The following is a 72,089-nucleotide window of genomic DNA, read 5'->3' on the forward strand; positions in this document are numbered from 1 at the left end:
CACCATGCGTATGACTTTTTTAGTTACAGACTGTGTAGGGGACCATGTCTGCCTTGGTGCCCTTGTGATTTTGTGTGTCCCATGTAGGCTGTGTAGGTAAAGCTATATTGTAAACACCTGACTCTTGGAAGAACACTTTGTGATTCCTCTTGGAGCAGGGGAAGATAAGCAAGCAGCCTGATGAGGGACTTCCACCAGATAGTTTCTCACCTGCCTCCCTCTGTAGCTGGAGGCTGACACAAGGTCGTTCCTTATCCATCTCTTTTCAGTTGAGTACAGGATGTGCTCCTTGCTCCACCTGAGAGTACAGCTCTGGACAGAAAATGCTCACTGCCTTAGGGTGCAGATGTGGAGTCCCCACTGGCAGAGAGACCCCACCACCTGTAGTGTCTGTCGCTGAACACCTTCTATTCAGTCTCAGTCCCTGCAGGACTAAGGTTTCAGGGAGCTGACACCAAGCTGATCTTGCTTTTGCTGTGTCTTTTAAGTGATAAAATGTGTGAAACCATTTGAGCTCATTGTCATCTGATTGGCTGAATCTATAGAAATGCAACAAGCCAAAATAATAGCTGGGGAGTTAACTATGTGGTCCTGTTTGCCTCTGCATTGTAACTTGAAGACTGCCTGACCATTTGACAGACTCTGGTGTTGAGTTGTGCGGGCTGCATGAGGAGAATTTTTACTTTTTTGGCATCACACACAGCAAGGGATACAGTTTTAAGCCTATACCACGACTTAGAGCAACGCTGTCAGTCCTCAGTTATTTACAAACTTACTTCTAGTTAAGTTTCTAAACTCAAACCATTTAAAAAGTTAGTCTCACATCCCTACTTGAAATTCAGAATCAACATCACTTGCTAGAGATGTAAATGTAATGGTAAATGAAATAAAAACTATTTAAATGTAAATGAAAAAAAGAATATAATGGGCCATACCCATTTGCAATGTAATGCCCACTTCATATACATCAACTCCTTGAATCGTCATAACAATCATCTAGTGTAAATATTATAATTTCTATTTTAGAACTGAGGAAACAGTCCCAAAGGATGCAAATATCTTTTGTATCATCACACACTCAGTGTGTGTCAGAGGCAGGATTAAAACCCATGGCTACTTCATGCCACATCCTATAAGGGGACAGAGTAGGTAGGACCCAAATCAACAAGTCTATTTGCCTCAGTCAGTTCCCCTGGTTTCTTTTGGTGTTTGTTTGTTTTTTTTTTTTTATCAAGGCCCTCATTTATCCAGTTCCAGAACTTATGCACTTCTCACATATTTTGTGGCAAATCGGGACACCTACCTTTAGTCTCATGTTCAATTTGAACCCTAGATTTTCAGACCTTTTTGACCAGGAAATATTTTAACCTTCTGTAAGAGGGGGAAAAACTGTTGCTTGTACTCCCCTGCCATTCTCTAGGCAGGGTGAATTCTGATTAGGACTCTTAGTTGCCCAGAAGTCCTCAGAAGTATTTCTGGGGGTGTGAGAATGCACATGGGGGCTCAGAGATGTAATTCTTGTATTATGTAAAGTGATAAGGGTATAAAGCTAGAGCCAGGCCTCTGGAGGTGCTTTTGAGATGTGGTGATTGTTAGGCTGATGGAGGGAAAAGGAGATTTGTGCTTTTCCCTCCCTGCCTTTAAATAACTTTTAATGAAATTTCAAAAGTTTTGCAAGAGACGTTGTGACATTTTCCATGAGGATTGTGATATCAGTTATTCTTTCTTTCTCTTTACAAACTGTTGTAAATGACTTTAATATCCCAGTTATATTAAAAAAAAATTTTTAACGTTTGTTTTTGACAGAGAGAGAGAGAGAGAGAGAGAGAGAGAGAGAGAGAGCATGAGCGGGAGAGGGGCAGAGAGAGAGGGAGACCCAGAATCCAAAGCAGGCTCCAGGCTCTGCACTGTCAGCACAGAGCCCAATGCGGGGCTCGAACCCATGAACTGTGAGATCATGACCCGAGCCGAAGTCAGACGCTCAACTGACTGAGCCGCCCAGGCGCCCTTCCAGTTATATTTTTTATATCACAATGAAATAAGTATATTATTATTAAAATTTTTCAAATGTTTGTTTTTGTATAAATGATTTCATCTGGGCACCATGTGATGTCTGTGTGCCACATTTTGGGAAACCTTCCCTTTAAGAGAAGAACAAAGTCTTTTATGTCAAACAATGAAAAAAATATATTACTATAAATTTTTATGAAAACATGAGAGTACCATGGTAGTCATCATGTGCATCATCAGTTTTCCTGGCCAACGTTTTCAGAAGTATTTACTTTGAGAAAGAGCAAGGGCTTCTAACTTAGAACTTGAATCCCCATCTGCTACTTACTGGAGTCAGATATGTTTTGGGTATACTCTGAGCCACCTTTTGTGGGGAGGATTAAATAAGGTTATAAATGTATAGAACCTAGGAGAAACAAGTGGCTAATAGTACACACCATATAAATAGGAGTTTTTGTGATAACTTCTGCTATTATTTCAATTTTTAATGTTTATTTATTTTTGAAAGAGAGAGAGAGAGAGAGAGAGAGAGAGAGAGACAGGAGTGTGAGTTGGGGAAGGGGCAGAGAGAGAGAGAGAGAGAGGGAGACACAGAATCTGAAGCACGCTCCAGAGTCTAAGCTGTCAGCACAGAGCCTAACATGGGGCTTGAACTCACGAACCATGAGATCATGACCTGAGCCAAAGTCGGATGCTTAACCTACTGAGCCACCCAGGTGCCCCAATAACTTCTGTTATTATTGAAGAAGTCAATAAATGGAGCTATTGTCATAATGCTACACAGCTCTGGGTTGGTCGGCCATTCACTATCATTAAGCACAGTTGGAAATTATCTAGGCAAGTTAATAAACCATGACTTTTAACTTTTTGTGTATAGATTAATCACAGCATAGAAACTGGAGTGGATGGCTTTCAGAGTGACAATATCATTAGAGGTATTTTGCGGGGATGTTGGTTGTCTCACAAAGTTAGAAGGGATAAGAACCTGGAGCTGTCCCTTTGGTCACTGCCCTTCAGGTAGGGTCTAGAGATAGACAAGAGATACAATCCAGAAACAGCTGAATGTGGGAAAGTCTAGCCCTGCATTACTTACAGCCAAGGTATGTTGGCTTGGCACTCTGCACGTACTGTAAAAAGTTGAGTTCACTACTGATGCAATGGCTGAGAAGGCCACACAACAGTGTTTTAAGAAGAACAAATTAAAATAGTGAAACAATGTACATTTTTGTAGTTAAAAGTAAACATTTTCCTCTGATTTAGTAAGGACAGCATTTTTCAAGAGCACCAATTAAATCCTAAAGTGCATTACTGCATGAAGCTGCACACTGTAATCTCTTCACATTTTCAGGCAATTTTCAGAAAGCTGTGAGATTCTTTTCTAATGTTTTCTTTCCTCCTGCGTATGTCATAATGCATAATGCACACATACGGCTCCTGCTTTCTTCTTCCCTTTCCCTTCACCTCGAACCACACATGCTTCTTTAACTTCTTTCTCTTGATCAGGTATAATATACTGATTCTCAGTTCATGGCTCCTCTTATTTGAGGTCGCTCATCAATAGTCTGCTGGGCCTAGGGGTGTGTGTGTGTGTGTGTGTGTGTGTGTGTGTGCGTGTGTAGATAAAAAGTTTTGTTGTTACTACATGCTGACAATAGAAATACACATTCTACATTTAAACTTTTAAATGTTTATTTATTTGAGAGAGAGAGACAGAGACAGAGAGAGAGAGAGAGAGAGAGCAGGGTGCAGAGCAGAGAGAGAGGGAGACACAGAATACAAAGCAGGCTCCAGGCTCCGAGCTGTCAGCACAGAGCCTGACACGGGGTTTGAACCCACAAACTGTGAAATCATGACCTGAGCCAAAGTTGGATGCTTAACCGACTGAGCCACTCAGGTGCCTCTACATTCTACATTTATATATGAAATTATAAATAAGCTAAAGCCATTTATCAAACACGATACTATATACTGTTTTTTAAAGGAAGTTACTCTTCCCACAGAGTGGCTACTCCAAGAGGATGTACTCATAAGGACTTTGGTTATTTGAAACTATGCTGAGATGGATGTGTGTATTCTGTTGTTGATAAGCATGAAAAAAAGCCATAGGGTGTATTTCCACAGGCGAAGCCAGAAGGGAATTTTTCTTAATCAGTGTTGCCTTCCCTTCATCAGCATGGGGAAATTTATCACTGTATCCATAGTAATTCAACAAAATTTTCAGAGAAATAAATTTCTGGCAATGGAAAACACCAAATATTAAAGTACTCATAGCCAGTTTCAATAGGCTGGAAAGACTCTTGATTATCTCCTATTTGTTTAGATTTGGACCCTGATCTTACACACCCACTCATATTTCACACTGAAAGAACAATATTGATGGTGCACCTGGGTGGCTCAGTTGGTTAAGCATCTGACTCTTGATTTCAGCTCAGGTCATGATCTCACCATTAATGAGATCAAGCCCTGCACTGTGCTGACAGTGTGGATGGAGACTGCTTGGAATTTTCTCTCTCCCTCTTTCTTGGCCCCTCCCCCCCCATCAAAATAAATAAATGAAATTTAAAAATGAAAGTAGAATATTGGTATTTGGAAACTGTATTTAAGAGGATAGCTATACCAGTACCATGGCTAAATGTTTTATTTATTTATTTAGCAAATACTTCCAAAATCATCCCAGGGTAAGAATATGTGTATATGGCTTGTAGTAACACCAAACATAGGGATTTGAAAGACCATTTACATTAGCCAAGCTGACAGTAAGATAGCCTTAAGCATAGGTACAAGGTGAGGATTGGTTTCACATTTGGATTCCTCATGATGAAGACATTTGGGAAAATACCGCTGAAAGTTCAAACTTGAGTCACTATTACTTTTGTCACACTCACATTTACTAGGCCCATTTTTCTTTCTTTTTTTAAATTAAATTTTATTTTTTTTAATTTACATCCAAATTAGTTAGCATATAGTGCAAACATGATTTCAGGATTTCTTAATGCCCCTTACCCATTTAGCCCATCCACCCTCCCACAACCCCTCCAGCAACCCTCTGTTCTCCATATTTAAGAGTCTCTTATGTTTTTGTCCCCCTCCCTGTTTTATATTATTTTTGTTTGCCTTCCCTTATGTTCATCTGTTTTGTTTCTTAAAGTCCTCATATGAATGAAGTCATATGATATTTGTCTTTCTCTGACTAATTTCGCTTAGCATAATACCCTCTAGTTCCATCCACGTAGTTGCGAATGGCAATATTTCATTCTTTTTGATTGTACTAGGCCCATTTTTCTTCCTTAAATGTTTTGTTGGAACATAGAAAGCACAATCTTTTGTGTATTGCCTATGGCCGTCTTCGCACTACAAGGGCTCAGGTGTCTAGTTGCGATACTGACTAGTGAGCCCGCTCTTCCCTTGACACCTTGCACAGTGAACTACAAACCTTGATGACACAGTTATAACCCCACAGCGTTCCCCATTTCCAGACCTTTTCTATACCGCCTGGCCCGCTTCCCACCCAGGGTCCCACTGAGGACTCTGGCCTCTGCGCTTTCTCTGCTGACAGTTCCAGGTGTTTCCAGGACTCAGATACCTCAAATAACATCAAAACTCGCTATGTATTCATCTGACCCCTTCTCTGCAGCCCACCATCCTCCCCTGTCCCTGCCCCACCACAACGGTAAGGGCCTTGGTGGCTGTGATGCTTGTGAGGAGAAGGACAAAGATCTTGAGGATCCTCTTCCTTGGAGGAAGAGCACAGACCATGCTACTCTGACCAGCCTGAGGCCTGCAGGCTCCCTCCTCGTACTCACTCACACTTAATCTCCTGGAAGTACTGAACTGTGGACCTACCAGTTGAATCTTTGGTTAGAATCAAGATGGAAGGAACACGATCGCCTCTGCCTCAGCTCTGCTCGGTAAACTAGAGCAGCAAGGTGCATATACTGCAAAGGGACATGCACAGCAATGGGTATCAGCAGCAGTGGCCATGGCTCCAATAGGCATGCACAATGACTTAGGCATGTGCAATGTGTTTGAGGTTTTTCCTCTGGTACTGTCTAGACCAGGAAACACACGGTCTCCTGAGGGTGAGAAAGGGGGCTTAAAGAGTGCTTTTTCCTCCCGGCCAATATTTCTTATGCATCCAGAAACTTTGGGGACAGACAGCCCCATGTTATGCTTAGGGGAGAATGTGTCTCAGAAAGATGGCTCTGACAGGGGTGCTTGGGTGGCTCAGCTGATTGAGTGTGGGACTTTGGCTCAGGTCATGATCTCACGGTTCCTGAGTTTAAGCCCCACATGGGGCTCGCTGCTGTCAGTGCTCTGGATCCTCTGTCCCCATCTCTCTGCCCCTCCCCTGCTCATGCTCTAGCTCTCAAAAATAAAAATTAAAAGAAATATCATTAATTTCCTTAAAAAAAAAAAAGAAAGATGGCTGTGACAGAAATAGACATTAAGGAACTTAATACCTATTTCATACATGCTTTGATTAATCATTTTCTTCTCTGCTTCTGGGTTTTCTGTTATGCTTGCAATGAATTTGCTTCCTTACAATAAATATATTCACACTTGTTTACTTTTTTGCTTGTGTTTCCGTACATTTAAACCTCTAGATTGGTAACTGATTTCTCTGTGTGTACCTGTGATCATTCAGCCAGTGAATGGTTCAGAAATATCCATATATATTGATCTTAAGATTTAGGCCTAGTCCACTGTCCCATGGTGTACAGCAGTGGTGACTATGTTCTTCACATACTGTAATCCCCAAATATCAGTCAAACTACTTGTAAGGAAAGCTGACTTTGTTGCATGACACTATCAGGGAGATCATTTCCTGGGCAGAGCCTTAGTGGAGTCTCAGAGGTGGCAGGCAGGAGAGATACTCACACAGGTCTTGAAGGCTGGTGTAAAGCAGATCTTGCAATATAGGAGGAGGGTGTAATTAGCATCGAGTAAGAATTGTGATAGAATGGTTTGGGTTTGCTGGACATATTAAGTCAAGAATTTTAAGATAAACAGTTAAAAAACTCATGGGTTTGAAAAATGTCATTTGGGAATTTTTATTGAAGAGTTGATGGGTCTTCAAGGTAATTCCTATGATAAACAAGTAAGTTACTTGCAATCTTTATCTTTTTAGGCAAAAGTTTCCTGGATTAGTGTAGTTATGTTGATGAAGCCAGTGAAATATAAACTCTTGTTAGTGTAGATAGTAAACTGTGCACAGGTTTCCATTCTTACATATTTTTTAAAGAAGTTTTAAATTTAATTTTTTTAAAGTTTTGATTTAAATTCCAGCTAGTTAACATGTAGTGTAATATTAGCTTCAGGTGTACAATTTAGTGGCTCAACACTTCAATAACGCCCAGTGTTCATCACAAGTGTATTCCTTTATCCCCATCAGCTATTTTATTTTATTCTTTCTAGTCTAATCTTTATTATTTTACTATTTTTTTTGTTCTCCTTTTTCTAGCTCCTTTAGCTGTAAAGTTAGATTGTTTGAGGGTTTGTTTTTTTTTTTATTCTTGAGGTCTGTTTAGCTATAAACTTTACTCCTAGAATTGCTTTCGCTGCATCTCAATTATTTGGGACCATTATGTTTTCATTTTCATTTGTCTCCATGTAACTTTTGATTTCTTGATTGACCCATTCATTGCTTAGTAGCATGTTATTTAACCTCTATGTATTTGTGGTTTTTCCAGATTTTTTTCTTGTGGTTGATTTCTAGTTTCATAGCACTGTGGTCAGAAAATATGGATGATATGCCTTAATCTTCTTGTGTTTGTTGAGACTTGTTTCGTGGCCTAATTATGTGATCTATTCTGGAGATGTTCCTGGTGCACTTGAAAAGAATGTATATTCTGCTGTTTTAGGATGTACTGTTTAAAATATATCTGTTAAATACATCTGGTCCAGTGTTTCATTCAAAGCCCCTGTTTCCTTGTTGAGTTTCTGTTTGGATAATCTGTCCATTGATGCAAGTGGGGTGCTAAAGTCTTCTACTATTATTGTATTACTATTGATTTGTTCCTTTATATTTGTTATTAACTGTTTTACATATGGATACTCCCATATGGTTCATAAATATTTACGATTATTACATCTTTGTGTTCAATTGCCCCCCCCCCCCCCGCTTATGATTATATGTGTCCTTTTTTGTCTCTTGTTTCAGTGTTTCCTTTAAAGTCTTTTTTTTCTGGGGGCACCCGGGTGGCTTAGTTGGTTAAATGTCCAACTTCAGCTCAGGTCATGATCTCGTGGTCTGTGAGTTCGGGCCCTGTGTCAGGCTCTGTGTTGACAACTCAGAGCCTAGAGCCTGCTTCAGATTCTGTCACCCTCTCTCTCTGCCCCTCCCCCACTCATGCTCTGACTCTCTCTGTCTCTCAAAAATAAACGTTAAATTAAAAAAAGTCTTTTTTCTGATATAAGTATTGCCACCCCGGCTTTCTTTTCACATCCATTTGCATGACAAATGTTTCTCCATCCCCTCACTTTCCATCTGCACATGGCTTTCAGTCTGAAATGAGTCTCTTGTAGGCAACATATAGATGGGTCTTAAGTTTTTAAATTTACTCTGTCACCCTATGTCTTTTGATTGGAGCAATTATTCCATTTACATTCAAAGTAATTATTAATAGAGGCTGAGTCAGTTAAGCGTCTGACTCTTGATTTAGGCTCAGGTCATGATCTCGTGGTTCATGAGTTTGAGCCCTGCATCAGCCTCCATGCTGACAGTGTGGAACCTGCTTGGAATTCTGTCTCTCTCCCTCTCTCTTTGCCCCTCCCCTGCTCGCTCTCTCTCTCTCTCTCTCTCTCTCTCTCAAAATAAATAAGCTTATTTTAAAAACAAAATAATCATTAATAGTTATGTATTTATTGCCATTTTGCTACTTGGTTTGTGGTTGTTTTTGTAGCTTTTCTCTGATGCTTTATTCTCTTGCTCTCTTTCATGGTTTGCTGGCTTTCCCCAGTGATATACTTGGATTTCTTTCTCTTTATTCTTTGTATATCTATTACTAGTTTTTGATTTGTTGTTACCATTTGGTTTATATATGACATCTTCTGTATATGGCAGTCTATATTAAGTTTATGGTCACTTATGCTTGAATCCGTTGTTTACTTCTCTCCGCCTCATGTTTTAGGTATATGGTGTCATATTTCACATCCTTTTATTTTGTGAATCTTTTGACTGATTTTTACAGATGTATGTATTTTTGCCGCTTTTGTGCTTCCTGCTTCCTATACTCTTACTTATGGTCTTTCCTTTCCAGTCAGAGTCCCCTTTAATTTTTGTTGTAGTACTTTCTTAGTGATCATAAACTCCTTTATTTTTTGTTTGCCTGAGAGACTCTTTATCTCTCATTCTCTTCTGAATGATAGCCTTGCTGGATAGAGTATTCTTGGCTGCAGGTTTTTCCCTTTCAGCGTTTTGAATATATCATGCCACTGTCTTCTGGCCTGCAAAATTTCTGCTGAAAAATCCACTGAGAGCCTTATGAGGTTTCCCTCGTGTACAGTTGTCTTCTTTTCTCTTGGCGATTTAAATTTTTTTCATCACTACTTTTTGCCATTTTTATTACTAATGTGTCTTGGTGTGGACTTCCTTGGGCTGATTTTGTTGGAGGATCTCTGTGTCTCCTGGATTTGGATATCTGTTTCCTTCCCCAGATTAGGGAAGTTTTCAGCTATTATTTCTTCAAATAAATTTTCTGCCCTCTTTTCTCTCTTATTTTTCTGAGATTTCTATAATGAAAATATTATTATGCTTCATGGAGTCACCGAGTTTCCTAAATCTATCCTCACTTTGTAAATTTTTGTTCTACCTCCTCAGCTTGATTACTTTCCATTATTCTGTCTTTCAGGTTGGTAATTTGCTCCTCTGCTTCCTCTAGGATGCTATTTATTCTTTCAATTGTATTTTTAATTTCATTTATTTTGTTCTTCATCTGTGCTTGGTTCTTTTTTATCTATTTGTTAAGAGTCTCACTGAGGTCCTCCACTCTTGTCTCAAGTTCAACGAGTATGGTTATAATCATAACTTTAAATTCTCTATCAGGTATAGTACTTATATCTGTTTCACTTAGGTCTCTTGATGTATTTTTGTCCTGTTCTTTCATTTGGGACATATTCTTCTGTCTCCTCATTTTGAATAATTATCTGTGTCTGTTTCTGTGCATTAGGAAAGTCAGGAAGGCCCCCTGCTCTTGAAAGTAATGGGTGGGGCAGGCACTGTTTACAAGGTGGTACTGGTCCTCTTCCACAGAGAACTTGCAGTCACTTCAGAGAGTAGCCATGGTCACTTAGTAAAGTGCATGCAGGTGGGGACATGGTGCCCACAGGCTGTGTGCTGGTCTCTTCCACAGGGGACATGCAGCAGCTGCTGTGGAGACAGGGGCTAGCCAGGGACACTTTGAAAGTGCATGTGGGCAGCAGATGAAGCTTTAATAAGGTGTTCATGTCTTCCCCAGGAAGTGACCAGCTACTACAGCCAGGACTGAGGCCCCACAAAAGGTACAGGTCAGGAGACATGGTATTGTTGAGGTTTACATCATTTTTCTGGGGGAGGGGACCGGCAATGCTGGGACTGAGGCAAGCATGACTGGAAATGGTGGGTCTGCTGAAAGGTTGGGAGGAGGGCCTTGATGTAACCAAGTTAGGTAGCTAGTGTCAGCTCTGCAATGGTTTCTGCAGGTGGCCATGTGTTTATGCTGAGGCAGGGGGAGGGAAATGCTGCCTGCCAACTTTGTTACTGGAGGGGTCTCCCTGTGAGTCCTGCCTCTCCAGGGCCAACACTGAGATAAACAAATAACTCTCCCTCTTGTATGTCCCATTTTTTGAACTGCTGCTTCTACAGTGGCTCTCCACATGCTCTTTGTCATGCTGTCTCTTTAAGGGCAAGGACTCAGCTTCCTAACACCCTCTGGGCTCTCCCATAGCCTAGCCTGCTGATTTTTAAAATTACAGGCTTAAGTCCCACTGGTTGTAAGAACTCATAAAATTTGGCCCCTCTCACTTTCAAAGCCAAATGTTATGGGGATTCATCTTCCCTTTGTGGGCTCCCCCATGTGAAGGTCTATCTCTTACCCTTCTCTGCACCCAAGACTTCCTCCCTTCAGTGGTCAGACCCATAGTGTTTAACTCTCCCCCACATCGCTGCCCTTTATACCCTCTTTTATGTGACCTCATCTTTATTTGTAGGGTTTGTTCTGCGAATCTTTGGGTCATTACCTGGGCTGTTTACACAGATGTATTATCTAGTTGTATACACTGATGTATTATCTAGTTATATCCATGGGACAAGGTGAACTTAGGGTCCTCCTACAAGCCATCTTCCTAACCTCTTAAAATTCTTAATTTTGTTAAGGACAATTAATCAAATTTTGATTTTATAGGTAGTGCTTTTTATATCCTCTTTAAAAAGTCTTTGTATGCTTAAAGTCACGAAGATATATTGTTTTCTTCTAAAAATGTTACTGATTTGGTTTTCAAGTTTAGTTTGATAAACCATTTTATCATTTTATTTTTTTTTTAAGTAAACTCCACATCCAATGTGGGGCTTGAAGTCAAGACTCAGAGATTAATAGTCACATGCTATACTGACTAAGCCAGCCAGGTGCCCCAAACCATTTTATTTTAATTTATTTATTTTTAATTTTTTAAATGTTTATTTATTTATTTATTTATTTATTTATTTTAAGAGAGAGAGAGAGAGAGAGCGAGAGAGAGAGAGAGAGAGAGAGGGAAGGGCTGAGAGACAGAGGAAGATACAGAATCCAAAGCAGGCTCCAGGCTCTGCACTGTCAGCACAGAGCCTGATATGGGGCTTGAACCCATGAACCGCGAGATCGTGACCCCCAGCTGAAGTTGGATGCTTAACTGACTGAGCCACCCAGGTGCCCCGCCCCAAACAATTTTAAATTAATGTTTTGTATGCTGTAAGGTAGTGATCAAAGTTCATTTTTTCCACATTGAAATAATGTTGCCCCACTGAATTACAGGGGAATATATATCTATAGTGTTTAATCTGGAAGTGTTTCTGGACTTTCTATTCTCTTCCACTACTCTATTTGTCTGTTCTTATGCTGATACGGAATCATCTGAATTAGTACAGACTTCTATCTAGTAAGGCTTGATAACTGATACATATGTAATATAAATAACTTTGTTCTTCAAGCTTGTGTTTGCTATTCATTGCATTCACATACCAATTTTAGCAGAAGTATGTCAATATCTATACCCAAAACCCTACTTTGTTTTGGGTCAGTTGCAGATTAGTTCTATATCTAAATGTACATGTACCTATAAACACTTAGAGTATTGCCAGGTTCAAATGAAGCAAACAAACTATTTTGTTTCTCTCAAATATTCATCTGAATTACATAAGGAAAGTAGGCTATGAAATTCTAAATGCATAAACTTTTGTTTTTGTTTTTTTACATTGTCCCCTTGAATTGTGGTATAAACCATATAGGATTAGTTTAACTCCCATACTCTCTGGTGCAATCACAAAACTGTAATCCAGTCCCTGTTAATTGGTAAGTCTTGAAGTAATTTCCATGTGTGAAAATATCATGGATTTTACTGAGTCACATTGCTGAAGACTGCGTAGGAAAGGAGATAGCTCCAGAGCTAAGGTAGTTTTCCCATTAACAGAATGTTATGTTCTGTGGTGGGGTACTGTCAGAAATTTCTACAGGAACGAAGTTGAGAAATGTAGCTAATTTCATATCATGAAAACCCAAACCACATCTCTAATCTCTGTCATAATTTTGGGAGAAGTACAAACAACATGATTCTGCTTTTAACTCCCTACAGCAGGCATGGGAGTATTGTTCATATTAAACATAGAAGGAGCACCTGAGAGTGAAGAACGTATCATGGAGTGCCTAAGCCAGTGGTAACTGAACAACATGCAGATGCTTACACTCCAGGCAGGATATTCTGCTTCCCATTGCTACCCAGATGGAGAAGTTGGTCCATCCAATGGCATGGTTGCTCCTCACGCCATCCTGACTATGGTATCCCAAAGAGTAATGCAAATGTTTCAAAACCTCTTTCCTACACCTCTACTCTAAATCTACATATGTAGTGTCCTTTGACAAAATATGAGCCAGGCAATACTGAATAAAATATCTGACTTTGAATAATAGGCTTATTTATATACACAGGTAATTGGTGCTGACAATTGAGGCAACACATTAGAATTTTTTTTCATAGGGAAGATTAATACTCAATTTTAAAGAAGCATAAAATATTTACCTATACTTGCTTCTTGGTAAGTATGTTCTACCAAAACAATTCAGTGTGAAGCCCACAAGCTCTATTCACACTTCCCTTTACAACACATTCTTTTAATTCAAAACTTTAGATGTGGATCTCATCTTATCATTAACTTCAGAATTCCAAAACAGACATGCATTTCATCAGACACAGTGCTTTTTCTTGTGGCCAACCCATAAAACAGAACAAAAGCACTTTGCAACCAGCCAGACATTCACACTACATGGGTCCTTTATACCTTAATGACAATATATAAGAGAAAAAAAGATCCCAGGAGGGAAAAAGCAAGTTGCATCATGAAAACGAAATAATGGCAGATTAAAAGCCATTGTTTAACCATCTTCCCAGCCTCAGAGTAGTTTGCTCCTAGCATGCCCCAGAATCACCCTAAAATCACTGAAGCATTGTTTCTTTGTAATATGATTTTTTGCCAGACATTGGATCTTGCTTCTCCTAGTGACCATCCCTAATTGTTTGCTTCCCAAAAAGTTCCACCCAAGGACTTGGATAAAAATCAATATTCACACATCTGAATTAATTCTGATCTCATCACATGAGGATGAGTGTCGGTTTATTTCAATTATTGTTTTCAGAGCCTCTGAGGAATTGTTTGATTTTCTTCTCCCTCTATTGATGGCTCTTCTTTCTTTTCTACTCCTGTGGAAGCTTTTCTGATGGACAGCGGGACTCTGTGGTATCAGAGTTGATGTTCAAGTGGCTAAAGCCTTCTACTAGCATTTTCCAAGAGGATGCGTTTTGCCCTTTAGAGTTCCCCGAAATAGCTTCCCTTTGAATGAGGCAATAATGGCATTTACACTTATTCTGATCTCTATCATGTGAGAAATAGATCTTTCCTTCCCTTTCAACCCGATAAGGTGCCATGTGATAGTAACTTTTCTGTCTCATGTTCTCCATGAATGTCTTTTTCCTCTGAGGGAACGCTGACTTCTCCCACCGCCTCTCATGTTGGCTCATCTCATCTCTGTATTGCTGTTGGATCGTTTCCTCGGGTAGAGGGGTGAGGTAGTTGCTATTAAAACTGGGGCTAAAGCTAATACGATCCAGGTTTTGCACTTTGGAGAAAGATGACTGGGAAGTTGATGTAAGTTTCTGGGACATTTCTTTTGGTGGAATCAGCAATGAATCAGAATTAAAAGGTGGGGTAACTTTACGTGGAGGATCCATGGACAAATAGTCTCAGCTCAAAGCTACCTTTGAATCTCAGGGCTGGACAGGAAATTGAAACTCAAGGTTCTCAGTTTGCTTGAAATTAATAAGAAAAAAAGACTGCAGCCAAAAGTTGTCAAGCTGAAAAAAAGTGGTGGAAGGAGAAGAAAGAACAGGGAGGGTCATAAAAAATTAGTTTTTATTTTTTAATGTAGAGAAATATCCTTATTTTCTAATGGGAATGAAACCAATAATAATGAAGCATATTAATGATTAAACATAGAGTGAAAGACATATTACAGTGACATTCTTTATCCAGACTCTACTTTTCTCCTGTAAACATGGGACACAAAAATCCACTAGTTTGGCAATTATTATCCTGTTTTGGAGAGTTTTGTATTATTAGTCATAATGAGCAAACCCAGCATCCAGGTCTTAGTCTTTTTACTTTATACCATTTTCTAATAAATGGAACCAGGGCTCCTAAGAGAAACTGTTGGTTCTAGAAGACTAAGGAAACAAATGTCAAATATAATATGGCATCCTTAAAAGTCTGAGGAACTGTTAAAGACAGATGCCTATGCAAATAATCCATCAGTACTGACCTAAGAATTTAGAGAATGTTCTTCCAATCAGTGATATTATAGAAAAGTAATTAACTCAATAAATATTCAGTAAAGCTCACTATGTTTCATGCAGTATCTTGAGTCAGCATCCCACATGCTATGTTTCAGCCAAATTTCATCCTCTTTCTATTCATCACGTGGCCTGTGCTCTAATTTCCACAACCTCATACTTGCTCTTGTGCACAACCTCATACATCCTTTGTCAGGAATGATTTCCTCCATCTTAATCTGGCTGATTGCTAGTTACCTTCACTCTCAGGAGGCTTTCTCTGACCCTCTGGAATTAGGTCATTTCCTGCTAAGTGCAGACAAGTCCATACAATTATCTTCTCTCTAATAGAAAACACTTATCACAGTTTCTTGTCAGTGCTTGTTTTATTGAATGTCTCCCAACAGACTAGTTGGCTCCTTGAGGTCAGAGATCATGCTGTCTTTCCCTCTCTTCAATCCTAGATCCTAACATAATCTGGGATGATGTTTTATATATCTAGTGTCATAGTTAAATATCAGATGTTAGGAGGGAGAAATAATCAAATGTAAAACCATACATCAAATCCTGTTCATCCAACAAAGATTAAATGTTAAATAGAAGAGTGTAGCTAATAAATTTAATTTTTAATAGATGAAATATGATAGACATTCCTTGTAAAACTACAAATATATCAACATTTTATTCAAGTTCAAAATGAGATGATTGGAACTGCAGTCTGAGAGCTCTGCTTTGGGGGGAAAGGCTTCCTGACTCAGAATACCATACACACGGTAAGGGTCAGACCTTTGTTTTCCATCGAATGCTGATGTGTCTGGATATGGTGCCTGGACCTGTGACAACAATTTCTGTACCACAAGGGGATCTGGACTTAGGAGAAGCCCATCCAGTGAGAATAGAAGCTCAGAAATATGGAGTTTGTTACTTTATGGCATCATTGACTTATGAAGTTAATCATGTATATAACTACTCTGCAGTGGACTTTTGTTTCTCTGACATAATTTCTTATCATATCACAAGTTAAACTAATTTAATTATGTTTTCTGCTATGTCAAGAGTGAATCTTAACTAAGTTATTTTAGTTCTCTCTAGTGGCTCATTTCTGGTGGCTGTTTGTCACCAGGGAGACAAAGTTAAGTCCTCTGTTGACTGCTGGGAACCCTCCCAGTGACTTTGACAAACTTCATCCATGACCTTTGGATTCCCCAACAGATTCCTTAAACCCACCCAAGGTGTGTCAGTTTCTACAATGTTCATTTAAAGGTGGGGACCTGAATGATGGTACAATAGGCTACAGAATAAACTATGGGTGTTAGATCCTTACTTTTACAATATATTATTTTACCTCTACTTAAACAACCCACCCAAGGATGAAATAAAGTGAGTGTGTTAGATAGGTAAACTAAGAGAAAAGCATACAAGTGGCACCAACCCCATCGACTTTTGCACATTGGTAGTGCACTGGTAAACTGGTTCTGGTAGCGGGAGGGGAGAATGCACCAGACTGTAACATATGTTGGCTAACTTCTGTCATGTAAACACTCCTGCCTTTACTGATTCAAGCTGCTGACAATCTAACAACTGGTTTGTAAAATCCCTAGATGTTTTTGCACCGGCCCTTATGAATTGGAATGATCTTACTCCTGCAATCACTGAGTGTTGTGAAACTAAAGGAGATTGTCAGGAGTCCTGGCATTTTCCCCCTCCTCACTCATGTGTGACTTTCCCAAGCCTGGCATTAATGGCATCTTTTAGACCATAACTAGGCTGTTTGCAGCCTCATATGTTTCCTTCTGGGGAGAGCAGGAGGAGAAGGATTGGGTCTCAGAGCCTCATCTTCACAGGTGAATGGAACCTCAGGTGCTATGTTTAAGTCTTTGACCAGGGCTCAAAACTTGCCTATGCCTCTCACACCTCCTGACCCTCAATTATGTACCAGAAACTGAGGCACCCAGAGGTACAGCAGCTTGCTTAAGGTCACAGACACAGTTAGTAAGTGATGGGGCTGGAATTCTGCTTCAGATATGCTTTTCCTCAAAGCCAGAGTCAGTGGAGACACATCTGTGCTGTGAGGTGTTTCCTAGGGGGACAGGCACAATAAATCCAAGTGTTTTACTGAGTGGTTGTGGGAACCACGACAAAGTCACGTTTGATTCAAGACATACTCACTCCCTGAAGTCTGAAGTGCAGGAAACCTTCAGTTACAAGGGAGACATAATTATCCATAGAACAAGATTATTGTATAAACTCTGAGACCTGCTTTACTTCCTTTTTAATCTCATCCTTTGATAAATACTACTAAGCAGAAGTAAGTAAATATATAACGTTGGAAAGAATGAGAGATAACACTTACCTTCATACACTCTTAGTGAGACTGAGAGGCAGGCTAGGGATATGCATCAAGATTTACATGTAAACTCCATAAGGTCCATACATTTTCTTTTTAAAAATGTCTTCTAATCAAATGATCAGATTGATGTACAAAGCTTTCTGAACAAAGATATTTACCCTAGCTATATTTGAAAAGGTGTAGAACTGGAAAGAACTTAAATATACATCCATAAAGGTTTGATTGAATAAAATAGACTAGTTCCATGGACAGGGTAATATGCATTTAAAACTTAAGGTTTCAGGCCACACTCAGTAAATAAGACATAGCCTCTGTAGAGAAAATATTATCATCGCAAAGAACATATCCCTCTTGTGGATCAGAGTATCTTACTTTTGCATTAGTTCAGAACCTGGGAGGAGCTGATGTTAAAACAGAATTCAATGTGCAAAAAATTTATTAGGGGAAACATCTGTGAGAGAAAGCATGAATTCAGGGGAAGCTAGGAGAGAGCCTTTAGAACCTTATTCTGGTCTGAACTCTAGTGAAGAACAGAGAAGGAATAAAGGTTGGGTAAAAGCATCTTTGACTACATAGCAGTTCTTTTTTTTTAATGTTTATTTATTTATTTTTGAGAGAAAGAGAGAAAAAGGGAGAGAGAGCGCGCGAGAGAGAGCTCACAAGTGGGGGAGTGGCAGAGAGAGAATCTGAAGCAGGCTCCAGGCTCTGAGCTGTCAGCACAGAGCCCAACACGGGGCTGGAACTCACAAACTGTAAGATCATGACTGGAGCCAAAGTCAGACGCTTAACCAACCCAGGTGTCCCAACACATCAGTTCTAAGTAGAGTTTGCAAAGTCACTGGGGTGGGGGGGAGTCCTTGTGTCACAATTGGCTATCTACTTGTATTGCTAGCCAAAATGGTATATTTAACTTTGAACTCCCACTTGTAACAATGGAAAAACAGACCAAATATATAAAACATTTGCCGGCAAATCCTTGTATATCAGGTAATGTGAAGGACAGTGATCCTTGAGAGAGAAGAAACAAAAGAGATGTGAACAATGACTGCTCAGAGAAGGTTTTCAGGCTACCGCACGTGGGTGGGTGGGGGACCCAGATGGAGCCAGTGGACTTTCTGAGTTGAGAAGAGAGAACTGAGTTTCTGAGAGATCAAGGCAACTAGTGTTCAAAAGATACCAGAGAGGAGAAAGCTGCAATGAGAGAAAACCTTAGGGGTCAAAGGGTCTCCCTCATGTATTAAGCACATGTATGTGATGCCAGGGAAAGTACCATCTGAAAGGATTAGAAGGAACAGTGCCTAGTGCTTGGAGTAGGTGGTAATTGTGCCTGTTAAATCAGTAAGACTGGAAAACCTAGGGATACGTGGGTAACTGGATTAGTACTCAGAGGAGTCTTTTGTCAGTAGTGGGGAGTAAGTATCCCCAGACCTGGTGCTGCTCTAGTTCCACCGAACAGTATTAAAACATAAGTAAATAGATGAATGAATGAACAAATAAATAAGTGAATACACAAAAACTATTGAAGAAGTTGAGGCATAAACATTATTTTCATACACTGCTGGTGTGACTGGAGGGTAGGTTAGGAATATATGCCAAGATTTAAATGTAAAATCTATAGGATCATAAGAGGGTTCCCGTCAACACTTGGGTGTGAGGTAATTTCTGAGGACAGAGAAAGAATCATGTGCTAGGATTAGAGAAGACAATATTTAGTACTTGCACAGAAATTAGAAAAGTACCTGTTCCCAACAGCCAGGCTGGAAAACCTCAGGATTTATGGGATGTTAGGTAGAGTACTCAGAAGGATCATTTCTTGGTCATGGAGAATAATTAGCCATCTACTGCTCCATCTACAGCTCCAGTTATACTAAATCCTAAATGGAAGACCCAAAGAATCAAAGTGTTTCCAAGTAATTTAATTGCATAGTAGAAAAAGCACAAGAATAATTTTAGCATCACAGTAATATCCATCATTCGATAAGGTAGCATCCATTATCATACATTCAATCAAAACTTAGCAGGCATGCAAATAAGCAGGAAAATTCAACTCATAATGGGATGATAAATGAGTCAATTGAGAATAGCCCAGACTGACACAGAAGTTAAAAATAGCAGATAAGAACAGTAAAACAGTTATTATAACAATATTCCATATGTTTAAAAAGTTAAGAGCACTGAATAATATATAGAATAGTTGAATCACTATATTGTACACCTGAAACTAATATAATACTGTATTCTCACTTTACTGGAATGAAAATTTTAAAAATTAAATTGAAAAAAGTCAAGATATGTAAAATACCAAAAAAAAAAACAAAAAACCCACAAATGGACTATAGATGAATTGCAGAAAAAGTACTGAACTTTAAAGATAGCAATATAAGTTATCCAAAATTAAATGAAGAGGAAAAAGAAATGTTTTTATAAATTCACAGAGCATCAGTGAGCTGTGGGAGAACTTCCAGCAGCTCTCATATATGTGCAATTGGGGTCCCTGGAGGAGTGGATCAAGAGGTGGGGACAGATAAAACATTTGAAGAAATAATGCCCCCAGTTTTTCCATATTGATGAAAACTATAATCCCACAAATGGAAGAAACTCAATAAAGCACAAGTAACATGAAGGAAACTATACTAAGGCACATGATAATCAAATTGCTCAAAACCAGTGATAAAGAGAAAATCTTAAAGCAACCAGAAAGGTAAAAAATGTTAATTACCCAGAGGGATTTTTCCTGAGAAACAACCCAAGTAATGACAACGTAAGCAACATTTGCTAAAGCAAAAAGAAAACCTCTGAGCCTAGAATTCTATAAGCAGTGAAAATATTTTTTCAAAAATAATGACAAAATAATGTCCTAAATAACATCTTTTTCACATACACAGAATCTAAGAGGATTAATCAACAGCAGACCTCCCCTTATAAGAAATGTTCAAGCAAGTCATTCAGGCAGAAGGAAAACAGCACCAAATGGGAACATAGATTTCTGCAAAGCAATGGAAAGTACCTGAAATAGTAACTGCATGGGTAGAGGTATAAGATGTTTTTCTTACTATTTAAACTCTTTGAAAGATATTTGACTCTTCATGAAAAAAATAACAATGTAATGTAGGGATTTAAACATATGTAAAAGTAGGGGCACCTGGGTGGCTGAGTCGGTTAAGCATCTGACTTTGGCTCAGGTCATGATCTCATGGTTCATGGGTTTGAGACCCGTGTCGGGTTCTGTGCTGACAGCTCAGAGCCTGGAGCCTGCTTCGGATTCTGTGTCTCCCTCTCTCTCTCTCTGCCCCTCCCCTGCTCGTGTTCTGTCTCTATCTCTCTCAAAAATAAATAAACATTAAAATTGTTTTAAACACATGTAAAAGTAAAATGTATGGAGAAAAACCCACAAAGGTTGGGAGGAGGGAAATGAAATATTAACGTAATGTTCTCATTAAGTTAAATAAACATAGCTTTATTTAAAAGTATACTGTGATAAAATAAAAGTACATTTTAAGCTCAAGATCAAACCCTCAAATAACAACCAAAGTTATTGCTAATAAGCCAACAAAAGATAAAATGGAACCAGAAAATATTACCAAAAAGGCAGAAAAAGGCAGAAAGGGAATAAAGTGCATATGGAACAGAAACAAAATCAGCCTCCCAGGAATAGTCTTATCTTATTATCACTGCCACACTCAGTCATGGACTGAGAGCAGCCTGTGGGAAATGTGGTCTAATAAAAATGTGGAGATGGATTTCAGAATGCAATAGCTGGTGGCCTAAGACAATTACCTTCCCTACAGGCAGAGTTATGAGATGTACTTCCTAATGGCAGTCACGCTAATGCCTCTGTCTGGATAACTCCTTCCCTCATCCTGATTAACTTCTATCCCTTCAGTTCTGAGGTTCAGGGCACTTCTTCAGGCAAGCACATCTGACTTCTCTAAAAGGCAGATGCTGACAAAGTCCCCTTTATTCTCTCTAACTTAGGTAAGTACTTACAAATTTGCTGTAACTGCTCATACAATCATGTATCTCTCCCAAGCCCCAAGCCCACTAGAGTGTGATTTCGGAGTTGTAACAGCAGTGCCCAGCTCAGTGTTCTTGGAATTCATAGAATACACACTCCCTCTTCAGGAGTGTGTAGGGTTCTTCTCAATGCCTGCAGCATTGTTCCTCTACATACCCTTGTTCTCTGATCCCTCACCGTCTTCAAGTATCTGCTTAATGTCACCTTCTCAACAAGACTGGCCATGAACACACCATTTAAAACTGCATACCCACCAATCAGCACTCCCACTCCTCCTTTCTTTCACTACTTTTCTAACAGCACATTACCTTTGACTGCATTTCATCATTTGTTGATTTATTTATATTGTTTATCATTGTCTCTCCCACTAGAATATAAACTCAACAAGGGCAGGCATTTTAGATTGCTTAGTTCACTGGTGCATCCCCTGCTCCAACAACACTGCCTGGCACATAGATTATTCTTAATCAATATTTGTGGCTGAAATGAATTAAGTGCCCGATGCTAAGTAGGTGTTCAGCAAATGGTAGGCTTTATTAACGCTGCTTTCCTGGTTGAGTGATACTGGACAGGAGGTAGTCAGAGAACAGTGCAAATTGCTAAACACAGAGGGAGGAAATTGCTTGGATGTGGTCACCACCATCCACCTAGTTCTACCCAGAGTACAGTCCTGACAGTTGTTTTGGACTAAGTGGGTGCCTCTCACTTCCCCAGAGTACAGGCTGTCCTTATTAGTCAGCCACCCACACCCAGCATGGAGAGGGACACTGAGGCAGAAAGCAGGAGCTGGATTGTTTGGTAGTTTCCTCTATGACATCACATCAAACCTCACATTTACATTTGAAGTGCTTAAAATTCCTAGTCATACCATGTTCAACTGTAAATATCAACAACAGATATGTTGCCATGAGAAAGAGAAATGTTTTCACTGCAACCTGATGTGTTCGTTCTGTTAAAGATCAATTAGGAGTACTGAGAATGATTATTATTGACAATCACCAAGTGTTGAACACATAAAACTATAATAAGATTTATTAGGCTTATTTAACTGACGAGGAACAGACTTAGCAAAGGAACATAGACTAAGGTTAATAGAGTCAATAAGAGGCAATGCACTGATTTACCAGATCAACCTGTGAGCTTTCTCTCACAGATTTCCAATATTCACTTTTTTAGGAAAACTGTATTATAGATAAACTTCAAATGATAGGATTGGGTTCACAGGCAGATATGAATACTTAGCTAGTTTTTTATTCAACAAACAGAGGTTAAAGCTGCTTGAGAATTCACAGAGCTTCACTGGATAGAATATGATGGAAGCTCAAAAACACTGAATAAAAAATAGTCTAATTTTGGCTCATATGAAGGTAATTAGAAATAGAATTTTCACATAATTGATATATGCAACCTAAGACACAGCACATGAATCTTTAATTTTCTACCAAATAGTATACATTGTATCCTATAAAATAATAAAGGTACAATATTCAGAGAGTCATATAACTCCAAACACACAGAAAAGAAAATAGATCACAGGCAAACACTAACATTTTTACATCTCTCTATCCAACCATTTTGTTTCTATGTGTCGGTATGGATATATGTATATATACTTTACAGCATTAAAATGTACTTTATATACATTTTTTTTTTGGTCCAGCATGTTTTGTTAAATTGTTGTATTTTTTTTAAGTTTTAAATGTTTATTTATTATCAAGAGAGAAAGAGAGACACAGTGTGCGAGTGGGGGAGGGGCAGAGAGAGAGGGAGACAGAATCTTAGTCAGACTCCAGGCTCCGAGCTGTCAGCACAGAGCCCGAGGTGAGGCTCGAACTCACAAACCACGAGATCATGACCTGAGCCATAGTCAGATGCCTAACCAACTGAGCCACCCAGGCACCCCTAAATTGTTTTATTGTTAAATTGACTTATTTTCTTTAAAAATTCAATAACGTTAAAAGCAAATATTGGGGCGCCTGGGTGGCTCAGTCAGTTAAGCGTCCGACTTCGGCTCAGGTCATGATCTCGCAGTCCGTGGGTTTGAGCCCCGCGTCGGGCTCTGTGCTGACAGCTCAGAGCCTGGAACCTGTTTCGGATTCTGTGTCTCCCTCTCTCTCTGACCCTCCCCCGTTCATGCTCTGTCTCTCCCTGTCTCAAAAATAAATAAACGTTAAAAAAAAATTAAAAAAAAGCAAATATTGAACAGTGGACATGTAGAAAAGGAGAACAATATGGGGAAAATCTGAGATAGTACAAATCTCATATTAAAATCGATGTAGGGGCGCCTGGGTGGCGCAGTCGGTTAGGCGTCCGACTTCAGCCAGGTCACGATCTCGCGGTCCGTGAGTTCGAGGCCCGCATCAGGCTCCGGGCCGATGGCTCGGAGCCTGGAGCCTGTTTCCGATTCTGTGTCTCCCTCTCTCTCTGCCCCTCCCCCGTTCATGCTCTGTCTCTCTCTGTCCCAAAAATAAATAAAAAACGTTGAAAAAAAAATAAAAATAAAATATAAAATAAAATAAAATCGATGTGAAATAAACAGAGTCACTGGTTGATTGAAAAGACATGATTTTTGTGTATCAATATTATATGCCCACAAAAGCAAGAGAATCACTTGGGAAATATCTTAAAATGAAATACTGAGAAAATCCAAAATGAAATTCGTAGTGTGTCATAGAAGGAAATAGTAAAACTTTACTTACCACTCAAAATAGAATTTAAATGAATGAAGAGAACTTCAAGATAGCTTGGTAGTGAGGATGGTAGTTAGCTGAGCTGGGGATGAAGGGTGATAGTCACCCTGGTCTTCCACCCTTATGAATCCTCTAGGACACAGTGACATCATGGATCTACCTCACAATTACAAGGCTGTGTTGCTATGGCACACTAGGGGTGCCATTTTTGGGACCACATCCTATTACCTCCCTTCAATCCTAATGCCTCTACTTTTACTTTACTTTACTTCTTTACTTTACCTTACTTTACTTTACTTTACTTTACTTTACTTTTGGGGGAGGGTGGAATAAAAATATCATAGTACATAACAAGGAATTATGGTATATTCCAGCCCCAAATACTACTGACAGAGACTGGACATGTGTCTGGATCAGATGACCCATAAATTATTAATATGTTCACCCTTTAGTGCTTCTGAGGGAATAAGATTTGGGGGACACGGGGATATTTGTCTATTTTGTGTACTGCTGTAACCCAAACATCTGGAACATTTTTTGGCACATTGTAGGCACTTAATAAATCTTCCTAGATTGAACAGATTGGTCTGGCTCCCCCATGAAACTATAAGAACCTCCAGGGCAAGGACCCTGAACTTTGGAAACCATTCCTCCAGGACACTGCTAAACTCCTGCTAGGTATCACTGAATATTGACTCAATCAAGCAAATAAATTCCCAAACACAGTCAATGAGTGTTTGAATTTTTACTTTAGAGTTATTATTTTCTCTGTAGTGCACCTGAACTGTGACTGAATAATTTTCTTTAACTAAAAAAACACCATTTAGTTAAAAAAACACACACACACACACAAGTACGCAACTAATTAAATATAGGAAAAAGAAAATAAAACTATGAAATTTTTACAAATAAAGTTCAGATTGGGTAGTAAAAATGCTATAATTCTCTAAATTTCATAGAGACAGAGTAGAGTGGTTGTTTCAGGGGCTGGGAGAAAGATGAACAAAGAGTTAATTGATAAAGAGTTTCAGTTTTGCAACATGAAAAGGGTTCTGAAGATTGAGTGGGCGACAATATGAATGTACCTAAACTTCCCCTAGAAGTTGAGGGACCAGATGACAGAAGCTTGTGGCAAGAATGATTTAAGAAGAGATTTGGGAAGAAGTCTGGAGAAGATGGCGGCATAGGTGGACACAGGGCTCACCTCATCCTGCTGACCCGCTTAGATTCCACCCACATCTGCCTAAATAACCCAGAAAACCGCCAGAAGACTAGCAGAATGGACTCTCTGGAGCCAAGCGTAGACAAGAGGCCCACGGAAGAGGGTAGGAAGGGCAGAGAGACGGTACGTGCTATGCGGACTGGCGGGAGGGAGCTGAGGCAGTGGAGGGGCAGCCCGCCCTTCAAAGCAGAGCCCCTGAAGTGTGGCTTGCAAAAGCAGAGCAGCCGGATGGAGTGAGTTCTGACAGCCAATGGGACTTAACATCTGGAAGGTTAAAAGTCAACAGCTCTGCTCTCAGAGAGCAGGTAGGCCAAGAGGACACTGGGAGGGAGAGTTGTTGAGCCCCGGGAGACAGAGCTCAGCTTGGCAGGGGAAAAAAGCCCCCTGGGAAGCACCATCTCCCTCTCCCATCCCCCAGGCGATATTCCAAAGGGAACCAGTTCCCGGCACGGAACTTGCTATCACCACGCAAATGCCCAACGCTGTGCTTCCGTGGATCCATCCCTCCACTGGGCCTGCCTCCCTCCTGGTGCTGCAGGGCCCCTCCCGCAGGGGACCACCGACGGCAAAGTGAGCTAAGCCTACACCTCCCGCGCCTGTGCACCTTGGATCCACCCTGGCTAATACACCAGGTCCCATTGAAGCAGCACCACAGGCTTGGCAGTGTGCAAGCAGCCCAGACAGGGGCCACATCACTCCACAGTGAGTCCTGCCCCTGGGAGAGGGGAACATAAGGTACACACCAGTCTGACTGTGGCCCCAGCGGTGGGCTGGGGGCAGACATCGGGTCCGACTGCAGCCCCGACCACCAACACAAGTTCCTTCCGACAGCACAGGGGAAGTGCCCTGCAGTTTGGAGCTACCACAGGGACTACGCAAAATGATGAAATGGAAGAATTCTCCTCAAAAGAAACTCCAGGAAGTACCGACAGCTAACAAAGTGATCAAACCCGATTTAAGCAATATAATGGAACAAGAATTTAGAATAATCATCATAAAATTAATCTCTGGGCTTGAAAAAAGCATAGAGGACAGCAGAGAATCTATTGCTACAGAGATCAAGGGGCTAAGAAATAGTCATGAGGAGCTGAAAAATGCTATAAATGAGGTGCAAAATAAAATGGAGGTGGCCATAGCATGGATTGAAATGCTATGGAAGAGGAGAGAATAGGTGAATTAGAAGATAAAATTATGGAAAAAGAGGAAGCTGAGAAAAAGAGAGATAAAAAAATCCAGGAGTATGAGGAGAGAGTTAGAGAACTAAGTGATGCAATCAAATGGAACAATATCTGTATCATAGGAATTCCAGAAAAGGAAGAGAGAGAGAAAGGGGCTGAAGGAGTACATGAACAAATCATAGCTGAGAACTTCCCTGATCTGGGGAAGGAAACAGGCATTGAATTCCAAGAGGCACAGAAAACTCCCTTCAGACGTCACCTGAATCTATCTTCTGCACGACATATCATAGTGAACCTGGCAAACTACAAGGATAAGGAGAGAATTCTGAAAGCAGCTAGGGATAAATGGGCCCTAACATACAAAGGTAGACACATAAAGGTAGTAGCAGATCTATCTACTGAAACTTGGCAGGACAGAAAGGAATGGCAGGAAATCTTCAATGTGCTGAACAGAAAAAATATGCAGCCAAGAATCCTTTATCCGGCAAGTCTGTCGTTCAGAATAGAAGGAGAGATAAAGGTTTTCCCAAACAAACAAAAACTGAAGGAATTCATCACCACTAAACCAGCCCTACAAGAGATCCTAAGGGGGAATCTGTAAGTGAAATGTTGCAAGGACCACCAAGTACCAGAGACATCACTACAAGCATGAAACCTACAGATATCACAATGACTCTAAACCCATATCTGTCAATAATAACACTGAATGTAAATGGATTAAATGCTCCAACCAAAAGACATAGGGTATCAGAATGGATAAAAAAAAAAAAAAGACCCATCTATTTGCTGTCTACAAGAGGCACATTTTAGACCCGAGGACACCTTCAGATTGAAAGTGAGGGGATGGAGAACTATCTATCATGCTACTGGAAGTCAAAAGAAAGCTGGAGTAGCTGTACTTATATCAGACAAACTAGACTTTAAATTAAAGGCTGTAACAAGAGATAAAGAAGGGCATTATATAATAATTACAGGGTCTATCCATCAGGAAGAGCTAACAATTAAAAATGTCTATGCGCCGAATACGGGAGCCCTCAAATATATAAAACAATTCATCACAAATGTAAGCAACCTTATTGATAAGAATGTAGTAATCTCAGGGGACTTTAATACCCCACTAACAACAATGGATAGATCATCTAGATGCAGGATCAACAAAGAAACAAGGGCCCTGAATGATACATTGGATCAGATGGACTTGGCAGATATGTTTAGAACTCTGCATCCCAAAGCAAGAGAACATACTTTCTTCTCCAGCGCACATGGGACATTCTCCAAGATAGATCACATACTGGGTCACAAAAAGGCCCTTCATAAGTATACAAGAATTGAGATCATACCATGCACACTTTCAGACCACAATGCTATAAAACTTGAAATCAACCACAGGAAAAAGTCTGGAAAACCTCCAAAAGCATGGAGATTAAAGAGCACCCTACTAAAGAAGGAGTGGGTCAACCAGGCAATTAGAGAAGAAATTAAAAATATATGGAAACAAATGAAAATGAAAAGACAACAATCCATGCCCTTTGGGATGCAGCAAAGGCAGTCCTGAGAAGAAAATACATTGCAATCCAGGCCTATCTCAAGAAACAAGAAAAATCCCAAATACAAAATCTAACAGCACACCTAAAGGAAATAGAAGCAGAACAGCAAAGACACCCCAAACCCAGCAGAAGAAGAGAAATAATAAAGATCAGAGCAGAAATAAACAATAGGGAATCTAAAAAAAACTGTAGAGCAGATCAATGAAACCAAGAGTTGGTTTTTTGAAAAAATAAACAAAATTGATAAACCTCTAGCCAGGCTAGTCAAAAAGAAAAAGGAGATGACCCAAATAGATAAAATCATGAATGAAAGTGGAATTATTACCATCAATCCCTCAGAAATACAAGCAGTTATCAGGGAATACAATGAAAAGTTATATGCCAGCAAACTGGACAACCTGGAAGAAATGGACAAATTCCTAAGCACTCACACACTTCCAAAACTCAAACAGGAACACATAGAAAATTTGAACAGACCCATAACCAGTGAAGAAATTGAATCAGTTATCAAAAATCTCCCAACAAATAAGAGTCCAGGACCACATGGCTTCCCAGGGGAATTCTTCCAGACATTTAAAGCAGAGATAATACCTATCCTTCTTAAGCTGTTCCAAAAAATAGAAAGGGAAGAAAAACTTCCAGACTCATTCTATGAAGCCAGCATTACTTTGATTCCTAAAGCAGACAGAGACCCAGCAAAAAAAAGAGAACTACAGGCCAATATCCCTGGTGAATATGGATGCAAAAATTCTCAATAAGGTACTAGCAAGTCGAATTCAACAACATATAAAAAGAATTATTCACCATGATCAAGTGGGATTCATTCCTGGGCTGCAAGCTGGTTCCACATTCTCAAATCAATCAATGTGATACATCACATTAATAAAAGAAAAGAAAAGAACCATGTGATCCTATTGATCAATGCAGAAAAAGCAATTGCAAAATTCAGCATCCTTTCTTCATAAAAACCCTCGAGAAAGTCGGGATAGAAGGAACATACTTAAACATCATAAAAGCCATTTATGAAAAGCCCACAGCTAACATCATCCTCAATGGGGAAAAACTGAGAGCTTTCCCCCTGAGATCAGGAACACGACAGGGATGTCCAATCTCACCGCTGTTGTGTAACATAGTGTTGGAAGTTCTAGCATCAGTAATCAGACATCAAAAGGAAATCAAAGACATCAAAATTGGCAAAAATGAAGTGAAGCTTTCACTTTTTGCAGATGACATGATATTGTACATGGAAAACCCGATAGACTCCACCAAAAGTCTGCTAGAACTGATACAGGAATTCAGCAAAGTCGCAGGATGCAAAATCCATGACACAAATCACTTGCATTCTTATACACTAACAATGAAGGAACAGAAAGACAAATAAAGAAACTGATCCCATTCACAAATGCACCAAGAAGCGTAAAATACCTAGGAATAAATCTAACCAAAATGTACAAGATCTGTATCCTGAAAACTATACATAGCTTATGAAGGAAATTGAGGAAGATACAAACAAACGGAAAAATATTCTGTGCTCATGGATTGGAAGAATAAATATTGTTAAAATGTCAATACTACCCAAAGCTATCTACACATTCAATGCAATCCCAATCAAAATTACACCAGCATTCTTCTCGAAGCTAGAACAAGCAATCCTAAAATTCATATGGAACCACAAAAGGCCCCGAATAGCCAAAGTAATTTTGAAGAAGACCAAAGCGGGAGGCATCACAATCCCAGACTTTAGCCTCTACTACAAAGCTGTAATCATCAAGACAGCATGGTATTGGCACAAAAGCAGACACATAGACCAACGGAATAGAATAGAGACTCCAGAATTAGACCCACAAAAGTATGGCCAAGTAATCTTTGACGAAGCAGGAATGAACATCCAATGGAAAAAAGACAGTCTCTTTAACAAATGGTGCTGGGAGAACTGGACAGCAACATGCAGAAGAATGAAACTAGACCACTTTCTCACACCATTCACACAAATAAACTCAAAGTGGATGAAGGACCTGAGTATGAGACAGGAAGGCATCAAAACCCTAGAGGAGAAAGCAGGACAAAACCTCTCTGACCTCAGCCGCAGCAATTTCTTACTTGACACGTCTCCAAAGGCAAGGGAATTAATTAAAAGCAAAAATGAACTATTGGGACCTCATCAAGATAAAAAGCTTCTGCACTGCAAAGCAAACAATCAACAAAACGAAAAGGCAACCAACGGAATGGGAAAAGATATTTGCAAATGACATATCGGACAAAGGGCTAGTATCCAAAATCTATAAAGAACTCACCAAACTCCACACCTGAAAAACAAATAATCCAGTGAAGAAATGGGCAGAAGACATGAATAGACACTTCTCTAAAAGAAGACATCCAGATGGCCAACAGGCACACGAAGAGATGCTCAATGTCACTCCTCATCAGGGAAATACAAATCAAAACATGATTTATCTGGTTTTGATACATATTTTTAAAAATACAGTGAGATATCACCGCATGCCAGTCAGAGTAGCTAAAATGAACAAATCAGGAGACTATAGATGCTGGAGAGGATTTGGAGAAATGGGAACCCTCTTACATTTTTGGTGGGAATGCAAACTGGTGCAGCCACTCTGGAAAATAGTGTGGAGGTTCCTCAAAAAATTAAAATAGATCTACCCTATGGCCCAGTAATAGCACTGCTAGGAATTTATCCACGGGATACAGGAGTGCTGACGCATAGTGGCTCTTGTACTCCGGTATTTATAGCAGCACTTTCAACAATAGCCAAATTATGGAAAGAGCCTAAATGTCCATCGATTGATGAATGGATAAAGAAGTTGTGGTTTATATACACAATGGAATACCACTTGGCAATGAGAAAGAATGAAATATGGCCTTTTGTAGCAACATGGATAGAACTGGAGAGTGTTATGCTAAGTGAAATAAGTCATACAGAGAAAGACAGATACCATATGTTTTCACTCTTATGTGGATCCCGAGAAACTTAACAGAAGACCATGGGGGAGGGGAAGGGTAAAAAAAAGGTAGAGAGGGAGGGAGGCAAACCATAAGAGACTCTTAAAAACTGAGAGCAAACTGAGGGTTGATGGGGGGTGGGAGGGAGGGGAAAGTGGGTGATGGGCATTGAGGAGGGCACCTGTTGGGATGAACACTGGTGTTGTATGGAAACCAATTTGACAGTAAATTTCATATTTAAAGAAATAAAATAAATAAAACATAATAAAATAATCTCAGCCTCAGGGGTGTCAAGGGAGATAGCCATATATTTAATGAGGGTCTCCTTCAACCTCTGTAGGAAGGCTATTGGGCTCTCATTCTGTGTTTGTAAAATAGTGGCTAATTTAGTATAATTTAGGGGCTGAGTCTTAGATATTTTAATGTTTTTTAAAATACAAGCTTGGAAGTGGCAGCAATACCATTCCCCAATCAGGATTTTGAGGTGGAACTGCCTGAGTTCTAGTTAGGGAGTTGCAAGTTCCCTATAGGACCTCCAGTCCCATGGTAATTAATGAGTTGCCCATCCCCATATCTCTTAGCTGCTGCCTGAACCCCACAATTTTCTGTCTCATTAAGAGTCTGATTTAACAAAAGCATTATATCTTTCCAGGTCAACTCAAAAACATATGTAATATGCTGAAAAACCTCTATATACTTATCCGATGAGAACATTTATCTACTTCTCCTTTATCTGTCTTAAAGCTTGTAATGTAAAAGGTTTCTCCTTCTGGCATTCTAGCTTCTCATAAGGGAAACATGTCTGTTATATTACAGGGCGGGCCCAGATGAGGTGGGCAGTAGGGAGCAGAACTGCACTTTTTATATAGATTGAGAACCCAAGGAGGTGGAGGTGGAAGACTTCCTTTCCTCCTTCTCTAGGTCTGCTTTGGATACAGGTAAGGGGCCCTTAATTGTTTCCCCTCCAGAACGGGTTGCCATTAAATCAGGATCCACCTTACAGTACTTACATGTATCTCGATTTTTTAAAAATCTTAAACCAGTGTATATTTAAAATCCATTTAATATAAAATTTCCTTTTAAAGATTTCCCTCATGAACCTTCTAAACTTTCCTTTGTATTCAGATTTTGTCCCAAGCCATTTGTCTCCAAATAGCCAGTCTCATTGAGGACAAAATTACTTTCTTTTACCTTTCACAAAAATGTATTTCCATTCCTTATATTTTTCTTACATATCCATCTTTTTTTACATACAGAGTTGTTTTTTTATTTCCATCAGCCTTAATTACATTTAGCAGAATTGTAACTCCTAGAAACCATAGTCTCCAGGGAAAACTCAGTAGTAATCAATTGTGAACTGTCTGTTACATCAGGATTCCTTAGATGTCAAACTTATGAATCAATTAAGCACAAAACATGTTTTTTTAACAGACCCAAATATCCTTAGTTTTTCTGCAACAAGTCAAAAGCACAAACCCACATCTAGTAATTAGTGCTTTTGCCTTTTATCTCATTAGACATACAATGAATTTAATCTTAATTAATCATGCAAGTAAAACTTTAACGTTTTAGGTCACCAAAGACTTTGAAAGCTATTTTAACAATTACCCATGAAAACTATGAGACAGACAACATTAAACATTATTTAAGTTATTCTTTTGCTAACAAATTGGAACAGAGATAACATGAGCTTATCTGACCTTCAGCAAATCTAGATAGAATAAAAGTTTTGTTTTGTTTTCCACTAGTGGAATTAGGCAGTCCATGCCAGTCTGGAGCAGACAGGGAATTTCCCTGAAACAAAGTGAGTTTGGGCAGCTGCTGGGGAATATTTCTTAAGGTCCCCGTTCTGAGGTAGACTGACCAGAGACCGTTGGCTCTAACAGTTGGTTTTGAGGAATTCTCCCCATCCTGGTATCCTAGATGGGTACCTCCCAGTGAACACTGTCGCAGGACAAGCATGAGGGAAGAGGTCATTTTGTCCACCTGGCCTCTCCTCTCATGGGGATTTAGACACCTCTTAGCATTGGCAGGTCAGTAAAAACCCCAGACTTGTATCAGGCCTCTGCGGACCTGATTCTGCCTTGAGCCATATGAGGTCTTCACGGAATCTCAGGGTAGGACCCACTCAGGCTCCATAGCCGAAAACGTGGAGCATAGGCACTCACACACACATTTAGACAGATGACAGATTTCCACTCAGGATTTCCCTGTCCTATGTGGAGACTATATCACCAGGGAGGTGATCAAGCTCCCCTTCCGCCTCTAGGGCAGGCCTGAATTCCGTCCTAGGTCCCCGGGGACATTTACCCAATCTGATGTCCCATCCTGGCAGAATTTTCCTATTCCCCCTGGAGTCCGTTCAGCGAAGTGGTGGCCAAATATTGTCAGGCCCTGCGAGGGGGGACGGGGCGGGGGGATCCAGTGAAATCACCGGTGGCATGCCTTCCTTTCTGTCACAGGGGCCCAAGAAGAGTGGCCTTCTTGCTGGCCTCCGACAATGGTGACTCAAAGGACAAGCGCGGCTGTGGGCTTCCTGACCAATGCACCAAAAATGTTACAGCAAATACTTGGTGGCCAGGAAGAGACAAGCGACACACACTCGGGATTGGAAAAGACTATTTATTCTGTACCAGTGCCGGCCCAGTGGAATCAGGTCAGAAGACTTAGCCCTGAACCCTGGGTCTGGCCTTCTTTTATGTGTGGGATTGTAGGGGTATAAGGGGAAAAAAAGGGGGGTGCACATATTGACTGTGCTACACGGGAACTTGACAGATGCAAGAGGTAAGCAAGATGACAGAAGACAAAAGCATGCAAGGGAAAATCTGGTCTCGGACATCTAGCTGGCCCCCTTTTTTTACCTGCCCTTCCCATATTTCCTTCTCACCATGAGCTACATCAACATAACGTTGCTATCACAAAAACCTCTTGCTTAGGAAAATAAAAGTTGAAAACAACTCTATTGTCCATTCCAGGAACTAACTGAAAGATCCATCAACTCTTCAGTAAAAAGTGCCAAATGACATTTTTCAACCATAAGGAATTTGAAACTTTCGACTTAATATTCTTGCCTTGCTGTGTCCACCAAACCTACACCATTTTAGCCCTATTTTTACTCAGTCTTCATCACAACCTCCCCCAACGTTGAAAGAATTGTTCTACTCCGACTTCACAATTTGAATACATATCTCTCCTGTCCGGCCACCTCAAAGACTCTGCTAAGACCCTGTCCAGGTAGTGTTTTCCCTGACAGAGTTATCCAGTAAAGTCAGCTTTATTATCAAGTTGTTTGATTTTTGGAAAGCACAGTACATGACAAGCATAGTCACCATTACTGAACGTAACGAACCAGTGGACTGAGCTTAAACCCCAGGACCAATATGGATAGAAACTTCTGAAATGTGCACTGATTGAAGGACCACAGGTACTTAGAGAAATCAGTTACCAAACCACAGGTTTAAATGTGCAGTAACACAAGCAAAAAAGGTAAAGAAAACAGTTGTTAATGTATTTATTATACAGAGGAGAGCAAATTCACTCAAGTATGACAGCAAACCCAGAAGCATGGAAGGGAATGATTGATCAAAGCATGTATAAAAATAGTATTAAAGTACTTAGTATCTATTTTTGTTACAGATATCTTTCTGAGAAACATTCAGCACTAACGGTGACTTGTAACTGTCTGTCCCCAAAGTATCTGGTTGCAAAAGAGAGCTCGGGCAGGAGGAAAAAGGCCACTCTTCAAGCACCATGTCGGGAACTCTGCGGACACTGCCTTCCCACGCCTTGGCTGCAGGCGTGGGAAGAAGTCCACGAACATTGCATACACCCACGTCAGTACGCATACACCCAGTCAGTACGCACATATCCACGTCAGTACGCACACACGTTGCACCAGGCCTTTCCTGCGCATGCCCATTGTTAAGAAAGACCGTTGCTGAGCACGCGCCCTGCTGCCCACGCGTCCTGTGAGCAGAGCTGAGGAAGAAGCGGTGGTGTGGGCGGTGTCGTGATCTTTCTGGCTGCCTGCCCTCAACCGGTAGGTCCACAAATCAGTCCTTCCAGGACTTTAAGTGTGAGTGACTGTGAGGAGAGTGCCAGTGGGCCTCGGGCGGGTCGGGACGGTAGATCTGTGGCCTCGGAGGAGGAAGTTGCTAGGAGTTAGCGTTCTTCTCCTCACAGGCGTCGCGGCCGCCATGGCCCTCGTCCTCGTGGCGGTGGCACGGGGACAAGTGAGGACAGCTGGCGGCCGAGGACGGGGGAGGTGAAGACAGGGTGGGTCTTGGGGGCGTTCTTTGAGGTATCTGAGTCCTGCAAGCACCTGGAACTGCCGGCGGAGCACTGAAGCCAGAGTCCTCAGTGGGACCCTGGGTGGGAGGCGGGCCAGGCGGTACAGAACAGGTCTGGAACGGGTGCCTGTGGGCGGGGGTGGGGAGCGGTCAGTAGGTTAAGTGGCTGACGCTGGATCTCAGGTCAGGTCTAGATCTCAGGGTGGTGAGTTCGAGCCCCACCTGGGCTCCAGGATGGCCGTGAAGTCTACTTAAAACAAAAAACAAAAAACGGTGTGTGGGGCTGGAAACGGGGAACGGTGTGGGGTTGGAGCTGCGTCCCGGAGATTTGTATCGCACTGTGCAGGGTGTCAAGGGAGGAGCCGGCTCACTGGTCAGTATCGAAACTAGACACCTTGAGCCCTGGTGGTGGGAAGACAGCCATAGGCAGTACGCAAACGATTAAGACTTCTCTGTGTTCCAAGGAAACCTTATTTAAGAGGCAAAATGGGCCCAGTAACTGGGAATGTGGAAACAGTAGCGACTCAGGTTTAAATATCCAGCATTGTTTTCTCACATGCCTTTATGATGGGGAATCTAGCTGTGAAACTAAGCCTCGCGTTTTCTCCTGTCCTTAAGGTGATTTGACTGCCAGTTTGGCCGATGTGAATGATCTTGCAGCCCGTTTATTTGGTGTGACCACAGCATGTACACTATCCTTACGCAAGGTTGATTTTGAAAGTATTTTCAAAGTAAAAAAAAATTAAAATGTTACGCCTTGGAGGTGGTGTACCTAGCCTTTAGAATACATTTTCCAAATACTGATATTCTACTTTCAGGGTGAAAAATGAGTGGGCGTGTGAGAACAAGGTCTAAATCTAAACAAAGAAAGGATGATGGCAAGGCTAACCAGCCAGCTGCACCTGTGGCTGTGAGTACTTCAGCAATTGATGTTCTATACCATCAGTTTATTTCTCTGAAAATTTTGTTGACCTACCAACGTACAGATACAGTGATAAAAGTTTCTTTGCTGGGAAGGGGCAGGAAACATTGAACCAGAAGGATTCCATACTTGTGTTCCCTGGGTAAATATACCCTATGACTCCTTTGTCATGCTTACTAACAACAAGTTGTACGTATCCATCCCAGCATAGTTTAAAATAGCCTCCAGAGTGCTTGTGGGTACCTCTTCCGGGTAGCCACTCTGTGGGAAGAGTAACTCTTTTTTAATTTAAATTTTACTTAGCGTACAGTGCAATATTGGCTTCAGGAGTAGACTTCAGTGATTCATCACTTACGTACAACACCCAGCGCTCATCACAAGTGCCCTCCTTATCACCTGTCACCCATCTGTGCCATCCTCCACCCCCACCTACCTCCATCAAGCCTCACTTTGTTCTCTATCCTTAAGAGTCTCTTGTGATTTGTTTCCCCCTCTCCTTTATTGTTACTTCCCTCCCCATATGTTCCTCTGTTTTATTATTAAATTCCACATATGAGTGAAATCATAGGGTACTTGTTTTTCTCTGATTGACTTCTTTCACTTAGCATAATACATTCTAGCCCCATCCACATTGTTGCAAATGGCAAGATTTTAATACCTTTTGATGACTAATATTCCATTATATGTATGTGTATATAAATGGCCATATAACTTTTAGGAATACAATATAGAACTATATTTTATAAGTGTTTTTATACTTATTTATTATTTGATATAAAATGCGTAACATAGGTTTATATTATTGGCATGCATTAATGCAACTTTTTGTTCACACACACACGCACACCCTAGGCCCAGCAGCCCAGTGATGAGCAGCCTCAACAAAGGGAGGCACCCACTGAGTGTCAGGATATTATGCCGGAGCGAGAGAAAGCAGTTGAAGAAGCACCTCTGGATGAAGGTGAAGGGAAAGGGAAAAAGAATGCTTATGGGGGCACAGGGTATATTTTTGCATCACGCATTATGACGTAACAGGACAAAACAAAACCTTAGAAGAGAATCTCAGCCATTTCCTGAAAATTGTTTCAAAATGTGAATAGAGTATAGTTTACAGCTGTATTCACTCTAACGAATTTCCCCTTTTTCTTCAAGATTTAATCTGCTTGAACAGGCAGTCTGTTCTAAATCAGAGGAAACTGTTTACTACAAAAGTATACATTTTTTCACTAGTTGAATGTGTTCTTCTTAGAACATTTTTGCGTGGCCTTTTCCTTCCCTGCATCAAAAGTGTAAGCTGGTTTTAACAGTGTGTGCAGAGTGCCGAGTCAGCATATCTTATAACATCAGGAATAAAGAAGATTTGCATAGGGATGGTAGCCTCATTTTATAAATAAGAAAACTAAGGTTCAGGGATTGTGGCTTGCCAAAGACTGCTTGACACATGGAGACATAACTCAGATTTCATTACACGGTTTTTGTACTTCCTACCATCTGTGTTGTTATACCAAAATGTGAGTGCTTTTGTATAAAATGCATTAAGACTCAAATGTGTCTGTACTGTAAAATAGCGTAGTACAGGCACAGGAATAAATGAAGTTCAGTGGAGCAAGAGATAGACTCCAGAAAAAGGCTCGAGGAATGACAGCCACCATTTCCTTTGCTTAATCATTTGATATGGTACACTTGGGAAACGCTGTATAATTTGGGAGACTGGCATATAGGTAAACTATATTAGTGTGATTTTTAAGTGGCTTTAGGAGGTGTTTAACAACTTATGATTAGGAAAATCAAAAGTATCTTAAAAGGATCATGAAACGGAAATTACCAGCTTCCAAAGAAAGTATTTTCATCAAATACTTGTATGGAATTATTGACATCATTCAGGCCATGGATTATTTCAGGAATTCGCTGGTGAGAGGTTTCTACGATAGGACTGATGACAAAGTCCATTAATTTCTTTCCACCCTGCTCCCTTTATTCTCACTGTAAGACAGAAGTTTGACTATAAGTCACTAATATTTTGCTGTTATTTTTGATACTTGGTTCTCTGCATGATTCATTTATCATAAGTTATAGAGAGAGACTTTGCCCCTAAATCTAACTAGTTAAATTTCACAAAATAGCTTTCAGGTTGCTCCAATAGGAGATGTATGTCACTAGTGTAGGATTTGTCATAGGCCCACAAATGCACTCAGCTAATTGTTCAGGAAATTAAATTTTAATTTTCATTAAAATCCTATCCATGGAGCAGGGTGCCTGGGTGGTTCACTCAGTCAGGTGTCACACTCTAGATTTTGCCTCAGGTCATGATATCAGGGTTCGTGAGCTTGAGCCCCGCATCCAGCTGTGCACTTAGGAGTGCAGAGCCTGTTTGTGATACTCTTCGTTCTCCCTCTGTGTGCCCCTCCCCTGATCATTCTCTCTCTAAATAAATAAATAAACTTAAAAAAAATCCTGTGCATGGTGTACATTTAAGATTTCTTAGCTGATGCTCTCTATTCTTAGTACACTGTGGTAATATAATGCAAATGTAGATTTAGTGTGGTTTCTCTTTAGATTGTTATTTGAAATAAGGTTTCATATTACAGGAAAACAAAGATGGGAAGTCCATCTTTCCATCGCTTTTTTTGTTACCCTAAGTCTACAGGCTTGTATTTCATATAATGGCAAGAATACATATTATCACTTCTTTCTTTATATTTTATGTTTACTCCTTAAGTTGATTATCTTTTTTTTTTTTTTTTTTTTTTTTTTTGGTAAGGCCCTGACCTGGAATCTGGTATCCAGGAACTGCCTGTGCCAAAGAGTGGGGGCAAAAGTGAAGATGACAGTGATGTGAAGGGGGCGGATGTCCCAACACTGGAGCCCGTGAAGATGCCTGAAGCAGATATGTTATCCATTGAGAATGCAAAGTATGCAGATATTTTCCTGAATATTATATCTTTACTTATGTAGATATGACTTTATTGATACTTTAATGACAGAGTTTACACATAAAGGTAACTTTCATAAGTAGTTCAGACCCGAATTTCCTGACTGCCTGACTTATACCCTATCAGATGTAGACTTAAATTGGGTCAGAGCCTTCTTAAATAATAAAAAATGAAACCATTTCCTTTTTTATAAAGTGTAAATACTGGGGCGCCTGGGTGGCTCAATCAGTTAAGCATCTGACTCTTGATTTGGCTCAGGTCATGGACTCACAGTTTGTGAGATTGAGCCCCACGTTGGGCTCTGTGCGGACAGCATGGAGCCTGCTTGGGACTCTCTCTCTTCCTCTCTCTCTGTCCCTCTCCCCTTTGTGCTGTCTCTCTCTCTCACTCTCTCAAAATAAGGAAATAAATTTAAAAAATAAATAAAATACACTGTAAATACTTTATTTTTTTTTTTTATTTTTATTTTTTTTATTTTTTATTTTTTATTTTTTTTTAAATTTTTTAATATATGAAATTTACTGTCAAATTGGTTTTCATACAACACCCAGTGCTCATCCCAAAAGGTGCCCTCCTCAATACCCATCACCCACCCTGCCCTCCCTCCCACCCCCCATCAACCCTCAGTTTGTTCTCAGTTTTTAACAGTCTCTTATGCTTTGGCTCTCTCCCACTCTAACCTCTTTTTTTTTTTTTTTTCCCTTCCCCTCCCCCATGGGTTTCTGTTACGTTTCTCAGGATCCACATAAAAGTGAAACCATATGGTATCTGTCTTTCTCTGTATGGCTTATTTCACTTAGCATCACACTCTCCAGTTCCATCCACGTTGCTACAAAAGGCCATATTTCATTCTTTCTCATTGCCACGTAGTATTCCATTGTGTATATAAACCACAATTTCTTTATCCATTCATCAGTTGATGGACATTTAGGCTCTTTCCATAATTTGGCGATTGTTGAGAGTGCTGCTATAAACATTGGGGTACAAGTGCCCCTATGCATCAGTACTCCTGTATCCCTTGGATAAATTCCTAGCAGTGCTATTGCTGGGTCATAGGGTAGGTCTATTTTTAATTTTTTGAGGAACCTCCACACTGCTTTCCAGAGCGGCTGCACCAATTTGCATTCCCACCAAGAGTGCAAGAGGGTTCCTGTCTCTCCACATCCTCTCCAGCATCTATAGTCTCCTGATTTCTTCATTTTGGCCACTCTGACTGGCGTGAGGTGGTATCTGAGTGTGGTTTTGATTTGTATTTCCCTGATGAGGAGCGACGTTGAACATCTTTTCATGTGCCTGTTGGCCATCCGGATGTCTTCTTTAGAGAAGTGTCTATTCATGTTTTCTGCCCATTTCTTCACTGGGTTATTTGTTTTTCGGGTGTGGAGTTTGATGAGCTCTTTATAGATTTTGGATACAAGCCCTTTGTCCGATGTGTCATTTGCAAATATCTTTTCCCATTCCGTTGGTTGCCTTTTAGTTTTGTTGGTTGTTTCCTTTGCTGTGCAGAAGCTTTTTATCTTCATAAGGTCCCAGTAATTCACTTTTGCTTTTAATTCCCTTGCCTTTGGGGATGTGCCGAGTAGGAGATTGCTACGGCTGAGGTCAGAGAGGTCTTTTCCTGCTTTCTCCTCTAAGGTTTTGATGGTTTCCTGTCTCACATTCAGGTCCTTTATCCATTTTGAGTTTATTTTTGTGAATGGTGTGAGAAAGTGGTCTAGTTTCAACCTTCTGCATGTTGCTGTCCAGTTCTCCCAGCACCATTTGTTAAAGAGACTGTCTTTTTTCCATTGGATGTTCTTTCCTGCTTTGTCAAAAATGAGTTGGCCATACGTTTGTGGGTCTAGTTCTGGGGTTTCTATTCGATTCCATTGGTCTATGTGTCTGTTTTTATGCCAATACCATGCTGTCTTGATGATGACAGCTTTGTAGTAGAGGCTAAAGTCTGGGATTGTGATGCCTCCTGCTTTGGTCTTCTTCTTCAAAATTACTTTGGCTATTCGGGGCCTTTTGTGGTTCCATATGAATTTTAGGATTGCTTGTTCTAGTTTCAAGAAGAATGCTGGTGCAATTTTGATTGGGATTGCATTGAATGTGTAGATAGCTTTGGGTAGTATTGACATTTTGACAATATTTATTCTTCCAATCCATGAGCAGGGAATGTCTTTCCATTTCTTTATATCTTCTTCAATTACCTGCATAAGCTTTCTATAGTTTTCAGCATACAGATATTTTACATCTTTGGTTAGATTTATTCCTAGGTATTTTATGCTTCTTGGTGCAATTGTGAATGGGATCAGTTTCTTTATTTGTCTTTCTGTTGCTTCATTGTTAGTGTATAAGAATGCAACTGATTTCTGTACATTGATTTTGTATCCGGCAACTTTGCTGAATTCATGTATCAGTTCTAGCAGACTTTTGGTGGAGTCTATCGGATTTTCCATGTATAATATCATGTCATCTGCAAAAAGCGAAAGCTTGACTTCATCTTTGCCAATTTGGATGCCTTTGATTTCCTTTTGTTGTCTGATTGCTGATGCTAGAACTTCCAGCACTATATTAAACAGCAGCGGTGAGAGTGGGCATCCCTGTCGTGTTCCTGATCTCAGGGAAAAAGCTCTCAGTTTTTCCCCATTGAGGATGATGTTAGCTGTGGGCTTTTCATAAATGGCTTTTATGATCTTTAAGTATGTTCCTTCTATCCCGACTTTCTCAAGGGTTTTTATTAAGAAAGGGTGCTGGATTTTGTCAAAGGCCTTTTCTGCATCGATTGACAGGATCATATGGTTCTTTTCTTTTTTTTTGTTAATGTGATGTATCACGTTGATCGATTTGCGAATGTTGAACCAGCCCTGCATCCCAGGAATGAATCCCACTTGATCATGGTGAATAATTCTTTTTATATGCTGTTGAATTCGATTTGCTAGTATCTTATTGAGAATTTTTGCATCCATATTCATCAGGGATATTGGCCTGTAGTTCTCTTTTTTTACTGGGTCTCTGTCTGGTTTAGGAATCAAAGTAATACTGGATTCATAGAATGAGTCTGGAAGTTTTCCTTCCCTCTCTGTTTCTTGGAATAGCTTGAGAAGGATAGGTATTATCTCTGCTTTAAACGTCTGGTAGAACTCCCCTGGGAAGCCATCTGGTCCTGGACTCTTATTTGTTGGGAGATTTTTGATAACCGATTCAATTTCTTCGCTGGTTATGGGTCTGTTCAAGCTTTCTATTTCCTCCTGATTGAGTTTTGGAAGAGTGTGGGTGTTTAGGAATTTGTCCATTTCTTCCAGGTTGTCCAATTTGTTGGCATATAATTTTTCATAGTATTCCCTGATAATTGTTTGTATCTCTGAGGGATTGGTTGTAATCATTCCATTTTCATTCATGATTTTATCTATTTGGGTCATCTCCCTTTTCTTTTTGAGAAGCCTGGCTAGAGGTTTGTCAATTTTGTTTATTTTTTCAAAAAACCAACTCTTGGTTTCGTTGATCTGCTCTACAGTTTTTTTAGATTCTATATTGTTTATTTCCGCTCTGATCTTTATGATTTCTCTTCTTCTGCTGGGTTTAGGCTGCCTTTGCTGTTCTGCCTCTATTTCCTTTAGGTGTGCTGTTAGATTTTGTATTTGGGATTTTTCTTGTTTCTTGAGATAGGCCTGGATTGCAATGTATTTTCCTCTCAGGACTGCCTTCGCTGCGTCCCAAAGCGTTTGGATTGTTGTATTTTCATTTTCGTTTGTTTTCATATATTTTTTAATTTCTTCTCTAATTGCCTGGTTGACCCACTCATTCGTTAGTAGGGTGTTCTTTAACCTCCATGCTTTTGGAGGTTTTCCAGACTTTTTCCTGTGGTTGATTTCAAGCTTCATAGCATTGTGGTCTGAAAGTATGCATGGTATAATTTCAATTCTTGTAAACTTATGAAGGGCTGTTTTGTGACCCAGTATATGATCTATCTTGGAGAATGTTCCATGTGCACTCGAGAAGAAAGTATATTCTGTTGCTTTGGGATGCAGAGTTCTAAATAGATCTGTCAAGTCCATCTGATCCAATGTATCATTCAGGGCCCTTGTTTCTTTATTGACTGTGTGTCTAGATGATCTATCCATTTCTGTAAGTGGGGTGTTAAAGTCCCCTGCAATGACCACATTCTTATCAATAAGGTTGCTTATGTTTATGAGTAACTGTTTTATATATCTGGGGGCTCCGGTATTTGGCGCATAGACATTTATAATTGTTAGCTCTTCCTGATGGATAGACCCTGTAATTATTATATAATGCCCTTCTTCATCTCTTGTTACAGCCTTTAATTTAAAGTCTAGTTTGTCTGATATAAGTATGGCTACTCCAGCTTTCTTTTGGCTTCCAGTAGCATGATAAATAGTTCTCCATCCCCTCACTCTCAATCTAAAGGTGTCCTCAGACCTAAAATGAGTCTCTTGTAGACAGCAAATAGATGGGTCTTGTTTTTTTATCCATTCTGATACCCTATGTCTTTTGGTTGGCGCATTTAATCCATTTACATTCAGTGTTATTATAGAAAGATACGGGTTTAGAGTCATTGTGATGTCTGTATGTTTTATGCTTGTAGTGATGTCTCTGGTACTTTGTCTCACAGGATCCCCCTTAGGATCTCTTGTAGGGCTGGTTTCGTGGTGACAAATTCCTTCAGTTTTTGTTTGTTTGGGAAGACCTTTATCTCTCCTTCTATTCTAAATGACAGACTTGCTGGATAAAGGATTCTCGGCTGCATATTTTTTCTGTTTAGCACACTGAAGATATCGTGCCAAGCCTTTCTGGCCTGCCAAGTTTCAAAGGAGAGATCAGTCACGAGTCTTATAGGTCTCCCTTTATATGTGAGGGAATGTTTATCCCTTGCTGCTTTCAGAATTTTCTCTTTATCCTTGTATTTTGCCAGTTTCACTATGATATGTCGTGCAGAAGATCGATTCAAGTTACGTCTGAAGGGAGTTCTCTGTGCCTCTTGGATTTCAATGCCTTTTTCCTTCCCCAGTTCAGGGAAGTTCTCAGCTATAATTTCTTCAAGTACCCCTTCAGCACCTTTCCCTCTCTCTTCCTCCTCTGGAATACCAATTATGCGTATATTATTTCTTTTTAGTGTATCACTTAGTTCTCTAATTTTCCCCTCATACTCCTGGATTTTTTTATCTCTCTTTCTTTTAGCTTCCTCTTTCTCCATAACTTTATCTTCTAGTTCACCTATTCTCTCCTCTGCCTCTTCAATCCGAGCCGTCGTGGTTTCCATTTTGTTTTGCATTTCATTTAAAGCGTTTTTCAGCTCCTCGTGACTGTTCCTTAGTCCCTTGATCTCTGTGGCAAGAGATTCTCTGCTGTCCTGTATGCTGTTTTCAAGCCAGCGATTAATTTTATGACTATTATTCTAAATTCACTTTCTGTTATATTATTTAAATCCTTTTTGATCAGTTCATTAGCTGTTGTTATTTCCTGGAGATTCTTCTGAGGGGAATTCTTCCGTTTGGTCATTGTGGACAGTCCCTGGAGTGGTGAGGACCCGCAGGGCACTTCCCGCGTGCTGTGGTGTATAACTGGAGTTGGTGGGCGGGGCCGCAGTCCGACCTGATGTCTGCCCCCAGCCCACCGCTGGGGCCACAGTCAGACTGGTGTGTGCCTTCTCTTCCCCTCTCCTAGGGGCGGGATTCACTGTGGGGTGGTGTGGCCCGTCTGGTCTACTTGCACACTGCCAGGCTTGTGGTGCTGGGGAGCTGGCGTATTAGCTGGGGTGGGTAGGCAAGGTGCATGGGGGCGGGAGGGGCAGGCTTAGCTCGCTTCTCCTTAGGTGATCCACTTCAGGAGGGGCCCTGTGGCAGCGGGAGGGAGTCAGATCCACTGCCGGAGGTTTGGCTCCGCAGAAGCACAGAGTTGGGTGTTTGCGCGGAGCGAGCAAGTTCCCTGGCAGGAACTGGTTCTCTTTGGGATTTTGGCTGGGGGATGGGCGGGGGAGATGGCGCTGGCGAGCGCCTTTGTTCCCCGCCAAGCTGAGCTCTGCCGTCCGGGGGCTCAGCAGCTCTCCCTCCCTTTGTCCTCCAGCCTTCCCGCTTTCTGAGCAGAGCTGTTAACTTCTGACCTCCCAGACGCTAAGTTGCGCTTGCTGTCGGAACACAGTCCGTCCGGCCCCTCCGCTTTTGCCAGCCCGACTCGGGGGCTCTGCTTGGCCGGCGAGCCGCCCCTCCGCCCCGGCTCCCTCCCGCCAGTCCGTGGAGCGCGCACCGCCTCGCCGCCCTTCCTACCCTCTTCCGTGGGCCTCTCGTCTGCGCTTGGCTCCGGAGACTCCGTTCTGCTAATCCTCTGGCGGTTTTCTGGGTTCTTTAGGCAGGTGTAGGTGGAATCTAAGTGATCAGCAGGACGCGCGGTGAGCCCAGCGTCCTCCTACGCCACCATCTTCCGGAACTCCTCCTGTAAATACTTTAACTGATGGCTACTTAAATTCAGAATCTTCTATAATTTCCTCTTTTAAAAACCACAAAATGGATTTGGAGTAAATACCAGTTTGTATGAAATATGCTGAGGCACTGAAGTAGGTTCTAATACCAGCTCTAACATAAGCTGTGTGATTCTGGGAGGATCCCTTCACTTCTGAATGCATCTTGGCTCATATATTTAGTGATTTCAAACCAGATATATTGCAGTCAGTTTTTATTGCTGATTTTTGCATTCTGTGGTCCTATTGGATAATATACATGGAATACAAAAATCTTCCATTTTGTATGATTTATTTGTCATCAGATAACATCTTTGGTCAAATTTTAACATCTGAGTTGAGATTTCATTGCTACTGAGAACCAGAAAACACACTGCTTGATGTTGGTTTTTCTCTATGGAGACCTGGATACCTGTTCTTAAATTTTGTCAGACTCTAAATTATTGTGGCTCTTACAGAACACGTGCATTTTGAAACCTTTCCCCAATGAAGGCTCAAATGACTGAGTGATAAAATGGCAAGAGATAGTCTAGTTTCTAGTTTCTGCACTCTCCCTACATCAAGTAGGGTGCAAGCATGGGTGTTATATGTAAGCGATGAATCCCTAAATTCTACTCCTGAAACCAGTGCGACACTAGATGTTAACTAACTTGAATCTAAACACAAAGATAAAAAAATGAAACTACCTTTTAATAGGTTTATTTCATTTTATCTGTTCTGAACCTGAAGTGTTTTTTTTCTTTTCTTGTACCTACAGAAAGTGTGGTGTGTTCCAAAAATGTTGGTAAAGCATACGCTTGGAATTCTATCTTATAAAATAAAAACTATAGTGTCCTCTGTATATCATTAATTTAATGTAAATAAATTCTGCTGAGTAATGTTTCCAACTCTGTGTCTGTCTTACAGGTGAAGGACAACCGAAAGTGTAAGCAAGAAGAAGCTGAAACCATGCAAACTGCTCTCATGTAGGAAGGACACTTCACTGTTAAAAATCCCTCAATAAAATCTTACAACTTTCTCCAAAGACTCTTTTCAACCCTGTGTTAAACTTACTCTAAGTATTAGATGCTATTGAAAATTGTGTCATTTTTTGAAATTTTGTATTCTGATTGAGCTGGTAAGTGCAGATATATCTGTACATCAATACTCTCTCCAGAAGCCTTGCTACATAGGATTTAATGCCAGAGGTGTATGTCAACATCCATTATGAGCTTCCACATACACAATTCTATCATCTTTGAATACTAACAGTTTGTGTCTGCTGTTTTAAACATTACCCCCCACTCTTTGTTTTCTCATTTCACAATATTGGACAGACCCACCCAGTACAGTGTTGGGAAGTATTGGTAAATAATGGACATCCTTGTCTTATTTCTGGTAGGAATTAGAAAATTTTTAGCATTTGACTATATTTACTGTGACATAAAAGAAGTTCCATTCTTAGGTTAGTTTCCTAACAACATTTCTATTGAATATATGTTGACTTTCATCAAGCACTTGTAGAACGTTTATTGAGATGGTTGTAGCAGTTTTCTTCCATTAATCTGTTAACGTAATGAATTTCGTACATATTTTCGTATGTTTAATTTTTTTTAATGTTTATTTAGTTTTGAGAGAGAGACAGACAGACAGAGCGTCGGCCAAGAAGTTGCAGGACACAGTGAGACACAGAATCTGGAGCAGGCTCCAGGCTCTGAGCTGTCAGCACAGAGTCTGACGTGGGGTTCAAACCCACAAACCGTGAGACCATGACCTGAGTTGAAGTCTGGCGCTTAACCGACTGAACCACTTAGGCGCCCTAATGTTTTCCTATGTTTAAGTCAACCATATGCTACTGGGAGGGAATGTTCATGATCTATGATCTTTCTGAATAACCTACATCATATTAATTAGGTTAGAATTTGTATTAATATCTTCATGAGTGACATTAGCATCTACTTTTATTTCGTATACACTCTTGGATTTTAGTATCATGGATATACTGGCTTCATAAAATTTATTGGCATGTAAGACCTCTTTTTCTATCCTCTGGATCTGAAGAACCTGAAAGGCTATGAGTAATGTTGGACTAGAGTTTCCCATGTTCAGCTGTCTCTGGATTGCATCTTTCTTGGAAATTGGACCCTACCTAAATGGCGGGGAACCTCCAGATCCGCATCATTTCAAATTTGGTGAGGTGCCCATCTTCCCTGCAAGATGCCTCTAATGATGCCATCACTCTGAAAGCTACCTCCTCCAGTTTCTACGCTGTTCTTAATCTTCTATTCCCAGAAAGTTAAAAGTCATGGCTCTGTTATAACTAGATAATTTTGATCTGTGCTCTATAATTGTGAATAGCTGGCCCTCCACTGATTGTGCGCGCTTAGGACAAGAGATCCATTTATTGAGTTTTTTAAAGAATGAGTTAGTATAAAAACTCCTCTATTGATAGCATGTATACTATATGTCAGTGTCTTCTTTCTCCTAGGTTCCATACATGTATAACTTCATTTAATCTTCACAAAAAGGTGTGTCAGAGTGTACCCACAACTTACTTTTGACTCTAATAAGCAGTAGATTTCGGGATTCAGTTCTAAGAAGCCCTTGGTCATCCTCAAAGTAAATACATCTGGAAATGTTGGCCAGGAAAACTGATGGTGTACATGATGACGATACTGGCAATCTGACGTTTTCATAAAAACTTAGAGTAATTTTATAATGTCTGACATGAAGGGCTTTGTCCTTTTGAAGGCAAGGTTTCACAAAATGTGGCACACAGACTTCACATGGTTTTCCAGATGATTTCATTGATACAAAAAAAAAATTAAAATTTTAAAATAATAGCAGACTTATTTTACTGTGCTATAATATAATAACTACAACACCAAAGCTATTTGGAACAGTTTATCCAAAGACAAAGAATGATGTCACAGGCCCCATGGCAAAAAAACACAGATCTCTTGCAAAACTTCTTTCTTCAAAAGTTATTTAACGGCAGGGATATTAGCCATTCTTACAGGTGTGAGGTGATATCTCATTATAGTTTTGTATTTTGTATTTGTATAGACTTGTATTTGAAGAGTGATGTTGAGCGTCTTTTCGTGTGTCTGTTGGCAATTTGGAGGTCTTCTTTACAAAAGTGTCTATTCATGTCTTCTGCCCATGTTTTAAATTGGGTTATATGTTTTTTTGGGTGTTGAGTTTTATAAATTCTTTCTATATTTTGGATACTAACCCATTATCAGAAATGTCATTTGCAAATATCTTCTCCCATTCTGTAGGTTGCCTTTTAGTTTGGTTAATGGTTTCCTTCCCTGTGCAGAAGGTGTTTATTTTGATGAAGTCCCAGTGGTTTATTTTTGCTTTTGTTTCCCTTGCCTCAGGAGACATATCTAGAAAGAAGTTGCTACCGCGGATGTCAAAGAGGTTACTGCCTGTGTTCTCCTCTAGGATTTTGATGGTTTTGGGTCGCACATTTAGGCATTTGATCCATTTTGAACTAATTTTTATTTTTTAATTTATTTAAATACAAGCTACATAACATACAGTATAGTCTTGGCTTCAGGAGTAGAACCCAGTGATTCATCTCCCCCATGTGACAGCCAGTGCTCATCCTGAGAAGTGCCCTCCTTAATGCCCATCACCCATTTAACCCATCCTCCCACCCACCCACCCCTCCAGCAACCCTGTTTGTTTTCTGTATTTAAGAGTCCCTCTGGTTTGCCTCAGACAGAGAGTTTGTATTTCATTTTTGGGTATGGTGTAAGAAACTGGTCCAGTTTCATTCTTCTGCATGCTGTTGTCCAGCTTTCCTAACCATTTGTTAAGGAGCCTTTTTCCTCATGGATATTCTTTCCTGCTTTATCAAAAATGAATTGACCATATATTTGTGGGTTCCTTTGTGGGTATTTTATTCCATTCCATTGATCTATGTGTCTATTTTGGTAGCAGTACCATACTGTTTTGATCACTACAGCTTTGTAATACAATTTTATGTCCCAAATAGTGGTGCCTCCGGGTTTGCTTTGCCTTTTCAAGGTTGCTCTGGCTATTCTGGGTCTTTTGTGGCTCCCTATCAGTTTTAGGTCTGTGACAAATGCTGGCAGTATGTTGATAGGGATTGCATTAAATGTGTAGATCGCTTTGTGTAGTTTTGACAGTTTATCAATATTTGTTCTTCCAACCCACGAGCGTGGAATGTCTTTCCATTTCTTTGTGTCATCTTCAATGTCTTTCATCAGTGTTTTAGAGTCTTCAGAGTACTACAAGTATTTCACCTCTCTGGTTAGGTTTATTCCTAGGTATCTGATTGTTTTTAGTGCAATTGTAAATGGGATTGATTCCTTAATTTCCCATTCTGCTGCTTCCCTATTGCTGCATAGAAATGCAACAGATTTCTGTATGTTGATTTTTGCATCCTGTGACTTTATTAAATTCATGTATCAGTTGTAGCAACCTTTTGGTGAAGTCGCTTTGGGGGGGGTGGGGTTTAAACAAGAGTATCATGTCTACTGCAGCAGAAGCAGCAACGGGTGTTGGCAAGGATGTGGAGAAAGGGAAACCCTCTTGCACTCTTGGTAGGAATGCAAACTGGTGCAGCTACTCTGGAGAACACTACAGAGGCCCCTCAAAAAGTGAAAAGTAGAACTACCTTATTGTCCAGCAGTTGTACTACTAGGTATTTACCGAAAGAATACAAAAATACCACTTCAAAGGGATACATGCACCCCGATGTTTATAGCAGCATTATTTGCAATACCCAAGCAATGGCAACAGCCCAAGTGTCCATCAACTGATGATGAATGGATAAAGATGTAGTATAGGGGTACTGGGTGTCTCAGTAGGTTAAGTGTCCAACTTCAGCTCAGGTCAGGATCTCACAGCTCGTGGGTTCGATCCCCACATCGGGCTCCGTGTTGACAGCTCAGAGCTTGGATCTTGCTTCAGATTCTGTCTCTGGCTCTCTCTGCCCCTCCCCCACTTTCTCACTTTCTCTGTCTTTCTTTCAAATACAAACATTTAAAAAATTTGTTTTAATATATAGGAGATTTTATATATATATATATATATATATATATAATGGAATATATATATAATATATATAATATATATATTCCATTATATATATTATATTATATATACATTATAATTATAATATATATTATATTATAATATATATAATATATACATATATACACACAATATATATATAATATATATACAATATAAATATATATACATATAATATATATATAATATATATAATATTATATATATAAGTATTATATAAATATATATATAAATTATATATATTATATATAAATATATATAAATATATATTATATAAACATATATAAAAATATATATATATTATATATATAATATAATATATATATAATATAATATAATATAATATAATATAATATAATATATATATATAATGCAATATTACTCAGCCATAAAAACTAATCAAACCCTGCCATTTGCAACGATGTGGATGGAGCTAGAGAGTATTATGCTAAGCAAAATAAGCCAGAGAAAGACAAAAATCATATGATTTCACTCCTATTGTGGAATTTAAGAAACAAAACACATGATCATAGGGAGAAAATAGAGGTAGTCAAGCCAGGAAACAGACACTTAACTACAAAGAGCAAACTGATGGCTACCAGAGGGGAGGCAGGTTGAGGGGTGAGTTAAATAGGTGATGGGGATAAAGGCGTGCTGTTGTGATGAGCACTGGTTGATGTATGGAAGGGTTGAATCACTATATTGTACACCTACAACTAATAGTAAACTGCATGTTAACTATTTGGAATTTAAAAAGTTAAAAAAGTAAAATTAGTAACTGTAGTAAAATTCCAAAAATAAACAATGGCATGATCAGAGAAGCCACAAATCCCTGTTTCCCTCTACATACATCTCTATCACCCTAACGATACAGAAGCCTGGCTGTACCTTACACCCCTATTACTGTACACAATGCAAGAGTTACATCTGTGAGCTCCTATTTGCAACCTCACATCCAAAAAATATTTCTGCAACTAAGGGATATACTCAGAATTCACCATCCTTACGGAATGGCAGTAGATTACAAGCAACAATTGTGTACTCACAGAGTTTTAAAATATTTCCTGGTGAAAAAGACTGATAGTCTAAGGTTCAAATTAAAAGTGAGACTTAAGTTGGGGTGTTCTGCTTTGCCACAAAATATGTGGGAGTTCTCTATGTTGTGGAGCTGGATGAATATACTAGGGCACAGGTAAAAGGAAAGAAAAAGGAACCAGGGGGACTGCCTACTGTCTCCCTATAGGCTAAGGCATGAAAATAGCAATGGAGTTCAGTCCTGCCTCTAACACACACTGTGTGATGGTGGGAAAAGTATTTACATCCATTGGGACCATTTCCTCATATCTAAAGTAGAAATCACAATACTTACACTAAATGATTGCTATGAGGAATCAATGAGATAACATATATGAAATAGGCATTATATTGTAAATGGCTGTGGCTTATTATATTCCTTTCATTTAAACTTTCAAATAGTTTTTATGTTATTTACCATTACAATTATATCTCTAGTAAGAGACACATATTTTGAATTTCAAGTAGGGATACAAAGCTAACTTTTTAAATGATTTGAGCTAGAAACTTATTTGATTTGCTTGTTTTAATTACTTTTTTTATTTGAGTATAGCTAACACAATGTTACATTACCTTCAGGTGTGCAACATAATGATTCAACTTCTCTATATCTTATGCTATGCTCACCACAAGGGTAGCTACCATCTGTCACCATACAGTGCTATTACCACATCGTTGACTGCATTCTTTATGCTGTGCTGTTTATTCTCGTGGCTTATTCATTCCATAACTGAAAGCCTGTTTTCCCACATCATTTCACCCATTTTGCCCCTCCCATTATACCCCTTCTCTCTGGCAACCATCACTTTGTTCTCTGTATTTATAGGTATAATTATGGTTTTTGTTTGTTTATTGATTTGTAGGTTTTTTTAGATTCCACACATATAAGTGAACTCAAATGGTATTTGACTAATTTCACTTAGCCTAATACTCTCTACATCTCTAGCTCCATCCATATTGTCACAAATGACAAGATCTGTTTCTTTTTTATGGCCGCATCATATCCCAGTGTGTGTGTGTGTGTGTGTGTGTGTGTGTGTGCGCGCGCGCGCGCGCATGTGACTGTGTACCACATCTATGGACACTTAGGTTGCTTACATATCTTGGCTATTCTAAATTATGCAATAAACTATGCAAAAATGAGTGTTTTTATGATAGTTGGGTAAATACCCAGTACTAGAAGTATTGGATCATATGGTTTTTCTATTTTTAATTTTTTAAGGAACATCCATACTGCTTTTCACAAGGTTATTTAATTTAAATAAATATAGTGATGAAATAGCAACGACAACGATGTCAGACGTGGCATCCAATCTAAAGTGTGTTTGTAAATAACTGAGGTCAGACAAGGCTGATCTAAGTAATGGCATGTGCTAAAAAATGCATTCCTTCTTATGTGTGATGCCAAAAATAAAATAAGTCAATATTTGATCAGGCAACCCACACAACTCAAAACCAGAGTCTATCTGTCATGTGGTCAGGTCATCCTTAAGTAGCCCAGCAGATGCTACCAGGACCACATGGTTAACTACAACAGCTGTTATGTTGGCTTTTTACAGTCCCACAGACTTGGGTTGGTAAGATGACAGTGAGACCAATGGTTTCAGACAGTTTATTACTTACAGACACAGCGAAAGCAAGATTGCCTTAGTGTCAGTACCCTGCATCCCTAGCCCCCCAGGAATAGACACTGAATGAGAGTTGTTCAGTGACAGACACCATAGGTCTTGGGTCTCTCTGCTGGTGAGAAGCTCACAGCAGTACCCTAATGCAGTGAGTATCTTTGTAGCCCACAGATGTACTTTCAGAAGCCTAAACTCGACTGAAGCCAGGGATGGGTGAATAATGACTTGTGTCAGCCTCCGGCTAGATAGGTAGTCAGGTGTGAAACTACCTGGTGGCGGTTTCTCATTAGACTGCTTAGCTCCCCTTGCTCCAAGAGGATTCACATGGTGTTCTGCCAAAACTCAGGTTCCTGCAGTCTAGCTTTGCCTACATGGCCCAAGTAAGGACATGCAAAGTTGTCAGGGCACAAAGGCAGAGACGGTCCCACACAGTCCCTGCCTCCAAACAAAGGGCCATATGTATGGTTCTTACAAGTATAAGTTGTGTAATATTGACTCCTATATAGACCAGGTGCTTTTACTGTCAGGATCGTTACAAAATATTAACTAATTCAGTACACACGGATTGATTCCTAACATGGTTCAGGAAATATCTGTGATGCTGGAAATTAAAAGAACCAGCAATGTGCAGTGCTTGCTACAAGGGATATAACATAGGTGGGGCAGACAAACAGAGAGAAGTGGGGTAACATGCAAAGGAGAAACACAGGAAAAGGACCCAGAAAGAACAGTTTCCTGGGTGGCCAGGAAACAGGAGGAAAACCAGGAGAGAAGACTCACTGTCAGAGTGAAAGAGGTCCCCTGGATTCCCACATCCACGGATCCCTGTGTCTGCATACATGATCCTGCTGATAGAAGGCTGGGTGACATCTATGCCTCACACTTAAAACTAAAATAAGCAGTTTGCCTCAGACTTAACAACTAAATGCAGATCTTTGAACAAGTGGTAGGGCACCAACACTGCCCCACAGTCAAAAATCAGAGAATAACTTTTGACTCTCCAAAAGCTTAACTGCTAGTAGGCTACTTTTGATGAGAATCCTTACTGATAACATAAACAGTCGACTATCATACAGTTTGAATGTTGTATGTATTAAATATTGTACTCTTATAATAAAGTAAGCTAGAGGAAAGAAAATGTTATTTGAAAAATCATGAGGAAGAAAAAATACGTGTCGAGTACTGCACTTTATTTATCAAAAAGTAAGTCTGAATATAAGTGGACCTGTGTAGTTCAAACCTGTGTTGCTCAAGAATCAGCCGTAGTCAGAATGGCTATTTCATTTTAATGAAAATTAAAAAAATATATCATTCTGCCCAGTTATCCTCATTTCTTTAAGAGAATAACTAATGATAAAAAAGATAAGTATCTTATTCAAGGTCAACACATTTGTCCCTTTAATTTCTTTGATCAGTATTTTATGGTTTCCACTGTACTGTCTTTTAACTCCCTGGTTAAATCTATTCCAAAGTATTTTATTATTTCTGAGCATATTAAGAATGGGCCAGTTTCCTTTATTTTCTCATCAAACATTTCCTTATTAGTGTATAAAGATGAAATTGATTTCTGTATGTTTATTTTATGTCCTGCAACTTTATTACAATTGTTGATTAGTTACAACGGTTTTTTAAATGAATCTTTGAGGTTTTCTACATACAAACTCATAGCATCTCCAAAAGTGACATTTTGACTTCTTCCTTTCCAATTTTCATGTCTTTTTCCCCCTTTTTCTTGCCTAATTCCTTTAGTGATGACTTCCAGTATTATACTGAATAGCAATGGCAAGAGTGGGCATCCTTGTCTTGTTTCTGAGAGGAAAAGCTTTCAAACTCTCTCCATTGAGGATCATGTTAGCTGTGGGTTTGTTGTAGGTGGCCTTGATTGCATTGAAGTTTCTTTCATCCTATGCTCAATGCATTGAAAGTTTTTATATGAAAGGGTGTTGAATCTTCTTAAATTGCTTCTTCTGTATTTATTGCAATGATCTTGTGATTTTTATCATTCATTCTAATAATGCAATGTATTACTGTGGGGAATAAGCTTAGGAATTCCCTGATTCCTGTACTGATGGGTTAACAAGGCATAAAGAATCACAAAGCCATAGGATGCTCACACCAAAGCTTGGGTAAACTAGATTAGGCAAATAAGGGTGTGTGGGGGAAGGCCCCCAGGATAGAGTAGGAGGGGCAAAGGCCCCCAGAATAGAGTATGGGGGGCAAAGGCCCCCAGGATAAAGGGAGGGCAAAGGCCTCAATACAAAAGTATATGAGGTAAGCAAGATTAGCTATTCACGGCAAAAACACCCCCAACTTAGTACTATAGCAGAAAGCCGCTTTCAGGAAGGAAGGGCCAAATTAGGTAAACAGGTAAGTAGGGCTATAGACTGCTGCAGGTGAAGCTGCCCAGAGCGGAGCTAATTAGCAAAAGAATGGTGCCTTCTTGACCCTGAGTTTACGTGTGTTCTATCTGTCTTATCCCCTAGGCTAGCTAAGATAAACAGACACGGTGCCTCATATCTACTGTTAATATCCATCTGCCCGGCCCCAGGATTTTGGTTTATATTGACCCAAACCCCTAACGCCGTATATCTTCAAAACCACCTTTCCCTCATGCCCATGAGTTAATGTTCACAGATTCATTGTCTCTTTGTGCAAGCCCATCACGTTTGTAAGCCTTCTGATCTTAATAAATACGGAACACAGACTCTTATTTGGGGCTCTTGTCTTCTCCCGGACATTAGCCATCTCTCTCATTTTAATCCTGTGTCTGCTCTCTTGCTGGACAAGAGAGAACTTTAGACCCAGAGTCTACGACATATTACGTTTATTGATTTGCATATATTGAACTGTCCTAGTAGGAATATATCCTACTAGGTCATGGTGTATAATCCTTTTGATGTGTTCTTGAATTTGGTTTGATAACATTGTGTTGAAATTTTTTACACTTATATTCATCAGAGATGAATTTTTCTTTTTTCTGCCTACAGTTTTCTTGCAGTGGCTTCATCTGGTTTTGGTATCAGGATAATGCTGGCCATGTAGAATGAGTTTGGAAGAGTACCCTTCTCTTCAAATTTTCGGCAGACTTTGAGAAGGCTTGTCTTTGATTATTATTTTTTTTTTTTAATATTTGGTAAAGTTCACCTGTGAAGTCATCTGGTTATAGGGTTTTCTTTTTGGGAGGTTTATGATATTTAATTCCACCTCCTAACTCATTTATTGGTATATTCATAATTTTTACTTCCTCATGAGTCACTCTTGGTAGAATGTAGGTGTAGAGGCATTTATCCATTTATACTAAGTTATACAATTTTTTGGAGTATAAATGTTCATAGTATTCTCTGATGAAGTTTTTCATTTCAGTGGCATCCTCTGCAATGTCTCTTCTTTGGATTCTGAGTTTCTTTCACTACTTTTGCTTTCTTTTTTTTTTCTTTCTCTAGTGTACCTAAAGTTTTAGATACTTTATCACTTCAAAAAAACAACTGTAAGTTTCATCAATATTTTCTATTGTTATTTTGTCTTTTTTCCCCATTTATTCTGCTTTGATATTATGTTCTTCCTTCTGCTTTTGGCATGAATTATTTGTTTTTACTGACGCCTTGAGGCATAAAGTTCGGTGCTTTACTTGAGGTCTTTTTTCTATATCTCATGTTCATTGATTAGAACAGTAAATATTGTTCAAATGTTCATAGTACTTAAAGACAGCTATATATAAAGACTGCAATCACTATCAAAATACCAATGGGGACTCCCAGGGAAGATGGCGAGTAGGAGGATCCTACGTTCACCTCATGCCATGGATACACCTAGATAACACCTACACCAGTGTAAATAACCCAGAAAACGACATGAAGAATGGCAGCACAGGCTCTCAACAGCCAAATGTAGTGAACAATCCACACTGAAATGGGTTGGAAGGGAGGAGACATGGTTGGGAGCCACAATAACCCACCAAGACTGCTAGAGGGAGGGACAATGAGGGCAAGGAGAATGAAGAGAAGCAAACCTCACACTAGGTATCCCAGACATGGGGACCCACCACACTGGAAAGATGAATCCTCATGACATTTGGCTTTGAAAATCCTGTAAGAACTTCCTGAGTTCTTACAATCAGTGGAGCTTAATACCTGATACTTTAAAATCAGCAGGCTCTGCTCTGGGAGAGCCTGAGATCGGTAGCGTACTGAATCCCTGCCCTTAAAGAGACAGCATAACAAACAGCCCCTGGAGAGATAGCAGAGAAGCAGCAGTTTGAAAAATGCCTGGAGTAAAATACATAAAACTGTTAAAAACGAGCATAAAGGAACTGATCGATAATAATACAATAATAGTAGGGGATTTTAACACCGTTAAAATGGACAGCAATGGACAGATCATCCAAACAGAAAATCAACAAGGAAACAGTGGCTTTGAGTGGCACACTGGACTAGATGGATTTAGCAGATATATTCACAACATTCCATCCTGAAACAACGGAATTCACATTCTGTTCAAGTGTACATGGAACAGTCTCCAGAATAGATCACATAGTAGGCCACAAAAAAAAAATCTGAACAAATTCAAGAATATCAAAGTCATACCATGCATCTTTTCTGACCACAATGCTATGAAACTAGACGAAACACACACACACACACACACACACAAATCTGAAAGAGCACAAATACAGGGACATTAAATAACATGCCACTAAACAATGAAATCGTCAACAAGGAAATGGAAAGAGAAATTTTAAAAAAGTGCATGGAAACAAATGAAAATAAAAACACAATGTTCCAAAACCTCTGGGATACAACAAAAGTGATTCCTTGCAGGGAGTTTATTGCAATACAGGCCTAATTCAAGAAGCAAGAAAAATCTCAAATAAACAAGCTAACCTTGTGCCAAAATGAGCTAGAAATAGAATAAATAAAACTTAATGCAAGTATATGGAAGGAAATAATAAAGGCTAAAGCAGAAATAAATGATAAAGAAAACAAAAAAATACTATAGAACAGATCAATGAAACCTGGATTGAGTTTTGTGAAAAACGTCAAGAAAAATCATAAATATGTAGCCAGACTTAATGAGAAAAAAAGAGAAAGGATTAAAACAAATAAAATTACAACTGAGAGAACAGAAACAAGGACAAACCCCACAGAAATACAACGATGACAGAATGTTATGAAAAAATGATATGCCAACACTCTGGAAAACCTGGAAGAAATAGACAAATTCCTAGAAACATATAAACTACCAAACCTTAAACAGGAAGAAATAGAAAAATTGAACAGACCAAAGAAATTGAATCAGTAATTTAAAAAACTCTCAACAAATAAAAGTTCAGGGCCAGATGGCTGCACAGGTGAATTCTACCAAACATTTTAGGAAGAATTAGTACATATTCCTCTTAAACTAATCCAAAAAGGGTAAAGGAAGGAAAACTTTTGAATTCATTCTATGAGGCCAGCATTACCCTGATATCAAAACCAGATTAAGGGTCCACTAAAAAAAGAGAACGACAGGCCAACCCTGATCAAAGTTGATGAAAAATTCTCAACAAAAATACTAGCATACCAAATCCAACAATACATTAAAAAGAAATCATTCACCAGGGGCAGGGGGGTGCCTGGATGACTCAGTCAGTTAGCTTCCCAATTCTTGATTTCTGCTCAGGTCATGATCTCATGGTCATAGCATCAAGCCCCACGTTGGGCTCCATGCTGGGTGTGGAGAAAGAAATATATTTAAAAAAAATACATTTAAAATATGATTGTAACTGGAGCTGAAGAAGGACATTCTATCATAATTAAAGGGTCTATACACCAAGAATATCTAACAATTATAAACATTTATGTCCCTAACGTGAGAAAACTCAAATACATAAATCAATTAATCACAAACATAAAGAAACTCATTGATAATACCATAAGAGTAGGGGACTTAAACACCCCACATATAGCAATAGGTTGTAATCATGTAAGATCATGTAAGCAGAAAATCAACATGGAAACAGGGGCTTTGAATGACACACTGGACAGGATGGACTTAAAAGATATATTCAGAATATTTCATCTTAAAGCAGCGGAATACACATTGTTCTCAAGTGCACATGGAAATTACTCCAGAATAGATCACATACTGGGTCACAAATCAGCCCTCAACAAGTACAAAAAGATCGAGATTACATATTTTCAGAACACAACGCTGTGAAACTCTAAATCAACCACAAGAAAAAAACTGGAAAGACCAGGAATACTTACAAATTAAAGAACATCCTACTAAAGAATGATTGGGTGGGGCACCTGGAAGGCTCAACTGTGCTGAAAGCTCAGAGCCTAGAGCCTGCTTCAGATTCTGTGTCTCCCTCTATCTCTGCCCTTGCCTTGCTCTCTCTCTCTCTCACCCTTACTCTCTCTCTCTCTTTCTATGCCTCTCTCAGAAATAAACATTGAAATTTTTCAATATGAAATTTATGTCAAATTGGTTTCCATACAACACCCAGTGCTCATCCCAAAAGGTGCCCTCCTCAATACCCATCACCCACCCTCCCCTCCTCCCACCCCCCATCAAACCTCAGTTTGTTCTCAGTTTTTAAGAGTCTCTTATGCTTTGGCTCCCTCCCTCTCTAACCTCTTTTTTTTTCTTCCCCTCCCCCATAGATTTCTGTTAAGAGTCTCAGGATCCACATAACAGTGAAAACATATGGTATCTGTCTTTCTCTGTATGACTTATTTCACTTAACATAACATTCTCCAGTTCCACCCACGTTGCTCCAAAAGGCCATATTTCATTCTTTCTCATTGCCACGTAGTACTCCATTGTGTATATAAATCACAATTTCTTTATCCATTCATCAGTTGATGGACATTTAGGCTCTTTCCATAATTTGGCTATTGTTGAGAGTGCTGCTATAAACATTGGGGTACAAGTGCCCCTATGCATCAGCACTCCTGTAGCCCTTGGGTAAATTCCTAGCAGTGCTATTGCTGGTCATAGGGTAGGTCTCTTTTCAATTTTTTAGGAACCTCCACACTGTTTTCCAGAGTGGCTGTACCAGTTTGCATTCCCACCAACAGTGCAAGAGGGTTCCCGTTTCTCCACATCCTCTCCAGCATCTATAGTCTCCTGATTTGTTCATTTTAGCCACTCTGAAAGGCATGAGGTGATATCTGAGTGTGGTTTTGATTTGTATATCCGTGATGAGGAGAGACGTTGAGCATCTTTTCATGTGCCTGTTGGCAATCTGGATGTCTTCTTTAGAGAAGAGTCTATTCATGTTTTCTGCCCATTTCTTCACTGGGTTCTTTGTTTTTCGGGTGTGGAATTTGGTGAGCTCTTTATAGATTTTGGATACTAGCCCTTTGTCCGATATGTCATTTGCAAATATCTTTTCCCATTCCGTTGGTTGCTTTTTCATTTTGTTGATTGTTTGCTTTGCAGTGCAGAAGCTTTTTATCTTGATGAGGTCCCAATAGTTCATTTTTGCTTTTAATTCCCTTGCCTTTGGGGATGTGCCAAGTAAGAAATTGCTGCGGCTGAGGTCAGAGAGGTTTTTTCCTGCTTTCTCCTCTAGGGTTTGGATGGTTTCCTGTCTCACATTCAGGTCCTTTATCCATTTTGAGTTTATTTTTATGAATGGTGTGAGAAAGTGGTCTAGTTTCATTCTTCTGCATGTTGCTGTCCAGTTCTCCCAGCACCATTTGTTAAAGAGACTGTCTCTTTTCCATTGGATGTTCTTTCCTGCTTTTTCAAAGATTAGTTGGCCATACTTTTGTGGGTCTAGTTCTGGGGTTTCTATTCTATTCCATTGGTCTATGTGTCTGTTTTTGTGCCAATACCACGCTGTCTTGATGATAACAGCTTTGTAGTAGAGGCTAAAGTCTAGGATTGTGATGCCTCCTGCTTTGGTCTTCTTCTTCAAAATTACTTTGGCTATTCGGGGCCTTTTGTGGTTCCATATGAATTTTAGGACTGTATGTTCCAGCTTCGAGAAGAATGCTGTGCAATTTTGATTGGGATTGCATTGAATGTGTAGATAGCTTTGGGTAGTATTGACATTTTAACAATATTTATTCTTCGAATCCATGAGCACGGAATGTTTTTCCATTTCTTTATATCTTCTTCAATTTCCTTCATAAGCTTTCTACAGTTTTCAGCATACAGATCTTTTACATCTTTGGTTAGGTTTATTCCTAGGTATTTTATGCTTCTTGGTGCAATTTTGAATGGGATCAGTTTCTTTAATTGTCTTTCTGTTGCTTCATTATTAGTGTATAAGAATGCAACTGATTTCTGTATGTTGATTTTGTATCCTGCGACTTTGCTGAATTTATGTACCAGTTCTAGCAGACTTTTGATGGAGTCTATCAGGTATTCCATGTATAATATCATGTCGTCTGCAAAAAGTGAAAGCTTCATCTTTGCCAATTTTGATGCCTTTAATTTCCTTTTGTTGTCTGATTGCTGATGCTAGCACTTCCAACACTATGTGAAACAACAGCAGTGAGAGTGGACATCCCTGTCCTGTTCCTGATCTCAGGAAGAAAGCTCTCAGTTTCTCCCCATTGAGGATGATGTTAGCTGTGGGCTTTTCATAAATGGCTTTGATGATCTTTAAGTATGTTCCTTCTATACTGACTTTCTCAAGGGTTTTTATGAAGAAAGGATGCTGAATTTTGTCAAATGCTTTTTCTGCATCAATTGACAGGATCATAAGGTTCTTATCTTTTCTTTTATTAATGTGATGTATCACATTGATTGATTTGCAAATGTGGAACCAGCCCTTCATCCCAGGAATGAATCCCACTTGATCCTGGTGAATAATTCTTTTTATATGCTGTTGAATTCGATTTGCTAGTATCTTATTGAGAATTTTTGCATCCACATTCATCAGGGATATTGGCCTGTAGTTCTCTTTTTTTGCTGGGTCTCTGTCTGATTTAGGAATCAAAGTAATACTGGCTTCATAGAATGAGTCTGGAAGTTTTCCTTCCCTTTCTATGTTTTGGAACAGCTTAAGAAGGATAGGTATTATCTCTGCTTTAAACGTCTGGTAGAATTCCCCTGGGGAGCCATCTGGTCCTGGACTCTTATTTGTTGGGAGAATTTTGATAACTGATTCAATTCCTTCGCTGGTTATGGGTCTGTTCAAGCTTTCTATTTCTTCCTGTTTGAGTTTTGGGGAGTGCGTGGGTGTTTAGGAATTTGTCCATTTCTTCCAGGTTGTCCAGTTTGTTGGCATATACTTTTTCATCGTATTCCCTGATAATTGCTTGTATTTCTAAGGGATTGGTTGTAATAATTCCATTTTCATTCATGATTTTATCTATTTGAGTCATCTTCCTTTTCTTTTTGAGAAGCCTGGCTAGAGGTTTGTCAATTTTGTTTATTTTTTCAAAAAACCAACTCTTGGTTTCGTTGATCTGCTCTACAATTTTTTTAGATTCTCTATTGTTTATTTCTGCTCTGATCTTTATTATTTCTCTTCTTCTGCTGGGTTTGGGGTGTCTTTGCTGTTCTGCTTCTATTTCCTTTAGGTGTGCTGTTAGATTTTGTATTTGGGATTTTTCTTGTTTCTTGAGATAGGCCTGGATTGCCAAGTATTTTCCTCTCAAGACTACCTTCGCTGCATCCCAAAGCGTTTGGATTGTTGTATTTCCATTTTCATTTGTTTCCATGTAATCCTTAATTTCTTCTCTAATTGCCTGGTTGACCCATTCATTCTTTAGTAGGGTGTTCTTTAACCTCCATGCTTTTGGAGGTTTTCCAGATTTTTTTCCTGTGGTTGATTTCAAGCTTCATAGCATTGTGGTCTGAAAGTATGCATGGTATAATTTCAATTATTTTCTACTTATGAAGGCCTGTTTTGTGACCCAGTATGTGACCTATCTTGGAGAATGTTCCATGTGCACTCGAGAAGAAAGTATATTCTGTTGCTTTGGGATGCAGAGTTCTAAATAGATCTGTCAAGTCCATCTGATCCAATGTATCATTCAGGCTCCTTGTTTCTTTATTGATTCTGTGTCTAGATGATCTATCCATTGTTGTAAGTGGAGTGTTAAAGTCCCCTGTAATTACCACATTTTTCTCAATAAGGTTGCCTATGTTTGTGATTACTTGTTTTATATATTTGGGGGCTCCCATATTCGGTGCATAGACATTTATAATTTTAGCTCTTCCTGATGGATAGACCGTGTAATTATTATATAATGCCCTTCTTCATCTCTTGTTACAGCCTTTAATTTAAAGTCTAGTTTGTCTGATATAAGTATGGCTACTCCAGCTTTCTTTTGACTTCTAGTAGCATGATAGATAGTTCTCCATCCCCTCACTTTCAATCTAAAGGCGTCCTGAGGTCTAAAATGAGTTTCTTGTAGACAGCAAATAAATGGGTCTTGTTTTTTTATCCATTCTAATACCCTGTTTTTTGGTTGGAGCATTTTGTCCATTTACATTCAGTGTTATTTTAGAAAGATATGGGTTTAGAGTCATTGTGATATCTGTAGGTTTCATGCTTGTAGTGATCTCTCTGGTACCTTGTCTCACAGGATCCCCCTTAGGATCTCTTGTAGGGCTGGTTTAGTGGTGATTAATTCCTCCAATTTTTTTTTGTTTGGGAAGACCTTTATCTCTCCTTCTATTCTGAATGACAGACTTGCTGGATAAAGGATTCTCGGCTGCATATTTTTTCTCTTCATCACATTGAAGATTTCCTGCCATTCCTTTCTGGCCTGCCAAGTTTCAGTAGATAGGTCTGTCTCTAGTGTTATCAGTCTCCCTTTATATGTTAGAGCATATTTATCCCTAGCTTCTTTCAGAATTTTCTCTTTATCCTTGTATTTTGTCAGTTTGACTATGATAATTCATGCAGAAGATCGATTCAAGTGACATCTGAAGGGAGTTCTCTGTGCCTCTTGGATTTCAATGCCTGTTTCTTTCCTCAGATCAGGGAAGTTCTCAGCTATGATTCGTTCAAGTACACCTTCAGCTCCTTTCCCTCTCTCTTCCTCCTCTGGAATCCCAAGTATGTGTATGTTACTGCGTTTAATTGTGTCACTTAGTTCTCCAATTCTTCCCTCATACTCCTGGATTTTTTTAATTTCACTTTTTCTCAGCTTCCTCTTTTTCCATAATTTTATCTTCTAATTCACCTATTCTCTCCTCTGCATCTTCAATCCGAGCTGTGGTCGCCTCCATTTTATTTTGCAGCTCATTTATAGCATTTTTTAGCTCCTCCTGACTGTTTCTTAGTCCCTTGATCTCTGTAGTGGTAGATTCTCTGCTGTCCTCTATACTTTTTTCAAGCCCAGCAATTAATTTTATGACTATTATTTTAAATTCATTTTATGTTACGTTGCTTAAATCGTTTTTGATCACTTCGTTAGCTGTCGCTACTTCTTGGAGTTTCTCTTGAGGAGAATTCTTCCGTTTTGTCATTTTGGATAGTCCCTGGAGTGGTGCAGAACTGCAGGGCACTTCCCCTGTGCTGTCTGGAGTAACTTGTGCTGGTGGGCGGGGCCGCAGTCAGACCCGATGTTTGCCCCCAGCCCACCGCTGTGCCCACAGTCAGACTGGTGTGTACCTTATCTTCCCTTTTCCCAGGGGCAGGACTCACTGTGAAGTGGTGTGGCCCCTCTCTGGGCTACTTGCACCCTGCCAGGCTTGTGGTGCTGCTTCGATGGGATCTGGCATATTAGCCGGGGTGGATCCAAGGTGCACAGGGGTAGGAGTGGCAGGCTTAGCTCGCTTTGCCGTCAGTGGTCCCCTGTGGGAGGGGCCCTGCAGCACCGGGACGGATGCAGGCAGACCCGTCAGAGGGATGGATCCACAGAAGCACAACGTTGGGTTTTGTGCGGTGCAAGCAAGTTTGGTGACGGGAACTGGTTCCCTTTGTAATTTCAGCTGGGGGGTGGGAGAGGGAGATGGCACTTGCCAGCGCCTTTGTTCCCTTGCTGAGCTGAACTCTGTCTTAACGGGCTCGACAACTCTCCCTCCTGTTGTCCTCTCGCCTTCCTGCTCTCCGAGGAAAGCTGTTGACTTATAACATTCCAGATGTTAAGTCCCGCTGGCTGTCAGAACTCATGCAGTCCTGCCCCTCAGCTTTTGCAAGTCAGACTCGGGGGCTCTGCCTTGCCAGGCAGGCTGCCCCTCCACCGCCCTGGCTCCCTCACGCCAGTCCGTGTAGCGTGCACTGCCTCTCTGCCCTTCCTACCCTCTTCTGTGGGCCTCTCGTCTATGCTTGGCTTCAGAGAGACCATTCTGCTAGTCTTCTGGCGGTTTCCTGGGTTCTTTAGGCAGATGTGGGTGGAATCTAAGTGGTCAGCAGGATGCGGTGAGCCCAGCGTCCTCCTACGCCGCCATCTCCCTCTCAAACATTAAAAATTTTTATTGAAACTATGAATGAATGGGTTAACCAAGAAATTAGAGAAGAATTTTAAAAGTACATGGGAGCCAATGAAAATGAGAACACGACAGTCCAAACCACTGGGATGCAGCAAAGACAGTCATAGGAGGGAAGTATATAACAGTCCAGGCCTACCTAAAGAAGGAGGAAAGGTCTCAAATACACAACCTAAACTTATGCCTAAAAGAGCTGGAAAAAGTACAGGAAACAAAGCCCCAAACCAGCAGAAGAAGGGAAATAGTAAAGATTAGAACATAAATCAATGATATTGAAATCAAAACACAGTAGAACAGATCAATGAAACCAGGAGCTGGTTCTTTGAAAGAATCGATGAAATTGATAACCCCCTAGTCATACTGATCAAAAAGAAAAAGGAAAGGACCCAAATAACTAAAATCACGAATGAAAGAGGAGAAATCACAACCAACACTGCAGGAATGCAAACAATAATAAGAGAATATGATGAGCAATTATATGCCAACAAATTGGGCAATCTGGAAGAAATGGACAAATTCCTAGAAACATATAAACTACCAAAACTGAAACAGAAAGAAATAGAAAACTGGAACAGACCCATGACCAGCAAAGAAATCGAATCAGTAATCAAAAATCTCCCCCTGCAAAAAAAACAAAAACAAAAACAAAAACCAGCCCAGGGTCGGATTGCTTTCCAGGGGAATTCTACCAAACATTTAAAAAGAGTTAATACCTATTCTTTTGAAGCTGTTTAAAAAAAAAAAAGAAAAAGAAAGAAAGAAAGAAAGAAAGAAAGGTAGGAAAACTTCCAAACTCATTCTATGAGGCCAGCATTACCTTGATTCCAAAACCAGAGAGAGATTCTGTGAAAAAGGAACTACAGACCAATTTTCCTGATGAACATGAATGCAAAAGTTCTCAACAAGATACTAGCAAACCGGATCCAACATACATTAAAGGAATTATTCACCAAAAATTAAGTGGGATTTATTCCTGGGATGCAGCGCTGATTCAATATCTGCAAATAAATCAATGTGATGCATCACATTAATAAAAGAAAGGATACGAACCACATGATCCTCTCAATAGATGCATAAAACCATCTGGCAAACTACAGCATCCTTTTTTTGATAAAAACCCTCAAGAACGAAATAAAAAACGTTGAAAAAAAAAAAAAGGGGCGCCTGGGTGGCGCAGTCGGTTAAGCGTCCGACTTCAGCCAGGTCACGATCTCGCGGTCCGTGAGTTCGAGCCCCGCGTCAGGCTCTGGGCTGATGGCTCGGAGCCTGGAGCCTGTTTCCGATTCTGTGTCTCCCTCTCTCTCTGCCCCTCCCCCGTTCATGCTTTGTCTCTCTCTGTCCCAAAAATAAATTTAAAAACGTTGAAAAAAAAAACCCTCAAGAACGTAAGAATAGAAGGGATATACCTCAAGATCATAAAGGCCATATACGGAAGACCCACAGCTAATATCATCTTCACTGGGGAAAAACTGAGAGGTTTTCCCCCTAAGCTCAGGAACACGACAGGAAGGTCCACTCTCACCACTATTATTCAGCATAGTGTTGGAAAGCCTAGCCTCAGCAATCAGAAAACAAAAAGAAATAAAAGGCATCCAAATCATCAAGGAGGAATTCAAACTTTCACTCTTCACAGAAGGCATGATACTCTATGTGGGAAACCCAAAAGACTTCACCAACATATCTTCTAGAACTGATACATGAATTTAGCAAAGTTGCAGGATATAAAATCAATGTACACAAATCGGTTGCATTTCTATACACCAATAATGAAGCAGAAGAAAGAGATATCTGGGAATTGATTCCCTTTACAATTGCACCAAAACTCATAAGAACCTTGAGAAAAAATTAACCAAAGAAGTAAGAGGTTTGTATGCTGAGAACTATAGAAAACTAGGCAAGAAATTGAAGAAGACACAAAGAAATGAAAAAGCATTCCATGCTCATGGATTGGAAAAGCAAATATTGTTAAAATGTCGATACTACCCAAAGCAATATACACATTCATTGCACTCCCTATCAAAATAATACCAGCATTCTTCAAAGAGCCAGAACAAACAATTGTAAAATTTGTACGGAACCAGAAAAGACCCCAAATAACCAAAGTAAAGTTGAAAAAGAAAACCAAAGCTGGAGACATCACAGTTGCAGACTTCAAGCTCTATTAGAAAGCTGTCATCTTAAAGACAGTATGGTACTGTCACAAAAACAGACACACAGTTCAATGGAACAGGATGGAGAACCCAAAAATGGGCCCACAAACATATGGGCAACTAATCTTTGACAAAGCAGGAAGGAATATCCAATGGAAAAAAGACAGTAACTTCAGCAAAGGGTGTTGGGAAAACTGGACAGCGACATGCAGGAGAATGAACCTTGACCACTTTCTTACACCATACACAAAAATAAATTAAAAATGGATGAAAGACCTAAATGTAAGACAGGAAGCCATCAAAATCCTAGAGGAGAAAACAGGCAACAACCTCTTTTACTTTGGCCACAGCAACTTCTTACTTGACACGTCTCTGGATGCAAGGGAAACAAGAGCAACAATGAACTAGTGGGTCCTAATCAAGATAAAAAACTTCTGCACAGCAAAGGGAACAATTTTCAGAAAACTTTCTGAACAGCAAAACTAAAAGGTAACTGATGAAATGGGAGGAGATATTTGCAAATGACATATCAGATAAATGGTTAGCATCCAAAATCTATAAAGAACTTATCAAATTCAACACCCAAGAAAACCAATAATCTAGTGAAGAAATGGGCAAAGACATGAATAGACACTTCTCCAAAGAAGATATCCAGATGGCCAACCAACACATGACAAAATGCTCAATGTCACTCATCATCAGGGAAATACAAATAAAAACCACAACGAGATACCACCTCACACGTGTCAGAATGGCTCACATTAACAACTCAGGCAACAACAGATGTTGTCGAGGATGTGGAGAAAGAGGATCTCTTTTGCACTGCTGGTGGGAAAGCAAACTGCTGCAGCCACTTTGGAAAACAGTATGGGGTTTCCTCAACGAACTAAAAATAGAGCTACCCTACAACCCAGCTATTGCACTACTAGGTATTTATCCGAAGGATACAGGAGTCCTGATTCGAAGGGGCACATGCACCCCAATGTTTATAGCATCATTACCGACAATAGCCAATGTGTATAAAGAGCCCAAATGTCCATTGACTGATGAATGGATAAAAAAGATGTGGTAGATATATGCAATGGAATATTACTCTGTTTTCAAAAAGGATGAAATCTTGCCATTTGCAAAAACGTGAATGCAACTAGAGTCAATTATGCTAAGTGAAATGAGTCAGTCAGAGAAAGGCAAATATCATATGATTACACTCATATGTGTAATTCAAGAAACAAAACAGATGAACATAGGGGAAGGGAAGCCAAAAATAAAATAAAAACAGAGAGGGAGACAAACCCTAAGAGACCTTTAAATACAGAGAACAAACTGAGGGTTGCTGGCTGGGTATTGGGTGGTGGGTGGGCTAAATGGGCAATGGGCATTAAGGAAGGCACTTGTTGAGAGGAGCAGTGGGTGTTATATGTGATGAATCACTAAATTCTATTCCTGAAATCATTAGTACACTATATGATAACTGACTTGGATTTAAATTAAAAAAAAATAAACTCTTCATCAGGGAAGAAAAAAAGAAAGTATACTTTTTACCTGCTTATTTTTATGAATTTTTATTTGGTTATCATTGCTCTTCAAATTTGGTGCTGTTGGGTGACTATCTTTGCAATTATTTTTAGAGAGTCTACAGAGCTTCTGATATGTATAGATGCTTTTCATCAGTTCTAAAAATAATTCTGGGTTATTATTTGCTCAAACATTGCTTCTTCCCTATGTTTTTCTTTCCTTGCATGTCTTCATTTACACCTATGTTAGACTTCTATCCTTACCTTTATTTCTCCCTAGCTTCATGTTGATGTATTCAGCTCCCTTAACATGTTGTCTCTCTTGGTCCTGACCTTGTTTGTATGTAATCTTCTGCTAACCCCATCTAGTGGATTATTAATTTTAAAGGTTGAGTTATCACCATTTGAAATTGTCCATTTGAATCACTAAAAAGAGTTTAATTATCTGGTGAAATATTTCATCTTTCAGGATGAGAATCATATGCAGTGATTGCTAGGAAGTACACTTGCTGAAAATATATGCAACATTTTTCTTTTATCAAAACTTTTCCATTTAACATATGGCTAGGTACATTTTTATTTATACTTAGTGGAACAATAAAATTTCTGTATGTTGAAGAATAGCGGTTTTGATCACACACTATGGCTATCCAAAAATAGCATGAAAAATCAATGTGATGTGGAATATAGCATGGAAAAACCTGGCGCTCAATAAAATTCATGTTACATAGTCTCTTGCATGATTCAGAGTAGTAGAGGTTTACAGCTGTTGGTTACGTATTGGTGAAGTTTAGGCGTGTGTAAAATTGGGTGATATGAGTAAATTATCACTTCTGAAAGCAGTAATCCTATTTTCAATATTCAGCACATTGAGGAAATAAGAATTAAAGAAAACTTTCATATGGGAGATGTGCCAAAATTTATGAAAAAAGTGTAAATCTATGTAACACAAGACATGAATTTTGGTCTGGACAACATGACAGAGACTCATTTCTTTATTTCCTTATTTTTTGTTGGGGGTGGGGAGAGAGAGAATGAGCAGGGAAGAGGGACAGGGGGAGAGAGACTGAGAATCCTAAGCAGGCTCCATGCTCAGCATGACACGGGCCTCCATCCCATGACCCTGGTATCATGACCTGAGCTGAAATAAAGAGTTGGGCGTTCAACCGACTGAGCCACCCAGGCACCCTGAGACTTATTTCTCCTTGCTCTTCTCTACTAAGCATAACTATAAATCTTGGAAATAATGCAAGAGGCAACCAAAAGATAACTCTGAAAGAATGAAATCTTGCCATTTGCAATGACATGGATGGAACTAGAAAGTATTATGCTAAGCAAAATACATCAGTTAGAAAAAGACAAATACTATATGATTTTACTCATATGTGGAATTAAGAAACAAAACAGACGTGGGGCCCCTGGGTGACTCAGTCGGTTGAGCGTCCGACTTTGGCTCAGGTCATGATCTCATGGTCCGTGGGTTCAAGCCCTGCATCAGGCTCTGTGCTGACAGCTCAGAGCCTGAAGTCTGCTTCAGATTCTGTGTCTCCCTCTCTCTCTCTCTGCCCCTGCCCCACTCGTGCTCTCTCAAAAATAAACATTAAAATTTTTTTTTAAAAAAGAGAAACAAAACAGACGAACGTAAGGTGTGTGTGGGGGGAGAGTTAAACCAAGAACAGACTCTTAACTATACAAAACAAACTGAGGGTCACTGGATGGGAAGTGTGGAATGGTTTAAATAGGTGATGGGTATTAAAGAGGGGACTTGTGATGAGCACCAGGTGTTGTATGTAAGTGATGAATCACTAAATTATACACCTGAAACTAATATTACACTGTATGTTAACTGGAATTTAATAAAAACTTTTAAATAGGAAAAAAATTAAAAAGAAGACTCTGAATATTAGAAAGAGGAAGGCAAACAACTTTGGCACTCCAGAAGTGGAGGAACAACACAGTGGCTAGAAAACTGATCTATATGAGCTGATATTAGAGCTCAAATCCAAAGACAGTTTGAAGGCAGAACTCTCTCTTCCTTGGGGAACTTCAGTCCTGTTTTCTCTTAAGGCCTTCATCTGATTGAATGAGTCCCACCCACATTATAGAGAGTAATATGAATTACCCAAAGTCTACTGATTTAAATGTTAACCTTATCTAAAACTTAGCCCCCAGCAATGTCCACTCAAGTATTTGACCAAATATCTGGATACAGTGTCCAAGCCAAGTTGACACATAAAATTAACCATCATCCATTCTTTCCCTGGGAACCTTCTGTGGAAGGCAGGTTATGTGAAAATATTCGCACCAAAGTGAGGGGGCAGCAGTCTTAACTTACGGTTCAATAGAATCATTGAAACTATGACCTCTAGGCAAGCAAGGCATAAAGCCACAGGACAGGAAATAAAAATTTTGCTAGTGGATCACTAGGGGTAATAGTGAATGGTGCCCCTCCCATTTCCACCCCTTTGTTCTTGGACCCATGAATCCTGGATATGGGATAAATAGCTCCATATGTTGGACGCTGAGCACATACAGCCTCTTGGAGAACATTTTCCCACTCTGACAGGGGACTGGCATCTAGCTGGCACTATAACAGAGTGCTCAAAACATTTGGTCAGCCGCCAGTTTTGGAATAATGGGGAACATGATAACACCAGTGAATTCCATGA

At 39.7% G+C, this 72,089-nt stretch overlaps 1 protein-coding gene, 1 long non-coding RNA gene and 1 other non-coding gene across 4 annotated transcripts; 1 reads left to right on the forward strand and 2 right to left on the reverse strand.

Moving 5' to 3' along the window:
* Positions 1 to 14,295: 14,295 nt before the first annotated feature.
* LOC131502748 (uncharacterized) lies at positions 14,296 to 24,259 on the reverse strand. Its single transcript, XR_009257158.1, has 3 exons — positions 24,125 to 24,259; positions 19,150 to 19,284; positions 14,296 to 14,586 (listed from the first exon to the last, which is right to left on the reverse strand). It is a non-coding gene; the product is annotated as an uncharacterized LOC131502748 (long non-coding RNA).
* Positions 23,239 to 23,323, reverse strand: TRNAH-AUG (transfer RNA histidin (anticodon AUG)). The gene has a single exon. It is a non-coding gene; the product is annotated as a tRNA-His (tRNA).
* Positions 24,260 to 34,939: 10,680 nt separating the features above from the next.
* Positions 34,940 to 46,642, forward strand: LOC131502712 (P antigen family member 3-like). Of its 2 annotated transcripts, none has more exons than XM_058713638.1 (5): positions 34,940 to 35,062; positions 36,131 to 36,222; positions 37,087 to 37,195; positions 38,996 to 39,146; positions 46,531 to 46,642. In XM_058713638.1, the coding sequence occupies exons 2-5, from the start codon at positions 36,139 to 36,141 to the stop codon at positions 46,532 to 46,534; spliced, it is 348 nt and encodes a 115-aa protein (XP_058569621.1). In that variant the 5' UTR covers positions 34,940 to 35,062; positions 36,131 to 36,138; the 3' UTR covers positions 46,535 to 46,642. The 2 variants fall into 2 exon arrangements, with proteins under 2 accessions (XP_058569621.1, XP_058569622.1); XM_058713639.1 differs by lacking the exon at positions 34,940 to 35,062 and adding an exon at positions 36,000 to 36,019.
* The last annotated feature ends 25,447 nt before the right edge of the window (positions 46,643 to 72,089 follow it).

The sequence above is a fragment of the Neofelis nebulosa genome, chromosome X (genome assembly GCF_028018385.1).
Source record: "Neofelis nebulosa isolate mNeoNeb1 chromosome X, mNeoNeb1.pri, whole genome shotgun sequence".
NCBI lineage: Eukaryota > Metazoa > Chordata > Mammalia > Carnivora > Felidae > Neofelis > Neofelis nebulosa.

Coding starts and splice junctions, on each gene's coding strand:
- LOC131502712 (XM_058713638.1), top strand. CDS start 36,139: ATGAGTGGGCGTGTGAGAACAAGGTCTAAATCTAAACAAAGAAAGGAT. Junction 36,223..37,086: donor AGCCAGCTGCACCTGTGGCT/GTGAGTACTTCA, acceptor CGCACACCCTAG/GCCCAGCAGCCCAGTGATGA. Junction 37,196..38,995: donor AGAAGCACCTCTGGATGAAG/GTGAAGGGAAAG, acceptor TTTTTTGGTAAG/GCCCTGACCTGGAATCTGGT.